Source organism: Danio rerio, chromosome 12, assembly GCF_052040795.2.
Source record: "Danio rerio strain M-AB ecotype USA chromosome 12, GRCz13ab, whole genome shotgun sequence".
NCBI classification, from domain to species: domain Eukaryota; kingdom Metazoa; phylum Chordata; class Actinopteri; order Cypriniformes; family Danionidae; genus Danio; species Danio rerio.
Window position 1 is genome coordinate 23,932,991 of NC_141032.1, and position 72,089 is coordinate 24,005,079.

Below are 72,089 nucleotides of genomic sequence, written 5' to 3' on the forward strand. Positions count from 1 at the left end.
TATATTATTTTATATTATATTAAGCATGAAAAACACAACACTGACTTTTACATTGTTATTTTTTTATTTTTAAGACTAAAATAAAATAAAAAATATGAATTAAAAGAATAAAAAAATGCTGTTATTTCATCCAACCTCTTGTTCTCCTGATGTATTTGTAATATAAAAATGTTGTTATAGTTCTATGAATTAATGAAGGTCAATGAAATCTAATGTTGCTTGGCTACTATCATTCTTTAACACATTTTCTGTTGTTTTCTACTTACAGTTGGAGAGAAAATGATAAAGGATTTGAAACTACATGAACAAGATTTAGTTTGCAATGTAAACTCTAGATCCGGTAAGGTTTGGGGGGAAAAAAGGTCACCAGAATCCAATCTGATTCTCATTGGCCTTTTCGCTGCGAACTATTAGATGCTGTTCCATTGTTCACTCCTGAAAGCTATGACCCGGTATTCATCCAAGGAAGCTTTGTTACATCTATCTGCTTCGCTTTGAAAAGAATGACTGTCAACCCTTGCTCTATCTACTCTGTTGCTTAGCAACGGCTGGTGCGTCTTCCGAGAAGAGCAGTCTTTCTTCCTTTCTGCAGTTTTTCCGCAGTACTATGTTCTGTACATTTAAATTGGAGTGGAGAATGACTTACAGGATGTCCTACAGGAGAAAAACAAACACTTGCCCGAAGGTCAGACTAGAAATATCCAAGGGTTTGGACAGAAGCTTAAGTAAAGCTGCACAAAAAGATGATTAATTCAAGTTGAAACCAGCACCACCAATGCCTACAGAATGCTCTTTTCGTTTTATAAATAATTTTGTGTAATAAAGGAGGTGGTGACGCAGTTAAACTGGATGAGTGGTTTTAACTGCCTATTCATCAACAGGGATTTTACAGCATGTTAATGAGGGTTTCTGTCCACTCTTTCTCTTCTAGGACTGTTGCTGTGAGACAAACCGAAAGTCATGCGAATGTTAAAGGGGGGTTGAAACTGTATTGAAACGCACAATGCCAAAAGGTCACCGAGCAATAAATGGACAAGTTAGAGAGAATGACGAAAAGATAGAGGCCAGAGAGAAAAACAGAGCTGAAGACGAAGACGAAAAGTTAGTGGACGGACACATCCATGATGCAGTCTCTTCTGTATATTATTCATTATTACCCACATTCATGATGCTCTACCAGAGGATCGGATAAAATGGCAAATATTCTCCACCTGCCTCTCATTTGGATTCTCTGTGTTTTTACAAGCTGCTTCAGCGGTGAGATGTTTTGTCTGTCTTGCTCAGTAATGGATATTATTCTTGCTAATTGTTTTCAATCACAGAGCATTACGCTATGTGACTTGCCTTCGTTATGTGAAGATGCATCTCATGTTTTTGGAATATTTCATGCTTTGCTCTAGAAAATGATTGCCCAAAGGGAGCAAAAATTGACCGTGATGGTTTGCGCTGTTACTGGATGCCCTCATTTACGTCAACATGGCTGGAAGCAAGAGGCATCTGTCAGAGAGACGAGAGAGGAGGAGACCTTGCTTTGGTGGACAGTGTGACTGTTCAGAGCTTCATACAAAATTCATTCCGTCTGTAAGAGATCAAAAGATTTTTGACGTTTTTTTTTTTTTTTTCTTTAACAGAAATATTTAAGGGGAACTGTAGAAAGTACAGAATGCATATATTATTTAGATACTGAAGTTTTAGACACTAAATACTGAAACTTCAATAATGTCTGATCTATTTGTTTTTAATCCCAGCGAAGATCCAGTTAGGGTCTGGATGAGGGAAGGAATGGCAGAGGGTTTGTTTGGTGATTTAGATGCTGAAGACCGTGAGAAAGAATGTTTTTCAATGGCTCTGGCCTCTGGACAGTGGATGAACGAACAGTGTAATAAAAGGAATTTTGTGATCTGTGAAAAAACAATATCAGGTAAAAACAGATGAATATTCTTTTACTGATGTCATTTATTTTATTGGTCACACTTTATTTTGATGGTTTGTTTGTTGAATTTAAGTTATATTGCATCTATATGCCAACTAATTCTCATTAGATAAGTAGACTGTTAGGTTAGGGTTAGTGTAAGTTGACATGTACTTGCAAATTTTCTTATAGTCAGTTTAGCAGCAGTATCAACAGATATTAAGCAGTCTACAGTCTAAACAGTCTAAACAGTCTACTAATACTCAAATGGACCATCAAAATAAAGTGTTACCATTTTATTTTTATTTTAATGCTTTTTCAGCAGCATTGGCTATATCCATGGCAAACCTATACTAAATAAACAAAATATAACAATCAAATCAGTTTTTTAACAAACATACATATACAAAAAATAAAACATTGAAAAGTGTCATACAAAATCTTTTAGTTTGATAAAAAGAATATTCTAAAAGTGTTTCAGAAGACACATTTTCTTTTTTTCTTTTTCTTCTTTTTATTTATTTATTTTTAATTAATGAATTAATTTATTATTATTTTTTAATTCAAGTTTTTTATTACTATTGTTTTCTTATGGTTCATGACAAAATAATACAAACACATATTACAAATGATCACTGATGACCTACTAAATGTAAAGCCAGATTTTATGCAGTGGTTACTATGGACAAAAGTACAATATTATTAAGAGAATCTGGTGAGTAGTTTTAAATTGTGTTACAAGACATCGTCACATAAGACCAAAAGTCTTCCCTTCCAGGGATACGTACAGGGACCCCTGCTTTGTCATTATTATGTAATTTGTAAAGTAAACATTTATACGAAGCTGTTTTAGTCATTATATTGGCCCGTTCTTTTAACTCTAGAATTTTGGGAGTTTTCCAGTGTTTTAAGATGACTCTAGCCATCACTGAAATCCCCACCATGATGACTGTAAAGTCTTCTTTTGTAATATTTTGCATCTGTTCCCTATTTCAGTAAGCACAACCTTGGTGACAGTGGTATTAATGGTCCAAGCCATTTACTCAAAATATTTAGGGTTTGGTACCAAAAAGGCAGAACAAGTGAACAGTCCTAAATACAATAAATAAATGTGTCTCTCTCTTTTTGACATTTCCAACAAACAGTAATATTTGCTAAACTCATTCTATTGAGTTGGACAGGTGTAAAAATATGTCCTGAATAAAAACGTTCTCTAATATCATTTAAAAACACACATTCTATTAAAATGCTTTTTCGGCAAAATAATCTTACACAAGTAACAGAAAGTTTTTCTACCGTTTTCAATAAATATGAGTGTTTAAGTCTTGAGTGTCTGATTCTGCATTTCGTACTGTATGTACAACTATTTCTTATGAATACACTGTAAAACCCAACAGTCAACTTTATAAAATGAAATGAGTGTAGTTAACTCAAAGTTTACTGAAAGTCAATTCCACTAATTTGAAAAGAGTTTTGAACTCAGTGTTGAAGCTTGTGAGTAAATGACATACCTCATAACTATATATATATATATATATATATATATATATATATATATATATATATATATATATATATATATATATATATATATATATATATTTTTTTTTTTTTTTTTTTTTTTTTTTAAATTATTAAAATGTGTTGTAGTTATTTGTTATTATGTAATTGAGCAGCATTACATTAATCAAGGCATGAACATAATAATTTTTGGAAATTACCATCAAGGTTTTAACAGGTAGGAGGTAATATTTTAAAGGAATAGTTCACCTAAAATGTTTAATTTATTCACCACACACTCACGTGGTTCTAAACTGTTATGATTTTTTCTTCTTGTTGAACACAAAAAAGATATTCTAAAAAAAAAAAAAAACAGCCATTGACATCTATAGTCTGAACAAAAATACTATTGAAGTAAATCGCTACATTCTTCAGTATATCTGCCTTTGTGTTCAACAGAAGAAAGACACAAGAAGGTTTTAAACAAATGAATGTGAGTAAATGATGACAGAATTTCCATTTTTGTGTACTTGCACTTTAAAGCACATCATCCATTTGTTTACCGAGTTATTTACGGCTCACATTCAGTTAATAAAAGCCATATCACAAAACGTTTGTCAGACATAAATACTGACAGCATTGTCAATCATTTTCCCTTTAAAGTGTCTTTGCCGTCGCTGGAGAGTTATGTGACTGGTGTACCACTAATGTCTGGCGTATACACAGTGTCGCAAATACAACTGCTACCCTCTCCACCAGACCCAGGACCACACTTGGTTGAGGTAATACAATATATGCTTTTAATAAAAATATGTTATGCTCATCCACTAACATTCTACCCCCTAACTATAAATAGTACAATCTGCAATGTTGTTTTCAGTTTAATAGCCACTTTATCAGGCTAAATTCAATTCAATTCTCATCTTTATTTCTACAACGTTTTTACAGTGTAGATTGTGTCGAAGCAGCTTAACACAGAAGATTATAGTGAATTGAAACAGTGTCAGTCGAGTTCATACAGAAAAAAAAACATTTTCCAAAACTTCATTCGTTCATTCATTCATTCATTCATTCATTCATTTTCCTTCAGCTTAGTTTCAAATCAGGGGTCACCACAGTAGAATAAACCACCAACTATTCCAGCATATGTTTTATGCAGCAGATGCCCTTTCAGCCGCAACCCAGTACTGGGAAACACACATACACTCACACACGCTCTTATATACTGTACGACCAATTTACCCAATTCACCTATAGTATATTGCATGTCTTTGAATTGTGGGGGAAACTACAAACTTCACACAGAAATGTTTCCTGGTCAAGCCGGAACTCAAACCAGTGACCATCTTGCTGTGAGGCGACAGTGGTAACCACTGATTCACAGTGCCGGCCTTTTCCAAAAGATTTGCATCTGAAAACTTCTACATGGTCAGCTGCAACAATAACTGCTCACATCCATTCAGCATCATATTTTTCACTTCAACACAATTGCATTATCAAGCAGTTTCAAGCATTTTATCCAAAATCTAAGTACTTTTCAAACCTTGAAAACACTAGATTAAAATTCAACTGTTTTCAAGGATTTCCAGCTCTCATATGAACCCTGCTCTACAATCCTTTCCTCCACTGCATTATTCTACCTAGCACACCAATGCTGTACCTTGTTTTGCAAAGTTTTATTAGCTGTAGGGTGTCACGGTGGCACAGTGGGTAGCAAGATCGTCTCACAGCAAGAAGGTCACTGGTTCGAGCCCCGGCTGGGTCAGTTCACATTTCTGTTTGTGGGCTTTGTTTTCCCTGTGTTCACGTGGGTTTCCTCCGGGTTCACTATAGGTGAATTGAATAAACTAAGTTGGCCGTAGTGTAGATGTGTAAATGCAGGTCCATAGTCAGGGGGGTTCGAGTAGTTCGAAAGACCCACCCCATTCTGATAAAGGCCAGAATTGGCCCCTATATGAGCTCATTTGTCCCACTTTTGACTGTATGCATTCATAACTTGTGAAAACAGCCAATAGAAGAAAATTATTAATAACCAATAAAATATTTAATAAAAGAAGGCTATTAGTATTTAAATGGACAAATTCTGACTGAGGTAATGAGCTGGCCAGTTTGTTATGAGCCTATAGGCTACAGTTTTTAATTTAAAAACACGTTTCAACAAATTCCCACTTTTTTGTGTCTGATTTTTTAAGATGGATGATAATAAGGTCACACTTTATTTTGGCCCGTTTATGGAATAAAAGTTACATTGCATCTACATGCCAACTAATTCTTATTAGAAATTTAAATAGACTGTTAGGTTTGAGTTAGGGTTAGTGTAAGTTGACATTTACTTGCAAGTTTCTTATATGTCTGTTAAAGAAGCAGTATCAACAGATATCAAGCAGACAGTCTAATACTAGACCCTCAAATGAAAGAGTAAATATTTCTAAAATTATAATCTCATTACCTTATATACAAAACGGTAATAACTTACAGTCAAAAAATAGTATGATAAGCACTTTGACAAAATGTGAGAAGTATTTTTTTTGCATCAAAAAGTGTGGCAATGATAACCATGTCTAATCCAGCTATATCTACCATATCTGATCCAAGCTAATCCAGCGCAAATTTATGCTTAAAATGTCTCTAAAATGCAGTATTAATTGAACCTCATATAACTGCAAATAGGTCTACTTTTTGAGTAAAAAAAATAACTACCCCTTTTAATAGGCTAGTAGGCCTGGAATGCAAGAGTGTATGAGTACATCTACATTCCACGTCTGTTATCATGAATTGCCCAATACACAGTGTAGGGGGTAAGCAGAATTACCTTATTTCAAAGCAAAATAAGATTATTTTGCTACCCACTGGCAGAATTTTGACATCTTATTTCTGAAAACGACAATATTTTTTGCTTGTCTAGAAAATGCTTCTTGATTGATGGATTTTCTTTTAACAAGACAATAACTAAATTAATAAAAGCATTTTTGCAGTGTACACACAAATGTTCATTCTATCACTGTATGTTAATACCTGCCTATTTTAACTAGGTGTGTGTGCACAGATTATGCTGTTCCCAGGTCTGTGGTTCAGTCACGAGGGTCGAGTGCTGTCTTTGGAAATGGTAACTCAGCCCAGTGATCAGATGACCTTTGCCAGAATGCAGATCTTACGGCCATACTGCAGCCCAAGTCATCACCTTGTTCCACCTGGTAAGCAAATGAAGCACTAATTAGCAACATGCACAGTTAAACAATTTGTTAAACTCTCATTAACACATCTTCTCTTCTCTCTTAGGTTGCAGTTCTCTCCTCAACCCTTTCAGCTGCTGTTCCCTGATGGCCATGTGTAACACCACTGGCGGCTGTTCTAGTGGGCAATACTGGTGCCATCTGCTGGAGATCTGTCTGCCGGTCACCAGTCCATGCAGCCCTTACAACTCTTTTAACGCTGGACATGATTTCGCTTTGCCTCCCCGCTATCCTGTGACGCCACCATTCTTCCACTTGATGGCAGACATGTCACTGATGCTGCCACCAAGCAGTGAACACACACATATCAGAGTAGGTGGCAAAATGGCACTTGTTGACTCTCTTACATTTTATGTTGGTACTTTTAACGGTCTTGTTCAATTCCAGAATAATAATTTGTTGGGCACAGGAATTATTCACCCTAAAATGAAAATTAACCTCCCTCATGTAGATTTAAACCTTTATTAGTTTCTTTCTTCTGTTGAACACATGATAAGATATTTTAAAGAATGCTGGTTGCTGGCACATATTGACCTCCATAGTGATAAAAATTATAATAATACAAAAGTCAATGGGCCTCAGCAATATTTCAAAATATCTTCTTTTGTGTTCAACAGAAAAAGAAACATTTTGATTATGGCAAAATTTAAGTTTGGGGGGAAATATCACTTTAAAGGGCACCTATTCTACCCCTTTTACAAGATCCAATATAAGTCTTTTCAGAATGTGTCTGTAAAGTTTCAGCTCAAAACACCCCTCAGATTATTTATTATACCTTTTAGAATTTTGTAATTTTTAACTAGCAGATCCCACGTAATGTTTGACAAATAGTAAGAACTTTACCAATGATTGATTGATGTTTTTATTGTGGAGTCAATGAGTCACACACAATGCCGTTACAAAGTTCACGGACACACACAGACACACACGTTTATATCACTGCTGTATGGATATCCGTTATATTAATGTACAAAATAAACCTGATTTAACCTCCACAAGCAGGGATTGAAGCAACTTCTTTTATAATCGTACTGGCACGTGGGTGTGGTGATAAGTAAAACTGAGGTAAATCGCTGTAATTCATTGCAAACATGCACTGTTTTAAAAACATTTTAATCCTGTAAAACTCATTCCTGATTACATTTGATGATAATTGATGATCACAGAGAGCAGAACAGATCTTTAAATCCCAGTTGCTTTGCACATGTCCTGTCTTGTTAATATGATACGGAGACATGTTAATACGTGGCTATTAATCAATTCGGTGGACATGGAAACTTCACGCACTTCATGCACTTCTTTGTCAGGTCGAGAATGGCCTCAAAATTGGAGGGATTTGGATCCTATTTTAATGTCAGGAAATAAAAATGGGACTTATTGTGTTTCTATTAGCCCAATATGACTGTGGACTATACGTTGTCCAAACAGCTTCCAAAAGATAGTTTCATCATAGGTGCCCCCCCCCCTTTTTTTATTAAAGTAAAACATTCAAGTTTTTTCTCTATTTAGTGGACTTATATGGCGCTCAATGGTTTGAACTTCCCATTAACATTCAAAGAATCTTTTTTTAAACACAAAAAGTTTATCTTGCACTAGCTCTTTGATACATGTATATGAGGTTAGAAAGTATATACATTTTTAAATAAAATGACAGATAGTTTTGCTATTTGAGGCTACATTGAAACTACAATTTGGACATTCAAACTAAAGTTTAAAATTATTGGTTTATTAGATATTGGCAAATTCCAGTACTATGTACTGTATCCCCAAGGTTTAAAATGATTCCTCACCCAAAACATAAATTCTGTCATCATTACCTCACTTGTTCAAGACCTATTTGAATTTCTTTTAACAGCTGGACACAAAAAAAGAAGAAGATCTTTTTTAAAAAGGCTGGTGGCAGGGACCCATTGACTTCCATAGTATTTTACTACAATGGAAATCAAAAAGTTGCAGCACTCAGCATTTATCAAAATATCATCTGTTGTGTTCAACTGATGGAAAAAAAAATTATAATGTTTAAAACCACGAGGATGAGTAAATGATGAGGTAATTTTCATTTTTGTGTGAACTATCCCTTTAAAGTTAATTTGTCAGATTACGTATATTTTAGAATTTGGGCGTGGCTAACCTATTTAATCACGCTGCTACAACTGGCAGTTATGACAACAAACAGTAATAGTGAGCAGGGGTCCGTTCTTCGTACGTGGATTACTCAGTTAACTGGATTTGGATGTTGATGATTTGACACGATCCAGGATCGTTTCGTTCTTCAAAGCTGATCCGAGAGTTGTTGTCATGGCAACAGTTCTGCTAGGTCAAACCTGTTCGGGAGCAGGTTCAATTCATATAAACAGGATTAGATCGGCTCAGTTCAAGCAAAGATAATACAGAAAGTATGTACCGAATTCTGATATTTTCTTACAGTAGTAGTTATATACACTTGGGAAAATGGTACATATTTTTAAACTATATATATATAAAGTTATAGTCATTCATAAAATAAATAAAGTTATACATATTTATAAAACTTATGCAATCTGCACCCTCGAAATGAAAGTACAAAGACTGCCATCTGGTGCAAAGAGAAAACTTATTGATATGAACTTTTTAGATCGCTTTAGTACAGATTGTGTATAATAGAAATGCACAATATGTGACTTTTTTAAAAGCAATAATACATTTATGCAGTCATAAACATATTTTGATAGTTAATATGCCAGTGATTTGATGCTTCACAAAAGTTGCAGACGCCTTTACCAATATGAAAATGCTTTTGTAAACAACCAGTTATTCTTTACACCGATTAAAAAACGGGTACTATAATAAAGAAAATCTTTTCTAAATGTAGAACTAAATACATTGATTTGCATTGAAATACATGATGAATACTCTTGTCTTGACAAATGAAAGAGTAAAGCCTGCAGCTCACAACAAATGTGTAAAGTTCTTGCGTGTCATATTTAACAAACCGTTTACTGCTAATTTGATGTAATTTTGCTCACATGGATAATTGAATATTAATCAGATGATGTCATTACGCTGCTGTACCGTCAGTCAATCGTTGCATTGCTGATCATGATTTCGAGGATCGACAGATCTGTCCTTCATAACACACGCAGCGATCTCAGATCAGTTCATCCAGACATTCTAATCTGATTCGCGAACTTGTTTGAAGAACCAAATTAGCGAGAGATAAATTATCAAGATTTAAAGATCCAGGATCTGCCAAATAATCTTAGATCATTTAAGCGAGGTACGAAGAACGGACCCCAGGGGTCTGTTCTTCGTACATGGATTACTCAGTTAGCTGGATTTGGTTATTTACGATTTGACATGATCCAGGATCGCTTCGTTCTTCAAAACTGATCTGAGAGTTGTTGTCAAAGCAACAGTTCTGCTAGCTCAAACCTGGTCGGAAGCAGGTTCAATTCATATAAACAGGATTAGATCGGCTCAGTTCAAGCAAAGATAAAACAGTAAGTATGTACCGAATTCTGATGTTTTCTTACAGTAGTACTTATATACACTTGGGAAAATACAAATTTTTGAAAAACTATATAAAGTTTAAGTTATTAATCAAATAAATAAGGTTATATATTAATAAAACTTATGCAATCTGCACCCCTGAAATGAAAGTACAAAGACTGCCACCTGGTGGTGCAAAGAGAAAACTTATTTATATAACTTTTTAGATTGCTTTAGTACAGTTTGTGTATGATAATTTGATGCTTCATAAAAGTTGCAGACACCTTTACCAATATCAAAATACTTTTGTAAACATCCCGTTATTATTTACACCAATTAAAAAAATGGCTACTACAATACTACTATGGGTACTATAATGAGGAAAATCCGCTCTAACTGTAAAACTAAATAAACTGCTCTTGACACATAAAAGGGCCAATCATGCAGCCCACAATAAGGTGTAAAGTTATTGCGTGTAATATTTAACAAACCGTTTCCAATGAATTTAATGTAATTTTGCTCACATGGATAATTGAATATTTATCAGATGATGTCATTACGCTGCTGTGCCGTCAGCCAATCGTAGCATTGCTGATCATGATTTTGAGGATTGATAAATCAGTCCTTCACAACACACGCAGTGAACTCAGATCAGTTTATCCGGAACCAAATTAGCCAGAGATCAGTTATCAAGATTAAAAGATCCAGGATCTGCCAAATCATCTTAGATTATTTAAGCGAGCTACGAAGAACAGACCCCAGAAGGATTCTGTTAGGTTGTAAGAACTCTCCCCAAACCCTTTTTCACATTTTTATCAATAAAATGCCTACATTACTACATCCAATCAGCTTGCAGTAGAAAAATAAAGCCACACCCACTTGTCATTTAATATTCTGTTTCTCTAGGAACTGCGTACAGTACAAAAACAATAATTACAGGCGCAGCTTCTGATTCATGGGGACTTTAACAATGTTAAAATCTAAATTCCTTTCTACTAGCAGCCCAAAGACGTCATGTATCTCAGCTTGCACATTAAATTATGTCACTTGGTATGACAGTGTATTCACTTTTTCTTCTATTCATGCAGGCTACAGTACAAGACAAACACATCACTGTTTATCCTGATGACATCCTGGCTCTGCAACACAATAGAAGAGCAGGTGAATTTCTCCACTGTGTTGCCAGTACCAGCTCAGCCTGGCGCCAGAGTTACCTCTCTCTTCCTGGGCCTGAATGGGGTGGCTGGTTTGAGGGTAGTTTCTCTGTTCAACCAGGAAAAGGACAATGGCTAGATGGAGTCATCTGTGACCTCCAGGTCATTTATGAGGACCCAATGCCACACTATGTAATTTCACCAACACCCAACAGTCCTATCAATGCAGAAAGTCCTGTGACGGGCTTACAGGTTTTGCATCCAAAGCTTGACAAGGACAACCAAATGCATGTTCCTGTCAATGTTCCAACCCTCATTGTCATCCGGATCATTTCAGGAGAACATGTAACCAGCTCCTGGTCGGCACCAGTATCAAAAAGTGGTGTACCATTTGTGTCTTCATGCCCGGTTGAAATGCCCGAGACTGAAGAAGGTGGATGGTTTTCACATGTGTACATGGAGCTTTCTGGCCAAGAGGAATATATATTAAATATTAAGGCTTCAAACAGCTTGAGTGCTCAGACTCTGAGTGTGAGGGTCGTGTCTCATATTCCTGTTTCTGGACTGAGCATCATGCCGGAAGGCTTCAGAAGAGTTTTAGTGGACATACAGCAGGTATCAGGTCCTATTAGAATTGGTAAAAAAAATTACCTTAAAAAGTACATTTTAAAGGTAGAGCTCACCTAAAAATGAAAATTCACTCATCATGGACTTGTTCTATAAACAGTAGTATGTTTTTTTTTTTTATGTTGTACACAAAAGAAAAAAAAATTTAAACAATGTTGGAAGCATGTAACCATTGAATTCCATAGTATTTGCTTTTACTACCATGGATATCCATGGTTAGAGGCTTCCTAATATCTCATACTGGTTTAGAACAAGTCATGGCTGAGTAAATGATGGCAGAATTATTATTTTTTTTTTGGTAAACTGACTTTAACTGTTGTGTTTTTATCATTTCTGAATCATACTCTTGTTTCTTATAGTAAAATAACTTGAATAACATATACAAAATCACAAATTTAAAAAAAAAAATTTAAGATATAAATCATATACACTCACCGGCCACTTTCTTAGGTACACCTTACTAGTACACGGTTGAACCCCTCTTTTGTCTTTAGAACTGCCTTAATCCTTTGTGGCATAGATTCAACAAGGTACTGGAAATATTCCTCAGAGATTTTGATCCATATCGACATCATGCAGTTGCTGCAGATTTGTCGGCTGCACATCCATAATGCGAGTCTCCCATCCCAAAGTTGCTCTAATGGATTGAGTTTGGTGACTGTGGAGGCCATTTGAGTACTGAAATCATTGTCATGTTCATGAAGTCAATCTGAGATGATTTACACTTTCTGACATGGCGTGTTATCCTGCTAGAAGTTTCCTTCAAAAGATGGGTACACTGTGGTCATACAGGTATGTATTGTGGCAATGACACAATGCTCTATTGGTTCTAATGTGCACAAAGTGTGCCAAGAAAATATCCCCCACACTATTACACCACCACCACTAGCCTGAACCGTTGATACATGGTTGGATGCACCCATGCTTTCAAGTTGCTGACACTAAATTCTGACCCTACCACCCGAATGTCACAGCAGAAATTGAGACTCATCAGACCAGGTAACATTTTTCCAATCTTCTATTGTCCAATTTTGGTGAGCCTGTGTGAATTGCAGCCTCAGTTTCTTGTTCTTAGCTGACAGAAGTGGCACTCAGTGTGATCTTTTGCTGCTGTAGCCCATCCACGTCAAGGTTTAACATGTTGTGCATTCAGAGATGCTCTTTTGCATACAGTACCTCGTTTGTAGCGAGTGGTTATTTGCCTTTCTATCAGTTAAAACCAGTCTGGCCATTCTTCTCTGGTCTCTGGCATCAACAAGACATTTATGCCCACAGAACTGCTGCTCACTGGATATTTTCTCTTTTTCTGACCTTTTTCTGTAAACCCTAAAGATGGTTGTGTGTGAAAATCCCAGTAGATCAGCCGTTTCAGATATACTCAGACAAGCCTGTTTGGCACCAACAACCATGCTTAAATTGTTTTTCTTCCCCGTTCTGATGCTCGTTTCGAGCTGCAGCAGATTGTCTTGACCATGTCTAAATGCATTGAGTTGCTGCCATGTGATTGGTTGACTAGAAATTACCGTGCAGTTGGACAGGTGTACCTAATAACGTAGCCGGTGAGTGTATATATAATTATTTTAATTTTTGAAAGTTTTGTGGTACCTAATATTGAGTAACTGAAACAAATGAAAGTAATTTATGCGGTGTGGAGAGCATATATATATTAACATGATTTTTACTGTACTTTCCGTTTTTTTTACTGTTTTTCCTATAGGTGTTTACAGCTTCAGTAACCACTGGGTCATCAGTGACGTATTCTTGGGTTATTGATGACCTGGTTCAGTTTGCACACACAGGGGAGTCTTATAGTGTGGTTTTTAAAAACCCAGCAGAATACACGCTTAAGGTAAATTGTTATAAACTTTAAAGTGATTTAACAACAAAACAAATTGAGAAATTGAGACAGTGTTATTTAAAAATCATTCAAATGCTGCTGTAATTTTGTATTAATTGTTAAAATAAATTTAAATATTTATTCATGTTTACATTTATTCAATACAATATGTGCACATTTACATATAATTGATATTATAGTAGATATTTTTATTATAATAGATATACATTTACATATATTATACATTGTAGTGACACAATCTGTATTTATCAGTTTCTTAATGCATTTAACTGGACACTAATTCTTAAATGCCAACGTCAAAATTAAGTGTTTTTTTTTCCTTTTAAAAAGAATTAGCTTATCTGTTTGCCTATTAGCTTATTATATATATATATATTATATATTATATATATATTAGTTGCATGTTATTTTTTTCCCTCTATAGTTATCTTTTTTAAGCAAATGACAAGAACACACTTGTGTTTAGTCCCATTTTGGAGTCATGACCCACTGATCACTGCTTTGGCTTTTGATGTTATTATGAATGGTTTGCTTTGTCTATTTTTTCAAATCTTCTCTGCTTTAGGTAATGGCGCATAACCCCGTGAGCTCTCAGTTAATGAAGGTGAAGCTCATAGCCGATGTAATGACCCCATTAGACGACCTAATAGTCATTTCCATGCCAGAGGCTATTGCTGTAAACACCTCAACTCGCTATACAATTCAAGTCAAAGCTGACATCTCTATAGGCGTTACAATCAGGTTAATGTCACTGAATTATTATTGAGTTAAAATGGTGAAATTATGTTTAACCTTTTGTGAAAGTATAATGCTCTATGATGCTGTATTATGAAATGATTTTTCTCTCCAGATGGGATTTTGGTGATAATACAGCATCTGTCAGTCATACTGTTTCACCTTCTTCAGAGATTGAAGAGCTTCAGCAAAGAGCCAAACACGTATATCTGCAAGACTCTATTCAGCATACATTCGCTTCTCCAGGTACTCTAAATAAATGAAATTGCAAATAAATAGGATTTATTTATGGACATAAACAACAATACTCTGACCTACAAGGGAAATATGTTTTGTGCCATGCCAAACCCCCCCCCCCCCCCCCCCCAATTTATTTATATGTATTTCAAAATATATTTTATTAAAATAGTATTAATACCTAATAGTTAAGCTTTATCCTCAAACAGTTAAACAGTTAACACTGAGTAATTATATCATTAATATATATATTTATATCATACATTTGTTTTAATATTGTTTTTAAGTTATATTTTTTATTTAGATTGTCTACTTTCTGTTCTTTTAATTGAATTGAATTGAATTTAATGTAATTATTGTTAAATATATATTATTATTATTTTTATTTTACATTAGTTATTTTACAAACTAAATTTAAATTCTCCAACAAGCTATGAGCATAATGCATTATTTTATGATTACATATCTATATTTGATTACCTATATATGCATACATACACTGCAAAAATTTATTTTTTTATTTCGACTTTTTGTCTTCTTTCTAGTCCAAATATCTTAAAATTCTTAAATCAAGAAGCATTTAGGCATGTAAAACATATTGTCTTGTTTTCAAAAATAATATGCCAATATTAAGTTTTTTTTTCCCCTAAAACAAGCAAAATAATCTGCCAATGGGGTAAACAAAACAATCTTGTTTTTCCTTTTGACAGAAGATTATTTTGCTTGTTTTAAGAAAAAACTCACTTAATTTTGGCAAATTATTTCTTAAAACAAGACAATATGTTTTGCTTGTCTAGAAAATTCTTCTTGATTTAAGATTTTTTTTTTTTTTAGATATTTGGACTTGAAACAAGACAAAAAATTAAGAAAATAATTTTTTTTGCAGTTTAATTGTATCCTACAATTGAACTTTGATATAACCAAAAGGACTGCAAAATCACAAAAATAACAGAGAACACCTTTTATTATTTTTACTTAAATGTAAAATTTTTAGACATAATTTAATTCAATTTAAATCTCTGCATAGGTCATACTTATCTAAGGAGAAACTGCATAAGATTTATCATCAGGTATCTCCACTCTGTAACAGGTGTACAACAGCAGAAGGATCTTTAACCTGCTTGATATGGTTGTGTCCTAAATTACAAGAATTTTTGAAAATATATTTGAATGTTTGAATGTCTAAAGGCCTCCAAAAATCTTGAATCATGTCTACTTAGCTGTTCTTGGTATATTCAGTAACTTAGAGATGCCTAATAAATATGAAAGACAAGCTATGTTATTTGGTATATGGTAATTGCCAAAAAGGTGATTTTGAGAATGTGGAAAAATTAATCTGTACCTAAATTTGATATGTGGGGTAGGGTTTTCGTAAACATGCTTGCTTTGGAGAGGTTGAGATATATCAAAAATGATACATTAGAGATATTTGATAAAAACATGGGGACAGATATTAGAACACCCTAATACATTGGAAGAAATGCAAGCATAACCAATGACCCCTGTCAATCACACAGTAATTAAAGATTGAATGTAATTAATATTTACTATTCATAATCTATAATGTTTTTATAACTTGCCCAAACTATTATTTGACAATAAAACTATGGTCAGGATTATGCATTTTTTATGGTAATATAAGAACAATGTTACTTTATAATTACTTTTACTAATGTATTACCTGACCAGCTAAATCATATTTTGCTTTCATGTGCATTTCTCCCTCTGTGTTCGGTTGTTCTGTCATAGGTTGGTGTTTTGTTTTTATATACTGTATATATATATATATATATATATATATATATATATATATATATATATATATATATATATATATATTTTTTTTTTTTTTTTTTCTCTCTCTCTTCTATATTTTGTTGTAGTTTTGTTGCAGTTTTATGAAATAAATTTCATAAATATTTTTTTTTAATGTATATATTTTTATAACTTTTTATTTTATTTTCAGGTGACTACACACTAAAAATAAAGGCGTACAACAAGTATGATCAAATTGAAAAGGCTGAAACAGTTAAAGTAAGGACTCCAATCTCAAACCTGCTGGTGTCTTCATCGCCTGCTGTCTGTCAAGTCAACTACACTGTCCTCTTTGAGGTCTCTCTCTGGCCGTCTTCATTTGGAGCACTTTATTCATGGAATTTTAGTGACGACTGTGAAAAAGTGAAGGAAGTTTACAACAAAGTCAGTCATGTTTTTAATAAGCCTGGCACATACAATGTCACCATCATGGCTAACAACACCCTATCCACCTTGACTAACTATACAGCAGTAGAGGTTATTGAGCCCGTTTCAGGTCTCCAGTTAAACTACAACATCTCCATTGAACTCAACTCAACCTTTAAAATCAGTGGAAAAGTCTCTTCGGGTACCCATCTAAAATGGACCTTTGAATTTGGAGATGGTACTACTGTAATAAATCATACTGGAAGTTCAGCCTCTCACATGTATGAGTCTCCTGGAAATTACACAGTTCAGGTTTCCGCTTATAATTCAGTAAGTCAAGAACACCAATTAGTCAGTATTGAAGTTTATTGCTTAATAATTACTCAAATAACACCCACAGACTGCGTTTTGAGCCAAACGGAGATCGATTTTGAAGTGTTGGTCAAAGGCTTTATTCCAGCTTTGACTTTTGAATGGGAGTTTGGAGATGGCACACCATTGTCTGTTGTCAAAGGAGCTACATCTGTAACTCATACTTTTAAAACAGCAGGAACGTACACAGTTGGTGTAAATGCGCACAGCTTGGTGACTTCAGTCTATTATGAAAGCAGCATATGTGTGGAGGGCCAAATAACAGATGTTTCTCTGAGTTCACCCAATAGCGCAGTAGCGGTGAGCGAGGTAATATGCTTTGATGTTTCTGTGCTTCCCAAAGAAACAGAATATCAGTTTTGGTGGCATAATAACTTTTCTAGTGACACGAACCCTGTTAAAGGACTGTCACACCATTGCTTTATGTTTCAAGAGGAGGGTTTGTGTGAAATTTCAGTCCTGGTATATAACAAGGTGAGCAACGGAACAGCAAAAACAATCATTTTAGTTCAAAGGGCTGTATCTAATCTGTGCATAAAATATGAAGGCAACCATGATGCAATGACTGTGAATCAGTCCTATCATTTCTGGGCTGAGCTTCTTGGTAAAATGGCATCATTTCAGTGGGACTTTGGTGATGGCTCTAAAACAGAGGGGCAAAATCAATTACACATTTTTGGTTTTCCTGGACAGTTTCATGTGACAGTCACCGCATCTAATGCAGTAAGCTCAGATTCAGTGACTGTCGAGATTGAGGTGCAGGCACCTCTGTCATATGTAATGGTTAATACCAGTCAGCCATTCGTGGAGGCAGGAAAGGAGATAGTGATAACAGCTCTGACTGACGTGAAAGAAAATATTTCATTTTTCTGGACTGTGAATCCTTCAACGCCTCCAAAGCTTGGGACGTCCATATTCACGCATGTGTTTCCCAACGCAGGGGTGTTTGAGATTCAAGTTGCAGCACAGAATCTTGTCAGTCGTGTGGAAGCAATAACACACATTGAAGTTGTAGAAAGAATATATGGAGTTTGGATTCAAGGCCAGGGGCTGCGGTCTGAAAAATATTTCCTGACAAATCAAACAATACTGTTGGAAGCATCAGTGACACACGGTTCTAACTTGACATATAAGTGGACTGCAAACAATAGTATGGCAGGCAATACCAAACAATTTCCACTTTTCACAAAAAATTCTGGTGACATACATGTCAGGCTGGTTGTATCCAATGCACTCGGATTAGTAGATAGTGAACTTTCACTCAGATCAGTAGAGGTTGTGTCTGGCCTGAGTATTGTATCGCCAATTAAGACTGTAACAAAAGGAAAACCAGTGAACATATCTGTAATTTTAGCATCTGGAACGGACATTAAGTACTCATGGTTCTTGGACTGTGAGCATTGTCCTGTTATATCAGATGTGCCTTTCATTCTACATGCTTTTGAAGTCTGCGGAGTGGTCAAGATTAGAGTATCAGCCTCAAATGTGTTTGGGTCTGAAGAGGCGACTAAGCTGCTAACAATTGAGGAAAACATCTCTAAAGTGGACTTTCAGATAAATGGCCAATCCAGACCATTTTTTGTAACATCAAACCACCTACTGATGCTCTTTGGCTCGGCGGGACCAGGAAATGTCCTGCATTGGGAATGGGTTTTAACATTGCACAATAGAACTGTTGTGGTTCTTACCGACAATCAAACTGTTAGCTATTCTTTTGTGGATGCTGCAGATCATCGTCTCTCACTCAATGCTTCAAACGACATTAGCTGGCAAACTGTTTCATATACTATCACGGTTCAGGATGCCATCCAAGGACTTTCTCTTACATCTAGCAGCAGTGTGGTCTGTGAGGATGATTCTGTGACTTTCCTAACATCTGTCTCCAAGGGAAGTGAAGTTTCAGTTTCTTTGGAGTTTGTTAATGCAAGTTATTCTGTGGACATTGGGCGGGATTTTACCACCTCCTCTCTTGCAGTTGGAAACCATCTGGTAAGAGCAACAGCGAAAAATAAAGTCAGTAGCCAAACTGCAACAGCGACTGTGAGAGTCGTGGAAAGAATTCGAGATCTGCGTTTGATTGGATGCTGCTCTGCCGTCTTAGAGGCATCCAAAAACATCAGCTTCCAAGCATCGGCTGTCTCGCAAGCCAATTACCACTGGACCTTCCTATTAAATGGAGTCCAGTCCTCTCGGGAAATTGGGCAGCATGTTCACTTCACACCTTTTGCTAATGGATCCCTGTCTGTTACAGTGGAAGCTGAAAATGGATTCTGCTCACAGTCCCTGACCAGTACAGCAACAATTCAGAAACATGTGAAGAAAGTGACTCTTTTGACCTCCCATGATGGAGCTTTTATTGACTATCCGGTCACTTTTGTTGCCATCACAGATGGAGGCAGCGACCTTAAATTCATTTGGGATTTCGGTGATGCCAGCGAAGGACTCCTGGTTACAGATTACAATAAACAAGTCCACAAATACAACGTTGCTGGTGAGTTTTTGGTGAAAGTGACAGCTTTCAATAAAATAAGCGAGGTCTCCGTTCAAATTGCAATAGAAGTACAAAATCTGGTGTGTACCCAGCCACATATCTATACTGTAAAAGAAGAATATAATGTTTTAAAATCCAGACCAAGTTTCTTTGAAGCAAGAGTGGACTTCAACGGTTGTGTTACACACAAAGCATCTTATATCTGGGAGATCTTCAGAGGTCCAGATTGCCCAGGAATGAACAAGGTGAATTTAAATCATTCAGTGGACGTTACAACACCTCTACTCTCTCTGCCGAAGCACACTCTGAAAGTGGGAAACTACTGTCTGACATTTACTACCAGGCTTAAGGGAACTCCTCTACAGCAGAACAAGACCATCAAGCTGAACGTGGTCCACAGTCGGCTGATACCTGTGATTAAAGGTGGTTCTCTAAGGCTTTGGTCTAGTCTGTGTGATCTGACACTGGATGCAACAGAGTCTTTTGATCCAGATTCAGAGAAGAACGATATTGACTTGTTTAAGTTCCAGTGGAGTTACACAATAGAGGTAGAGTGCATTAAAAATGCAGTAAATTCTTTATTTGCTTCCGTGAACACTCAGTTAATGTATTCTGTAAAATGTAAAATGTATTCTGTGCTTCCAGAACACAACAGCACTTTCTTTAGCCACTTCCACCCTTCATCGCCATATTTCAGAAAATAGCAGTATGCTGATTCTTCCCAGAAGTGTTCTGCTGCCAGACAGAGTGTACCGCTTTACTCTAACCCTTTTCAAAAGTGGACGACAACCTGCCTCTATATCTCAGTCGGTGAGTGTTAACTTATTTAACCTTCACACTGGTTTTAACATGTTACTCGGTACATTTTTCCTAACGTTTACACAACAAAGATAAACTTACAGTGCTTTTAAAAAGTGTTGAAACTCTTCATGAACAGATGACAGTGTTGGCACAACAATCCCCATTTACATTTGACATACATAAATTAGACTGAAAATGCTGTGTTTTTCATCTCAGGCCAGAAGTTGGCAATGTCCCTTTGTACGTTTCTTTTATTCACAAAGTCCTGTAAAATGCGTTTGCTGTTTTGTTTGTTAAGTACTCTCATATGTTTGTTGAACAAAAAATATACCTATACGCATGTCCCCATTTTCAAAATTTTACATTTGTAAAAGCCAAAGCTGTTGTCTTATAAACTTTTTCATCACTTGCTTTCATGTTTTGCAAAACCTACAGTGTGTGGATCTTATTTTCTTATTAGTAAATTATGAAAAAGGGTGTGTTTTTGTCCATATAATGGGTGAAGGGTTATGTTGTGGACACCAATGATTGAACAAAAATTGATGAAACATTCGTATCTCTTGCAAACTCCACTATTTACAAGCACAGAAAACAGTGTTATAGATGACTGTAGCCCATATTAAAACAATGTTCAATCAAGAGAAAAAAAACATACTTTTTACCCTCACAATTTGTTTTGAAATTGCATAATATAAAGCCTTAAGACACAAACTGACTTTTCTCAAAAAGCTTTTGTCATGCTGTTCTGAGAAAAAAAGTTGGAATTGCAAGTTGTTGTTTTTTACTGTTTACCACAATTCGGATTTTAAAACATGTAATTCTGAGCTTATAGCTCACACTTCTGAGAAAGTATGCGCATGATGTAAACTTACAGTACAATTATGAAACAAGTCAACATGTTACAACATAGGCTTATTCTGAAAACTTAGCCCTATATACAATTTTGGAGATCATGAATTATGTAGCCAGAGCTACATATGACTGCATTTTGTCTTTAAAATGAATGCTATGGGGCAGTGTGATGCCATTCCTTTTCTTGCTTACCATCTGACCGCTACCTGCATATAGACAGCTTTTCAGCTGTTACCGATTTGTCTGGTAGCTCGACACATGTGTCGGCAGACTTGAGATGCAGAGTTGACTGTAACGATGGTGTTTTAATCTGGTGAAGAATGATTCCAGAAAGCGGGTAAGACAAAAACAAAAGCCAAAAAAAAAAAAAAAAAAACTTTAAATAAATAAACAAGTAAATAACTAAAGTAAATAAAAACATTCTGGATTGCTTTTCAAAACACTGCAGTTTGGTTTAGGCAAGCAGGTTAGCGGGTTAACCGGTGCTTTTGAAGACACGATCGTTTGGGTATAGGAAAGGGGGAGGTTGAATGGTTGGTCAGTCAGTCAATTAGTCAGTCAACAGTAGCCTCTGGTGGACTTACGCAAGGAGAGCAGGTGTGAATGGCACTCGTGAGAGAAATTTGACATCTCATGCGGCTTCTGGCATATTCATGAAGACAAAAACCGAAAAAAAAAAAAAAAAAAAAGTAGCTCCTGGGACATATTTTGATCTCCAGAAATGTATATGGGGTACGTAATCAGAATGAGCCTGGATTGAAATTATGATATTAAAGGGTTCAATTGCATAACAAATTCTGCAGCATAAACTGTCCACCAAACTAATTAAAACTTTTTTTTTTCATTCTTTCAGGTTAGAGTGTACAATGCCACATTACTAACTGTGACTGTGAAGTGTGTTTCCTGTAATAACCAATTGCTTCACATGAATCACAACGACCATGTTTCCTTGGCTGGCTATTGTTCTGCATGTCAGGACACCATACAGGTATTTGGTTCACACAGTACTTTAAAACAACATCATACGCCTTCATCATTTCCAAACCTTAATAATGTTTAAAACACTTCACCTACAGTACAGATGGACTGCAGAGAATCAGAGAGGTGAAGCTCTTACACTGAATGAGGTCACTACCTTGACAGGAAGCCTCCGGAGAGAAATAGTCATTAAACCAGGGGTGCTAATGGAGGGCCAAGAATACACCTTTACTCTCAACGTGTCTGATCCTGCCTCTGGGCTTTGGGGGTCGGCAAGCATCACCTTAGTTTCCAACCATCCTCCCTACGGGGGTTTTTGCACTCTGTCACCCGATGACTCGCTTTATTTCCTGGAAACCAAGGTTTCTTACAGTTGCTCTGGTACTGTCATTTCTCTTCTCCTCTTATTTCACACCCAAGTAATGGCTCTGCAGACTGACGCATTCCTTGCTATTTTTTTTTCCTCAATGGCAGGGTGGATGGATGATGACGGTGACTCAGCTCAGCTCATATTTTCACTGCAGGTGGCACAGTGTGAAGATTTCGGACCATTATGTCCTTTGATTACCCTTTACAGAGGCACTCAGAGCACGTTGAGCTCCCTGGTGCCACTGGGTATTAAGAACACAGTGGAAAATGCATCTGTTATTCATGTGCTGGTTCATATAGAGGATAGTATGGGGGCTACGGTTGTCGCAGTAAAAAAGTTAGTCATCTGCTATGCTTATATACATAGTCAGACAAGATTTAACTGAACATGACAGTTCCAAAATAACATCTTGTATCTCACTGCAGGAAACTGACAGTGTTGCCTTGTGACCAGTGCACAGTGACATGGTTGAAGAAAAGGAGTCAATCAGAGTTTTGGGCCTTGATCCAACAAGGCAACCCTCAGGACATTATGCAATATTCTTTTGCCCTGACCAGTCAACTCAACCAGGTAGCCCTGACTAACTATTTTAATGTGTAATCAATCTTTGAATTGATACTTTTGCTTGTGGAATAAACAGATTAGTGATTGCAGATTAGTAATTGAGTGATGATGTCAGATTGACATTGTACCCCAATGTCATGTGTTTTTTAGGGCTTAAAATCTCAATTAATTGAACATTTTAACTCGATTACAATTAATGAACAATTATTTTATTTTTTTATTTATTTATTTAATTTTTTGCCTCTCACAGTTTACTGACCAGTTTTGGACAGTAAATATGCTCACATATTACAAGTCAGAGATTTCTGAAGGAAGGGAGCATTACTTAATTCTAAAATAATTGAAGGAAACACACGCTATCTACTATCTAGTAGTATTTATTGAACATCACCATTGAACAACAAAAATGAAATTACACACTGCCTAAAACCAACTGTCACTTTTTTTCTTGGAAAAATTGTGAAAATGAATAACTTGCACTTTTGGAAACAAAATCAATTAATTTCAATGTTTTTTTTTTTTTTTATATTAAAGATAGAAAATGAGCAGGATCTCTTCCAAATAAAATAAATATTGTATATACTGTAAATAATAATATAAACAGTGCATTTCTTGCATCTTCTGTAAACAAATATTTTCATTTAAATAACAATTTTAATGTAATGGCCAATGTAATGCCAAGGCATCTCTGGTGCAGCGTCCAGTCATTGTCAATGTAGTGCAAAGTAAGGCTCAAGAATGGGTCCATTGTCCTGCTTGACCAGAGATCAGATGTTGCTGCAAAGTGGTCTCAGAAGAATAAGTCAGCCACAGCCTTTAACAGAACGGGCATCCCTCTGTGTCAGACCCTTCATTACAGCGGGCTTATGTGAGTAATTGAAGTATTTTAAAAAGACATCCTGGAAAAATTAGATTGATTATAAGTTCTGAATGTCTTTTTGATTATTCGTTGGTTTAATTTTGATTATTTGTCCAACGTAAAAGTCAACCAAATATCAGCTTCTAATAATGTTCCAGCTTGATGTTATGATGCTCAGACATTTGATTTTGGTTGCCATACCTCATAAATAAATGTTAGTATTTGACGTCAAAATGGCGTTGGTTTAAGATGTTGGATTTTGGCACTTTCCAACACAAACTAAAATCAACCAAATATCAATGTCATTGGACGTCATTATTGGACATAAAAATAACATTGTCCTTAGACGCTTGTTATATTTTGGTCACCTGTCGTCAAAATCTACATCGAATCTACTGTAATATTAACATCTGATATTGTTGTGTGCCTGCTGGGTACCTTTGGAAAAGAAACCACCACAGTGAGAGCTTTTATACCTTTATTTTGGAAAGTGATTAATTAACATAAATGTGACCCTGGAGCAATTAAAAAAACATCTTATATTGCAAAGGTACATTTTTAGGAATTGGCAATCGCACATTGTATATGTAAAAACTGGTCAACTATCATTAGAATATTAAATAAAGATTATGTTCCATGAAGATATTTTGTACATTCCATTGTACAACTCCATTATGGATTAAGAATTAGCATTGATAAGAATTTAGTTTGGACAACTTTGAAAGGTAAATTTGACAGTATTTTGATTTGTTTTGCATTGAGATTCCAAATTTTTAATTTAAAACAAAACATTCAAACATATTTCACTATGATTTATGGAAGACTCCTACAAAAATATAATTAAGTAAAGCAGTAGATTATTTTCAATAAAATTTCAGCAGGCATATTTAGAGCAAAATCATTTCATGACCTATTAAAAGACACTATTTAAGGGTCACAGTGCAGGCCTAAAATACAAATATAAATTAATTTAAAATATTTTGCTACTATCCTTCAAACCACTCAGTTTTACCTATTTGATCAAACACTGAACACAATTAACTGCTTCCACAGCTAACATCCATAAGTGCTCAGGAACTGGAGGACAAGATTCATATACGTACAAGGGTGATCCAAGTCCTGGCCTCTCTTCCAGTCTCCTCACTCCAGGACGTGGCTCTTATCAGCTCAGCTTTGGCCCAGTCTACAGTAAGGCTTTCAACTGTTAACGCTTATGAAGAATTTAGCATTAATCAGAATTAATAATACCTCGACCCAAAGCATGTCAGCAACTTATTACAGATCCACCACCATGTGACATGAAAGTCAAAGGCTTATCGCTGAATACAGACTGCCTGCTGTGCATAACGAGGAGTGCTGGGAATACAGAAATATTCATGCTAGCTAAGAACAAAATTATGATGTTTTGAATGCAAATGGTGTGTAAGATAAATGTACCGTCATATCTGCAGGTGGTTCCCTCTGAAGTGCAGTGCAGCGGCTGCTATGCAAAGGTCCTGCAGGTCACGAAGAAGATGATCAAAGTTATAAGAGAACAAACTGGAGAGGGCAACATCAACCCCACAGACACTGGCAGGAACATACTGACTGTTTTAAGTAACTACTTTCAGCAGAATTCACATTTACTGGGATATTAGAAGAGTTCCTTCTGAATTTTGAAGGACATTTGCAAGATTTTTGCATCCTGAAATTGTGGTGACAATACATTTCTCAGAAATAAAGGTACCGTTTCTGTCACTGGGGTCGTAGCTTTTCAAAAGGTACTCTTTTTTACTTTAAAGAGGTGGTCCACTACAATATCATATTTTAAACTTTAGTAGATATGTAATGTAGCTGTGCTATTATAAACAACATCTCTGAATGTAATACCCTCAAAGTTCAATGCAAAGGGAGATATTAGCTTTTACAGAGTTAGTTTAGCAGAGCCTACAGCGATCAAAGTTTGAGGACTACAAAAAGACGATATGCTGTAAAAAGATACGCTGGATAGGTTGGCGGTTCATTCCACTGTGCTGACCCCTGATGAATAAAGGAACTAAGCCAAAGGAAAATGAATGAAGGATTTCTAATGCTAATGAAAGAGCTAATATGTAAGCATTCGAAAAACAATGCATTTTTTTTTGCAATTTCTGCATTTTGTTTATGTATTTTTTGTTGATTTACCAATATCAATTGCATTATGAGCATTTATAATTGCATTATAATATTCAACTCAACAATTTAACAAAGTGACTTTTAATTGACATTTTAGTAGTTAGTAGTGTGAATATATTATAACAGAAAATGTACTGGCAGTTTATGACAATGTTTCTGTACTGTAACACCAAATATAGACATTACTGTATATCACTTCTAACTATTAAAATTGTCAATAAAACATGCTTTTTCAAACTTATTTCAACATCAAGTTGTTGGAAGAAAGATAAAGGTCTCATAATGCATTCCAAAAGCATAAATAAATGTAAAAAAAGAAAAAAGAAAAAAAGAATTGCATTACCGAAAACTGTACAGTAATTTGCATTTCATGCTGCAAAAATTACCACCAAGTAATCCACAGAATCCTGGAGGAACTGGATACAAGCTGTAAATGATCCATGACATACCTGTTTTTTTCTCACTGTAGGCAACACAATGACTGCAGATCTGAGGCAAAGGAGCACTCCGGACACATCAGAGCACATCAGAGCCGTATCAGCACTGGGACAGGTTTTTGAACTTATGCGTTCATTAATGTTGTCACGGATGAGAGGGGAAACAGCTCTTTCTCTTGCCATCCCAAAGATCAGTGCAGTGGGCATTCAGGGTGACCCTACTGAAGACCTCCTGTGCAAAGATGTCCTCACTCACTGTCAGTTTCACATACCATCAGCACTGAGCTCTCAACTGAAGGAAGAAAAACAAGAGGTCCTGCAGATCCTGCTGCAGATGGAGAATGAAGAAAATCCATTCATTCCAGGTGCCGAACCTCCTATATCCACCATGCTGGCAGCCATGGAGTTTGCTACACCACAGGGGAACCCCATTTCCATTGCCAACCTGACACTAGATTCTGCCATACAAGTCACATTACACAAACAAGCACAAGAGATGAAAGATGAGAGCTTACTGTGGAAGAATATTACTCTGAAGCATAATGGAAGTGTAAATTTCACAGTTAAAGCAATGGATGCAGAACCTCACACTGGACTCTATGTTGCCCTAAACTTCAGTCTCATTCCAGGTAGTGTACAAAAGCCGATACTTCGAAAACTTCAATAAAATAAACTCTACCATACACTATATATATATATATATATATATATATATATATATATATATATATATATATATATATATATATATATATATATATATATATATATATATATATATATATGTATATATATATATAATGAGCAATATCACACTGGTAGCAGTGTGATATGGCTGTATATCAGCACTGGTGGGAGGCGTGCATTGCAATAGTGTTCCACCAGTGCTGATATACAGCCGCATCGCACTGCTACGAGTGTGATATTGTGTTTATACAATACTTCGACTGCACAATCGTGTATATAAATAAGAAAATCAAACACGGCGAGTCTAAAAACTCTTTTTTTATTACTACTTTCTGCCACCATTCATTCACATCTGCAGCTGACGTCAGAAAATCAGAAGTCGTTACAAATTCACCAATGTCACTTTAGAGCTACAGTGTTTGAATGACTCTATAGCATAATGTGTAAAGTGATGACAAAACTGCTGATTTTACTCACATTGTAGGATTATAAGACTGAACGTGACATGAAATGTTATCCATCTACAAAAATATCTTCTTACAGTGTTACAGTCTACAGTTTTCTTTGTTGCAATCGGGATATCACAATAATTAACCCTGTAAAAAAGCAACGCAATCACTACCAGACTGCTGTTGTGTTTGCGATAGGGAAAAACGCTAAACACATGCAGACATTGCTTCTTTCTTTCTGCCAACACAACACACATTCCTGATATGCATGCAAATCAGTATAAATACAGCACTACAACATACAAAAGAGAGAGATCGACTTATAATATCACTAATATTCTGGGTGGGGGGGGGAATGAAACTGTTTTAAAGTGGCATTTGTAATTTAACTTCAAGCTCAAGAACTTTAAAATCTGTTTTCTGCATAATGAAGAAATAATCATCAAACTTTAAAGAATCAATCACACTCACACACACAAGTAATTGGCTCTTCAGTGTTTGAACTCTCAGTAATGATTAAATCACACTGAACTGAGCTAAACTGAACTGAACTTAAACACTAAAAACTGAACTACACTGTTCCAGTTACTGAACCACACTGTTCCAGTTACTATGACCATTTATGTGAAGCTGCTTTGACACAATCTACATTGTAAAAGCGCTATACAAATAAAGCTGAATTGAATTGAATTGAATTGAACTTTCCGCAAAAAAGGACAACTGTTTTATTAATAATAAGAAGAAATGATTATTGAGGATCAAACCAGCATAGCAGACACTATTTTTTTTTAATCATCATGCGACTGATGAATCGGGAGACTAAAGTAATGATGTAAACTAAGCTTAACTTATGATTGCAACCTTGCAGAACAAATGAGACTTTTGAGACTTTTTTAAGCGTATTAAAATATATTACTTTTAATTACTTTAAGTAACCCCGGCATTTCTCAGGGTGCTCCTGTTTGCCCCACAGTCCAATGGTATGCGCTGCGAGAGTGTGTATGGATTTTTCCCAGTACTGGGTTGTGTCTGAAATTGTTGGGGGTTAATTCCGCTGTGGTGACCCCTGATAAACAACTAAGGCGAAGGAAAATGAATGAATAGTTTCATTAAAAAGAGGCAATGAACATTTGTGGAGGAAGGAGGTTTAAATGAAATGCGAAAGTTATACTATGTGTTATCATTATATAATTATGTTATCATTATAGAGTAACCACAGCCTGTTCTTTACACTGTCAAACAGGATCTGCTGAGAAAGCCTCTGGACTAGTATGGATCTCCATTAATGACCAACCTGTAGATTTACAGTCTGGACGCATACATCATCAAGAACTCACCATCTTTCTCTCAGCTCAGACTCCGCTACTGCAGCACATCATCTTCCTCACACCACTGTAAGCTCTTTCAGTTCCCTCATCCATTTCATTTAAAGTAGGGTATAACAATTTAGATTACAGCCAGGATTTTACATAATAAGTAATCTGAATTTACAGCATAGATTTTGTAATAGTGTTTGTGTAATGTTTTGTAGTATTTAGGAATGCACCAATGTGGATTTTTGGGTCAAAATCCATAACTGATAACTCTTTAGATTTGGAGGCAGATAACCGATATATTAGGCGATAAATGTAAATATTTCAAAATGTCATATTTTTATACAGTGAACAACTTATTTTATCTGAAAAACTTCATAAACGTTTGAACAGATCTTAGAATAGCATACTCAAAGCAAAAAAGTGCAATAATTCAAAAATTGCAAGGTGATTATATAGACCTATATTCACAATTTCACATAAATCAGCATGCCAAAAATAGATGATTTCCTTTTCTTTGCATATCAAATTAACATGCAACTTGACTACGCTGAAAAAAATAAAAGGTTAAATAACAAAACCAGAGGCAGGCAATTCTGTACCATGAGAAAATCTGGCTTAAAGATATTGAATTAATTTTAATATCGGACTGATAACAATAACATTAAAAATAGTATTGATGATGATGATATGGCCACCAATATATCGTGCATCCCTAGAAATAAAGTTTTTTTGAGTAGTAAGGAAAGTTGACCCTTTTTTTTTGTAGTTGAAGGGTAAATATAACAATTAAAGAAATAGTTCATCCAAAACTGAAAATTCTGTCATAACTTACATACCCTTTACTTGTCACAATTCTGTTAGAGTTTATTTATTTAATTTTTGTTGTTGTTGTTGTTGTTGTTGTTGTTGTTGAACAGAATAGAAGCTATTTACTAAAATCTTGAAAATCTGTAACTATTGACATTCCTAGTATTTGTTTTTCCTACAATCAGTTTCAATGGTAACCAGTTTCCAACATTGTTCAAAATATCTTTATTTGTCCTCAAAAGGGAAAAAACTCAAAGGTTTGGAATCACTCAAGGGTGAGTAAATAGTGAGAAATTTTCATTTTGGGTGAGCTATGCCTTTAAGCTTTAAATGAAGGTAATGCTTTTTTCTAGCCAATTGGAATGTTATCACTCGATATAAAAGGCGTTATCAGTGGTTATCAGCTGGTTACCAACATAATGTATAATAACTCAATTTAAGTTAAAAAATAACCCAACAAAGCACCAAATATTTAACTTGACTGGTTAAATTATTAATATATAACCTAATAAAGGTTAAAAATAACCCAACAAAGCAACAAATAATTTTAACTCAACCAGTTGGTTAAATAGGCTACTGGTAGGCTCAGAACGCTGTAATCATCCATCCACATAGGTAATCAGCTATATCATAGTTAATTAGCTATATATTATTTATTAAATTTCCCATTATTGTATTTTATTCATGTCTACCCCAACCCTAACCCTAAACCCAACCGTCACAGTAATGTAAAACAAATCTGGATCTGGAGTCTTCTCGACAAGTATAGCTAATTAACTTTGTGGATGGATGATTAGAGCCCTCTGAGCCTACCAGTAGGCGCAGAAGGACCTTACTGGCCCATATCTATCAGCTGATAACCACTGATAATGCCCATTCAATCGAGTGATAAAATTCAAAGTTGTTTTTACTCCCATGTTTCTAGTAGTTCCAGGGTAGATGTATAACGTTTGTGGGTAAAGATGGTTATTTTGTTATATTGTCATCTCCAGGTTTATACTTAGGGTAAATGTAACATTTGTAAATTAGGATGGTGCTTCTTACACCTTTATTTCTTGTTGTTCAAGTTATGTATACCATTTGTGAACTGTAAATGTAGGTGGTTCTTTTTACTCTCTTTTTTCTTTTAGTTACAGAGTAAATAGAAAAAGTATGCTGGCTGTAAAATAAAGTTGCACTTGTTATGCTTTGTTTTTATACTCCTTTCATAGCTACATTGTTATTACAAAAACGTATGTTAAATACTTTACTCACTATATAAGTGTTACCAATATGAATGTTGTATTGTTGTTTTGATAATTGTATTGATTATTATTGTCTAATTGTCCAGCTTGAATGGCTCTGCGAAAGAGCTGTTTGTGAAGGTGAACAGCAGCATCGGCGGTGTGGATGTGACTGTGTCGGTGTGTGTGTTCAGCGTGTTGTGCCGATTCTTCGATGTTAAAAAGCTCCGCTGGAGCAGTGATGGTCTGAGTCCTCTGAGCACCAGCAGTCCTCACTCTGCCCACTGCCTCACACAGCACCTCACCATGTTTGGAGCCAGTCTCTTCATCCATCCTGAGGCTCTGCTGCTTCTGCCACCGGTATGCCCCTACTGCTTAATTTATTAACGGGAAAGCACACCACTACTGATATGATTTGGGATCAATATAATTTATAATTAATTTATTTAAAAAAAAAAACATTTAAGGAAGCATTTAAAACAATATTTTACATGGTTACAAAATATCCAACACATACGCTGATTCTGAAAACATAGCCCTGTATACGTTTCTCGAGACCGCAAATTATTTAGCCAGAGCTAAGTGTAGCTGCATTTCATTTTTAAAATGAATGCTATGGGGCGGTATGACGTCATTCTTTTTCGCGTTTACCAGCTGACTGCTTACCTCAGTATGGACAGCTTTCCTGCTGTAACCAGTTTGTCCTGTTATCTCGCCTGAGTCTGATAAAGAACGTTTTCAGAAGGCAGGTAAGGCGAAAACAGAATCCAAAAAAATTAAATAAACAAGTAAATAACAGGTTGAGAATGTGATAAAATCTAAAAGTGTTGTAAAAATCAAAAGAGTGCTTTTCTTTTCTGGATTGCTTTTAAACATTGTTGGTATGGTTTAGGTAAGTGGGTGGGCGGGTCATTCAATAAAATTGGTTGGATTTAGGGAATGAGGAGGGTGGATCAGTCGATCGGTCAGTCAGTCAGTCAGTCAAACAGTCAGTCAACAGTGTCCTCTAGTGGGTTTACGCAAGAACAGCAGGTGCGAATGGCACTCGCGAGACACATTTGAGATCTTATGAAGCATATACAGCAACCTCTTGTGGATTTGTGAAAACAAAAACTGCAAAAAAATATACCTCCTGGGATGTATTTCTCGGTCTCCAGAAATGTATATAGAGGTGTGTTTTCAGAATGAGCCTGGGTTGAAAATATCTGTTATAATTAGTTATGTTTACTTAAATTTTTTAGTTTCATCAATGAATCCTGAAAACATTAACAGTGTATACAAAGCACTTCCCAATTTTTGGATAGCTATACAAATTAAAAATGTTTTTAGAACATCATACCAGCATATCAGACTGATTTCTAAAGGCTGAAAGATTTCTTAATCATGCGACTCAGAAGACTTGAGGAATAATGCTCACAATTTAGCTTCGTCATGGCGGATATAAATAAATTTTAAAATACATTTAAACAGAAAGCAGTTCTTATCAACTGTGATAATATTTTACAATGGTTTTTGATGGAACCAAAATGTTCCAAATTAATTAATTTAAATAATTTATTCTTATAATCATTAAGTTGTCAGTGTTAGCAAAAGTAATGGATATATAGACAAATTGCCTTATAACAACTTAAAACCCAAGGTACTATTTACAATATATTTAAAATAAAAAGAAGATTTTTTAAGATTTTTCACTTCAAGAAAGATAACACATCAGTGATGAATGTCAATGGTGTCTCCAGTCAAAAGAGCCAGTGAGAAACGTGGTAGTGGGCATCATTTGTGGAGTCCTGCTGTTGATTCACCTTCTGGTTGGTCTTATGGCTCACAAACTTGACCACCTGGAAAATTTGCGTCTTTGTTGGGTTCCTCTGTGTGGGCAGAAAGGTCGCTACCAGTACCGGGTTCTTGTCAAAACAGGCTGGAAAAGAGGCTCTGGTGAGTCAAACCTTCAATTTTCTGTTTTCAGATTGTTATTTATGCAGATCATCAATCTTAATTAACAACGTAATGAAACATCAGGTACCACTGCACATGTTGGCATAAGCCTGTATGGTCTGAATAAAAGTGGCTCACGTCACCTACAAAGACAAGGAGCTTTCCAAAGGAACAGCATGGATGACTTCCAAGTTGAAACAGATGCCAATCTTGGAGAGATCTGGAAAATACGCATCTGGCATGACAACACAGGTCAGTGCTGTGAACGGCTTCTTTCCTCAGTAGCTAACCCCTAAATGAAAATTACCTCTTTTTTATTTATTTAAACATATTTTATTTTATTTTTTATTATTATTTTTTTAATTTTATTAATAGGCTAACCAATATGTACATAACTTTTATTTTTGTCAGAATTGTAAAGAAGATTTTTAGCTGAAACTGTAGTCCTTGTAATAATATAAATAATAATGTAACATTATAATGATAATGTAATACAAATGATCTGTTCAATTACACAAGATAGCCTGTTGTGTCTTGATTAAAAGTTTGTGATCAGTCCATGTACAGTATTACAGCCTAACTTACTTCTCCTCACTATTTCTGTCTGTTGTCAAAAATGACCGTTGGATCAGCATAAATACATATGTTAGTTATGCCAATTTCATAAACATAATCTGATCATTTAACTAAAGAATAAGAAAAAAAAGGTGCACAAGTGCATTTTCAGATTTCAATTAAAGATTAGAAAAGCAAACTATCTTTTTTTAATGACATGCATCGATTAATTGTTCACCACAAAAGTAGCAATGCTAACAAAATCAAATAGTTAGTTTTGATTTTTTAGGGACTTGAAGATATTTCACATAAAATATATTTACACATTTATACAGTTATAATCAGAATTATTACACCCCCTTTGATTATTTATTTATTTATTTTTAATATTTCCCAAATTATGTTTAAAAGAGCAAGGTAATTTTCACAGTATGTCTGATAATATTTTTTCTTCTGGAGAAAGTCTGATGTGTTTTATTTCGGCTAAAATAAAAGCAGTTTTAAATAAAAAAAAAAAACTTTTAGGTCAAAATTATTAACCCCTTTAAGCTATATATTTTTCCGAACAGGCGATTCTCTTTTTTTGAGTTAACATTTCCTTTTTAAAACAACAAATACTGAAAAACATTTGCTATGTGTCATTTTTGATTGAACATTTCCTTTTAAAAACAACAAATCATGAATAAATGCTATGTTTTTCAGGTCTAGACCCATCTTGGTATCTACAACATGTAATAGTTTGGGACATCCAGACAGAAAACATGTTCTTCTTCTTGGTGGAAGACTGGCTCTCAGTGGAGAATGAGAAAAACTCTGGAAGGGTGGAGAAAGTTATATTAGCATCTTGTAAGTATACACATCCTCTGTGGAGAATTTCATACTTGAATTCAATAACCTTATGATCCCTGTATACTGTAGGCCCTCAGGAGCTGCATCAATTTAAGAGAATCCTACATTCCCAGTTGCTGTTTGGACTTCAAGAGCACCATCTGTGGATTTCATTATGGGAACGGCCAACACATAGCCGCTTTAGCCGAGCCCAGAGGGTCACCTGCTGCGCCCTCTTATTACATCTCTATCTGGCAGCTGGGGCAGTATGGTATGGAGCAGTGGGCAGAAAGGGCAGCAGGTAATAGGTCTGACCTTCAAAGGCCATAGACAACAGATTGAACTTGTATATTACACTGTAGAATCAGGTAATTACATCTTGTAAAACAAAGCAATTTCTGTTTTTCTCCAAGCTGTAGGCTTTGTTATGGATTAATGCCAAAGGGGAATCATTTTCATCTCTAAACTCAGACAAATGATTGCCCTTAAAATCCTTCCCCTTAAAACAAATGGGTTATTCTTGCAATATGTTACTGTTATGACTGCAGCGGTCGAGTTTCTACCCAGATGGTGATGAATGCAGAGACTGTTCTGGTTGGGATGACAGTTGCAGCTTTGACATTCCCTTTTCAAGCCATTCTCAAATTTCTCTTTCAAAGAACCAAGAGCAAGGTATGGATGACAGTCTGTTTATTCCCTTGTGAAACCACACTCTCTGGTGTGTGCATAATAATGATTATGAAAGCATTATGAAAGTTGTCCGCAAGCAACTTTGTGCAATTAATAAGTGATAATAAGCACTGAAATAAAAAATAAATGAATAAATAAAATTTACATCAATACCCCCCCCCCCCCTCCTTAAAATAAGACATAAAGGACTTAAGTAAAAATACAGAAACTGACTGCCATACCGTTTACTGAACTGCTTACTTGTGGTTCCCAGAAATACAAGGTTTCATATTCTCAGATATTTGCAGATGAAAACAATTTTGGAACATGAGCCCTGCCTTAAAATTATTATAAGATGATGAAAAAAACGTGATAGAATAGACTAAATTTAAATGGAAAAATTTTCAGATTTCAATTTGTACTGTTTTTAAATGTATTTATTTTCTACAATCTGGTAAATATTAAGAACTAATTTACGAGGGTTGTCTTTCTAGATAAATCTTAGTGTCAGCTCACACCATGCCTAAACCACACAACCACACCTTGCAGCTGTTCAAATTGAACTAGCGCTGGTTCCTTAGTGTCACATTCAACTGTCCATAAAACGGTCCATAAAATTTTATTAAGCAAGCATAATGTTTCAGGATTGTATACTATAGCAGAAAACCTAAAACTTAGTATCTCTTAAGACACCAATTTCTTTCTAGAGTTTTGGGACAAAATGCTGGCACAGATTAAAGGCTGATGATTTAATTGTTGGTTTAGCCCTAAATGCTATGCATATTCTTAAATTATTTTCTTTTAAATTTGTATTGATGTTGCCCTGCTGCCTCATTGAGCACTTATTGTCGAGTGGTTATGCCCTTTTTTTACACTTTCTAAAATATTTAATCTTTCTGACGTGCATTGTTGATTTTCCATTGCGCATTATATCAGATTTTAGGGTACTTTTGTTTGTAAAATAAAAGCTGCTTAATAACTATGCACATTAGAATTTAAGGTTGTCTTACTGACAGCCCTCTGTCAAAAAATATATATATATATGCTTCGCTTAATAATACTTATAGACAAAATTAAGGCCCAATCTCAATTCTATTTTTGTACATCTACCCCTTCCCCTTGGCCCTTAAAACCAAGGGTGAAGGCGAAAGGCTTTAAAATTTCCCCCTAAGAATCGAGACAGCACTACAGCACCTGCACCATCATCAGATGTCATCGCGATCTCATGCTTCATATGAGATCAGACAATCGCGACTGCCGTAGTTATTCCAGTTGTGTATTTTTTGGTATTTATCTTCAGGAAATTACTGAAGGCATATATCATGTTATCATAACGATCTAATGTGGCAATAAGATCGTGAGTGTACTGTGCATTTACACAGTGCACAGGATTCAGTTATATAAAGACACAAAAAACAACATTAACATTATAGCAGACACCGTAAAAAAAGCTCAGTCCCAGACTGCCACTAGACATTACTGACAGGCTATTTGAGCGTCATCAAGTGTTAGAATGTTGTGGGACTGCTATACAAGAGTTATGATTATGGATTATATATTTAATTTTAGCGTTTTTTTTTTGTTTTGTTTTTTTTAAGCATGATGGTAAAACATGAACGCGGTTATGAATATATTAAAACGTGTTTGTTTGTTTAGAAAATTCATAATAAGGACAAAAAAATACTAATTTGTTTATCTCCTTACTTCTGGGTGCTGTGATCCTGCTGTTGTGGCTGGTGAATTTTGGGAAATTTTCTTACCCCTTGGTTTCGAGTGTGGTCCTGAAAAATCTTCATTCAAAGTGCTATTTACCCCTTAGCCCTAGCCTTCAAGATAAAGAGAATTAGGACAAAGGGAAAGGCTAAGAGGTAGAATTGGGATTGGCCTAAGACTGTTTTGGTATTGGAAAAGCATGCATATCAACCTGCATAAATAATATTTGGACTTTTATTGTACACTATAATAAAAGAAAAATTAAATTTCTTTTTTTTTTTTTAAAAAAAAGGAAAAGTCCTTTTTTATGGTTTTTCACATACTACCTATATGTAATATAAAGGTTTGTAAATGTAAAAGGTCTGCTAAATTTCAAAGATCCAATGGCATAATAAATAATCTTATTGTATCCCAAAATAAAGAACTAACTTTGAACTAATTTCAGCCTGTACAAATCAAAGTTCATAACAGATTTATGAAAGGCAGTCTATATATCTCACTACAGTAGCTTCTGCTTTGACTCTTTGTAGTTCAGAGTTCAGAAACAAATGTTTGTTGCTATGTTAAGATATAATTTCTACCTTTTGAACAATGGTGAAATATCATACATGAAAATTCCTCACTAATAACACAGTGCTAATGGATTGTCTTGTAGGTGACACTGGAGGTGTCTGCACCTCCTTCTCCTGTGTCTCATACCGTGGAGATGGATGTTTTCCTCAGTCACCCAGATCTCACCTGTTCATCTTTTCTGTCCCTGCCAACATGCCCCGAATCTTCTATTTATGATGGACCATCTCCTTTCACAGTGAGATTAAGTCAATTGATTAATTGATATCATTGAGACTTTATGTTGTCTTGGTTTTGGGTGGAACGACAATGTCCATTTTAATTAGCATATAAGTAGTCAGATTCAAGCATGATTTAAAGAATGCATTTACAACATTTTCTCACTGTATCTTCATGTTTTCCCTTGCAAAGAATTCACTGCAGAGCAAGAAACTAGATTCAGAGTTTTGGAACTCTCCAGATCCTAGGAATGGCCGGTAACAAGTCAATTAATTGCATTATTACATGCCTTTAAAATGTCTACAATGTGTATAAATAGTTATTTTAAACATCACAGTGTGGATCAATTGCCGTCATGCGACAGTATCTTTGGGCTGCCTGAGCTGACAGGAACCACACACCTTCTAAAGAGAAAAAAAGCCCTTCTACAATTACATTTGTCTACTCCAACATCTGATCATGACAATGGAGAACTAGCCAAGTCTTCAGGTTTGAAGAAGCAACATTACTCTCTAAAGTCTCTTTAAGTCAAAAATGAAGGTCACACTTTATTTTGATGATCCGTTTGTTGAATTTAAGTTACAGTGGCGGAAACTTTAAAATGACAATTACCACCATGCCCTGTACCGCCGCCACTGGAATAAGGGAATAAAAACGTGTTTTTAGGTATGACCGCAGTTTGCGACTATGCTGCCAGGGGGCACAAAGGGACAGGGTGCGAACGGACAGAAATAGCCCATACAGAAGCTGTATATACTCTGCTACTTGTAAATGAATATTAAACAAAGCATTAAAATTATTTTATTAATCAATAAAAACTTGTTAACACGCTTTATAATCATTGTATACTTGTTAAGTGCAATGAGGATTCATTTTGAAAAGTAGAATTAAATAAATAAAAGACAACTAAAATAAAAGTACAAACATACATACCAATAAGTAGGCATAAATAAATAAATAAATAAAGCTGTGTTTTAGCCTAAATATAAAGAGATGTACAGTGTTATTTTAAAGTGATAGGAGTAAGACTATCAATAAATATGCTTTTTTATTTACGTTTTCATTTACAGTTTTAATTTACATTTTCATGTTAATTATATTTTGATTTCTTGTTTTATTTCTCAATTACTGTACGTAAATAATAAATTAATAAGTGTGTAGCATGTTCACCTCACAGCAAAAAGGTTGCTGGTTTGAGCCTCAGCTGGGTCAGTTGGCATTTCTGTGTGGTGTTTGCATGTTCTCCCCGTGTTCGCGTAGGTTTTCTCCAGGTGTTCCGGTTTCCCCCACAAGTCCAAAGATATGGGGTACAGCTGAATTGGGTATGCTGAAATTGACCATAGTGTTTGAGTGTGTGTGTGTGTGTGTGAATGAATGTGTATGTTTTTCTTGGTGATGGGTTGTGGCTAGAAGGGCATCCGGAAAAATATGCTGGATAAGTTGGCGGTTCATTCCGGTATGGCGACCCTAGTTCAATAAAGGGATCAAGCCGAAAAGTGAAAGAATGACTGAATAATTAAGAAGGCCTACTTATTTAAAGACATTACCAGCAAAACCCTGAGAAATTTCTTTTTAAAAAAAGCTGCAAAGTGGGCTATATTATTTTAATTAATTTCTTCTGTCTCTGTCACTTGCAGTTCAATGCACGTGTGCTCTGAGAGATGAGAAACAACAAGGCAATATTGACCTTTTTTGTAGGCTATAGGCTACTATAGTATAAAATAATTTTGTTTTTACATATAGTATTGCATTAATTTGCATAAACACAGTCAAAGGCTACTGGAGCACCTACTACCTCTGTGGTGGTGGTGAGAACAGCAGCAGAGGGAACGTACTAAAGTGGTGACATCTGTCAACTAATTCTCATTAGATTATGGTTATGGTTTCTTTACGTTGACATGTACTTGCAAAGTTTCTTATAGTCAGTTAAATGTCTGTTGAAGGAGCAGTATCAACAGATATTAACAGAGAGTCTACAAATACTTAGATGGACCATCAAAATAAAGTGTTTCCAAAATGACAGATTCTGTCACCATTTACTCAACCTTGTGTTGTTTCAAATCTGGACACCATTTAAAAAAATGCTTTGGTATATAAAATTAGCAGTTTTGACCTTTTCCACTGTATGAGAACTATTCATTCATTCATTCATTTTCTTTTCGGCCTGGTACCTTTATTAATCTGGGTTTGCCACAGCGGAATGAACCACCAACTTTTCCAGCATATGTTTTACACAACAGATGGCCTTCCAGTCACAACCCATCACTGGGAAACATCCATACACTCCCGTTCACACACATACACTACGGACAATTTAGCTTACCCAATTCACCTATACCTCATGTCTTTGGACTTGTGAGGGAAACTAGAGCACTTGGAGGAAACCCATGCCAACACAGAAAGAACATACAAACTCCACACAAAAATGCCAACTGACCCAGCTAACTTCATGCTGTGAGGCTAGTGCTACCAACTGTGCCACCGTGAAGCCCTATATGAAAACAAAAATGACAAAAAAGGATAAGCAAAGGTTTAAATCATTAAAAAATGTATATAAAAGTCATCCATTTAACTTGTACACTTTATAAGTTCTCCTCATAAGAATGAAGAAAACTATAGTAATTTGGTAGACCAAGAAAACTTAAAAAAATAAATACTTTGCACAAATTTACACTTTATTCATAACACTAAACTTCTTTGCAACATCACACTACTTACTTTACTAATAACAGTGCATTTTTTATCATTATATGCGGCTATCCCTTAGCCAAGCTAATTGCTAACATTGTAGAAGGTCTAGTAACAAACAGACACATTTACAACAACAACGTGGGTATTGAATTTAAACCATAAAAGCACAGTCACTACAAATCAATCAAGGTTTTGCTACACTAACAATAGTTTTACCATGTTATTTGTAATAAATCTGAGGTTACATAAATGGTTATATACAAAACAGGAAGGAAAACTTTGATTACTATACATTTACTATAGCAAAATCAAGTTAAATTTTTGTAAAGGATGGTTCTACTATATTAAACATAATACTGGAAAACATTTGTAAAGCTTGCATTAATTAAAATGATATCAAAGAAAAAAAGAAAATTATTTACTACCACTTAAGAATCCAAGTAGTTCCAAACCTTTATTTTCTTCTGTTGGACTCAAAGGAGATATTTTGAAAAAAGCTGAAACTATTGGCTTCCATAATAGGAAAATCAAACACTATGGAAGGCAGTGGTTACAGGTTTTTAACATTCCTAAATACATCTTACTTTATCAGATTTTTTAACAGAACAAAGAAACTCAAACTGGTTTGAAGCAAGTCAAAGTTGACTAAATGATGGCAGAATTATTTTTTGGGGGGTAAACTATCTCCTTAATAAAACATGTTAGCACACGCTTAGCAATTTTCTAGCATTCTTTAGCACATTATTAGCATATTTTTCCATGCTGCCAGCTTTTTCAGGCAATTATAATTACATACATGGTGATTACATTGTAAGAAAAAGGTAGTAAGAAAGACAGTGTAAAATAAAAAATAACCTTTATTCTTATCTGCATAATTGCTTATATGGAACCATTTGTTCTAGCTTCAGAGGAAGATTTGAGGACTATCTCGCCAGACATGGATCTGACAAACACGCTTTCCTCAGATGCAGAAGCATCCGACAGTGGCAATTTTACACCTAATGACACCACGTGAGTTCTGCATTGCACTGACCAATACACAGTATATCGTCTAGGCTAGCTCATCTCTGTGTTTTATCTTTCAGCCAGGATAGCTTCTGTAGCGAGTGGTCTGATCTGAGTGTGGATACACCTACATATGAACCAGGATTTCACAGGTCCTCCTCCTCACTTTCAGTGCTCAGTGAGGCTAGCACATTTCTCCCTAGTCTCCCACCCGACTCCATAAGCACCGTCTCCACCACACGCATTGGTAAGCCTACATTAAGCACAGAGCCAGAATTTATGATTTTGAAATTATCAACTGGGATACTGATAGAAAAAAAGTGAAAACATGGATGTTAGAGGGATAGTTTAACCAATAAGCTAGAAACCTGTTTGAGTTTCTGTTGAACACAAAAGAAGATATTTTGATGTAAGCTGTAAACTAGTAACCAGTGACTTCCATAGCATTTGTTTTTCCTACTTTGAAAATCAATGGTTACATGCTTCAGTTTTCTTCAAATTATTTTATTTTGTGTTCAACAGAAGAATGAAACTAATAGTTTTATAAATATTTGTGGATGATTAAATAGCAAGTATTTTTTTAAGTAAATGCAACATAGGTATGATGTGAAAACGTAGCCCTGAATACATTTCTGGAGATCACAACTTATGTAGGAAGAAGTATGGCTGCATTTCATCCTTGAAATGAACACTACGGGGCAGTATGACGACTTTCTTTTTGCGCTTACCAGCTGACAAATTAACTCCGTGTGGACGGTTTTTACCACTGTTTCTAGTTTGTTTAGTAGCTTGCCATGTATTTCTGCAAACTTGAGTCCAGCAAAGAATTGTTCCAAAAAGCAGGTAAGACAAAAACAAAATCCAAAAAACAAAATAAACAAGTAAATGACAGGGTGAGAATGTGGAAAAATCTGAAAAATATTTTCTAGATTTTTATTAGAAACTTTCGGTTGGGTTTGGTGAAGTGGGTGGGCAGGTCAATTGGTGCTTTTGAAAACACTATTGGTTGGGTTTAGGAAATGATGGAGGTGGGTCAATCAATCAGTCAGTCAGTCAGTCATTCAGTCAACAGCAGCCTCTGGTGGATTTAAGCAAGAAGAGCAGGTGTGAATGGCACTCGTGAGAGAAATTTGGGATCTGGAAAAGCGTACACAGCGGCAGTTGGTGGATTCACAAAAACAAAAACTGCAAAAAAAAACATACCACCTGCAATGAATTTGTTGCTTTACATAATTGTATATAGGGCTTTGTTTTCAGAATGAGACTGGTTTGAATAAATAGCAAGTCATTTTTGGGTAGATTTTCTTTCTTTCATTCATATATATATATATATATATATATATATATATATATATATATATATATATATATATATATATATATATATATATAGTTGAAGTCAGAATTTTTAGCCCCCCTTTGATTTTATTTTTATTTTTTAAATATTTCCCAAATTATGTTTAACAGAGCAAGGAAGTTTTCACAGTATGTCTGATAATTACTACTACTAGTACTACTACTACTACTCTATCTATAATCTAATTGGAATTAGTTACTTATAGTTAGTGGAATGTTTAAAGGGCATTGTCAAATTAAAGTGTAAGCTATTTAAAAGCAATAAATAGTTAAACTGGCAGTTCATTTAGTTGTGGCAACCCCAGATTAATAAAGGGACTAAGCTGAAAAGAAAATAAATGAATGAATAAAATAGATAAATCTTATTCGTCCCAAACACTTTCTGTACAAGTAGTGCTTATATGTATGAGAAAAAAATCAAACAAAAACACCAAGAAACACTAATGTCCAAAAATGAAATATCACATAATACATAAAGACAGTTTTCATCGTTTCATGTGTCAATAAATCTCTGTATGGTCTGTCCTTAAGGTGTAGTTCGTGGTGTACCTGGCTTTTATCTGCCCTCATGGGTTCTGCGCATGGTTCACCTGCTGGTGGCTGTTCTGCTGGGAACGTGTCTGGCTGTGGTGGGGCTGTATGGGAGCAGCTTCACCAGCTCTGTGGTTCTCATGTGGCTGGTGTCCACACTGTCAGCCGTCCTCACTTCTGCCCTGCTGCTGGAACCACTAGCAGTGAGCTGAATATTTTATTATAAATATTTAGCATTTAAGAAAATATGTACCAACCCTTTTTAGTGACACTTTAATTACACGTTTTAACAGCAAATGAAGACCATTTAATAAAAACGATTTAAGCATGAATAGTTACTATAAACAGTTACTAATAGTTACTAAACTAATCAAGCATGAACATGCACTGTATCCATATGGTAAAAAAGACCGTAAGGAGTGAATTGAGTTATTTTAGCACACTAGAACAACAACAACAATAATAATAATAATAATAATAATAATAATAATAATAACAATAATAATAATAATAATAATAATAACAATAATAATAATAATAATAGTAATAATCTGCCAGTGGGATAAATAAAAAACATAATTCAAACTGGAAACAAGATTAATTTACTTACTCTACTGGCAGATTATTTAGCTTGTTTTAAGGAAAACCCCACTTAATTTTGACTTATTTTTGAAAATATTTTTTTTTACTTTTTTTTAAAAAAATGCTTCTTGATTTATTTATTTATTTTTAAAGATATTTGTACTAGAAACATGACAAAAATCTAAGTAAGATTTGTTTTGCAGTGTGACTACACAAAATGTGATATTATACCACTTTTTTAATTCTATGAACAAAAATAATAATTACAATTATACAATCAATTATACAAATTATACAATTTGTGTTCTTTTTGACAGCACCAATATGTTTAATTTATTAGATTTTGTATATTTCTTTTTCTAAAATCCACTATTAGACTTATCAGAAAATCCTAAAGCAATGTGCATTTTATTTGGAGATACAGTACAATGTAATACAATTACAACATAAATATATACATTACAAATTTTAATGTAATGGCTTATTAATTATAATTCCAAACCAGACAAACAAACTACCTTTGTAAATTTGTGTATTTGAATGACAGTACAAATTAAAGAACACAAAAAAATTTGAAAACATTGCTGCTTTTTTTATACATCAAAACATTATCTTTACTCTTGATGTCAGTTGTCTCTGTCTCCATCTCGGTCTTTTGATGCAGATATGCATTCAGGCACTATACCTGGCTACTGTGGTGCGACCAGTGGATCCCGAGGTGGAGGATCGTTTGGCTCAGGAGACTGAGGTCAGAAGGTCTGGGGAGGACTTCAGGGATAAGGTGCACCCTCTCTGTGGATACGGCCTACTGCAGGCTAAAGAGGAAGCACGAAAACTGAGGACACTTAGAGCCTTAATGAGGGTGAGCAAAGACCACACACATTTATTCATCAGAGTCCAAAAAAAAAATTGACCATAATGGATGTTAATATTTATTTAAATTTTTTGCCGATTTATGTTTTGTGCTGTTAATCAGAGCTGTTTAGTGTATATGCTCTTCCTGTTGGTGGTCCTGATGGTGAACTATCAGGAACATGTGCAGATGGCTGACAGTAGACGGCTTCACTCCGCCATTAAACATACACTGATCTCAGCTTCAGCCGGGAAGCCTGGTCTCATGAAGTTATCAGGGTAAGCCAATTATTCACTTACACCGGTGTTGTAATGAAACTGACCTTTTTTTAATGTCCTAGACATCCCAACGATTTGTTAAAAATGAAAAAGTAGTATTTTTATGTTTGACTTAAAATTTTTACATTTTTCTTTTTAACGTGCCCCATATTCTTTAAATTAAAGCTGAGCTTGGAAGTCTCCAACAATACATTTGCATCCGTTCAAAAGAATGAATACTAATAATAAAATTGTCTATACTGTACAGCAATGGAAAAAAGAGACCCCTTTGAGTTTCCTGGTATTTATGATTAATGTTTATGTGTTTGAGTAAAACAGCATTTTAGTTTTTCTCTGCAAACTACTGATGACCAGTGTTGAGGAAAGTTACTTTTGAAAGTAATGCATTACAATATTGAGTTACACCCCAAATAAGTAAATAGTTATATTACTTACTTTTTATGGAAAGTAACTTCTTATGAGTTACTTTTTCTAACCTGGCTGAGGCTTGATCTCTTTCAGAACTTGCATGTTTTTTTTTAATAGAGGTGCTTTACAATTAACAACATACTGTATAACGTACACCTTCATTAACTTTAAAAAACCCATCAAACAATAATTTAGGATAATGTTATCTACAGTATACGCTATATATGCTATATATATATATACGTATTACTGAAAGTTTAAAGCAATGTGTTTGCTACTTTTTGTCTAATTAGTTAAGTAAAATCCCTGTGCTTTGAGACAATTCCCTTTTCCTTTTCTTTAATGCATTCAAAGTATAAAATGTAAGGCTCTGGCATTATCATTTCTGTCTGTTCTGGCAGGGAGCAAATTATCTCATTGAGTGTGTAACTGGACATGACTACTTTAATTTTAATTCAGCAATAAAAGCTAATTAATTAAATTAAACACATTACATGTTTTTTTAAAGTAACTCAAATTGTATTACTTCATTTTTTTAAAGTAATGCATTCCTTTACTCCATACTTAAAAAAGTAATATTATTACATAACTCTTGTTACTTGTAATACCAAACCCCCAACACTGCTGATAACAATTCAAGTTTTAACAATCAGTTCACCCAAAAATTTTTTATTAATTAATCACTCTGGAAGACCAGGAAGACCAGGACATACACTATGGACAATTTTAGCTTATGCAATTCACATACAGTGCATGTCTTTGGTATGTATATATTTACAAGTGACTCCTTTGAAATAAATAGTTTTGAATAGCAAAACTTAATTGAATGACAAACTCTAATGGCTGTCAATCAGTGGAAGTAGTATTACAATTGATTTATTTATTTTTTATAGATGGATGAATGCAGAACAGTGGATAAATGAGAAATTAACATCACACTTATATGAAAACCCTTCTCTTCTTTTAATTGGCCCTGCAAGACTACAGAAAGTTTATTTTCAAGACTGTAAGTGCTGTACTTTTGAGGTTTTTGATCATTTGCATATATAGATTTTATACATAAATTCAAACCTTTTGTAGAAGTTGAATTTTTCCACCTCTCAAAGTTTGCAGTCAAGACATCAGAGACCAGTTCCAGTCTGGCCGACTTTCTTTGATGCCGACTGCTCATGTTTCATCACATGCCAACCCTGGACAGCAGACCTCCACAGCCCACAGCAAAAACACTCCAGCGCTGTCAACATGGTGAGAGATAACAGAACACAGAGAGAGAAAGACTGCCAGTCTGTGAATAAGTTGTTGTGCAGCACTATATTAGAGAATACAATAATGGTTCCCTCAGTGCAGCCTTTTTACCACAAATGATTACAATCTCTTCTCTTAAGGCAAAAGAGAGCATTATGTGCATTCAGTCAGACAGAAGAACTAGTGCTTGGGAACAATACTGAATATACACGGCAGATCCTGTCAGACCTGCAGAAAGAGAAGTGGATGACAACCGGGTATGACGTCACCTTTATTCACAAAATATCCATCAGGGTGAGGGTAGGACAGGGGTGTCCAATTCTGCTTCTGGAGGGTCTGCAAGTCTTGCTCCTATGCTCTAATTAAACACATTTACATTACATTTAACCATTTGGCAGATGCTTTTATTCAAAGCGACTTACAAATGAGGACAATAAAATTAATCACATCACATCACTCACTCACTTTCTTTTGGCATAATGCCTGGCTTATCAGGGTCGCCACAGTGGAATGAACAACCAGTATGGCATGTTTTTATGCGCATGTGTTTTATAAATCCAAAAATGACATTGTTTATGATGTCTTTGTTATGATAACTCGAAACTTCGAAACTAGAAAAGTAACATTCGTAGACAAGCTTTATGGTGGTTTGAGAAAGCCTAGACTGAAAGTTTGAAGTAGTTTTAAAGAAGTTTAAAAACAGTTGGCATATAGATATAACTACATATAAACATGTTAGCATGTTGCTAGTATGGATTGGCATGTTTCTCGCTATTCGGTTGATAGGGTGTTCTGAGTGGTTGCTAAGGTGTTGCTAGGGTGTTCTGAATGATTGCTAGGGTGTTCTAGGTGGTTGCTAAGGTGTTGTTAAGCAGTTGCTATGGTGTATTGAGTGGTTGCTAAAGTGTTGCTAGGCAGTTGCTATGGTGTTCTAAGTGGTTGCTAAGGTGGTTGCTATGATGTTATAAGTGGTTGCTAAGGCTTTGCTTGGTGGAGTGGTTGCTAAGGTGTTGTCAGGGTGTTCTAGGTGGTTGCTAAGATGTTGCTAAGCAGTTGATTAGGGTGTTTTGAATGGTTGATAGGTGGTTTGTAAGGGGTTGCTAGGCAGATGCTAGGGTATACTGGGTGGTTGCTAAGGTGTTGCTAGGCAGTTACTAGGGTGTTATGAGTGGTTGCTAGGTGGTTGATAAGGTGTTGCTAGGCTGTTCTAGATGATTGCTAAAGTGTTGCTAGGTGGCTGATAAGGTGTTCTTTGTGGTTGCTAAGGTGTTGCTATGGTGTTATGAGTGGTTTCTAGTCGATTGTTAAGGTGTTGCTAGGCTGTTCCAGGTGTTTGCTAAAGTGTTGGGAGGGTGTTGTGAGTGGTTGCTAGGCAGTTGCTAACATAAATTAGCATGTTGCTAGCATGTTTCTAGGATAAATTAGGATGCTGTTAGCATGGTTTTAGTATCTCTAGCAGTGTTCGTTGTTGTGTGGGAGGAAAAAGACAGGGTCGGCGATATCAGGTAAGTAGTATAATTTTATTTTTCAAATGCACAACATGCACATAGCAGTGAAGGGGTGTGTGTCGCTCGGCTGCTCCTTCACTTCTCCTTAAGAAGGGTGTCGCTCCAGCTCAATCACTATAATAAGCAGGTGTTATTTATTATTTCTGATTGGCCTGCTGATTAGCCGCCGGGCTCTGAGCATGCTCTCCCCCCTCATTGGGTGTTTGATCATGCTTACCTCTCCACAGTATAAATTAGCATTTTGCTAACATGTTTCTGTGTGAACTATCATGTTGTTACTGCAGCATGATTTTAGCAAGAATTAGCATGTTGCTAGCATGTTTGTAGTATGGATCGGTATGTTGTTAGTATGTTTCTAGTATGATGTTAGTATGTTTCTAGTGATTATTATATATTTAGTATGGATTGTTGTATGTCCAATGTAAAGTCCATGACAATTTTTTACAAGTCTGTGGGACAGTTGCTAGGGTGAAGTGCATACCTTCACATGGATGTCCATACACGATAAATGCATTATATAAATACACATTTCTTACTTGCTTACTATGCCAAAATAGAAAAATAAAAAAAGGAACATGAGTGAATGAATGTTTGTATGGAGTGTCTATGACTTACACTCCCATCATCTTACTTTCCTTCATTTCCCTTTAACTCAGCACTCCTTTTCCGATTTTTGGGATATTGTACTAACGCCAGTCCTGGCAATATTAAGGGACGTTCCCACAATATTGAACAGCCTCAGGCTAACCTTGTACCACTCATACTTGCCGCTTCAATGTTTAAAAGTCTGTGCTTGCTACAAAATTGCCAACTAGAGTAATGTGTCCTCATATACAGCTCAGATCTTGTCTTGCCACAGCATTCACCGCCCAATCAGCCAGTATATTTCATGAAGATAATGCGCCCCCATGAAAAACATGGTTAAAGCAAGCCTTTAAATCTGAAAACATTTAAATAATGAAATTACCAGCCCAAAGTCCTGATCTAAACCTGAATGAAAATCTCTGGAAAATCCTAACCAACAAAGTTATTGTTAAGAAGTCCACACGTAGTCACAAACAATGGACACCTAATCCCGCTAGTCAGCATCTTACTTGGCATACTGGAAACTTGCTGACTGGTGTGTTGAGACAAATTTTAAAGTAGTTAAACTACAGGACAGGTGCTATCCAGGAGCAGGTTTGGACACCTCTACTACTGAATAAAATGCCCAAGTTCTCTCCATGTCCAGTATTGAACTAAGGACTTTCCTACACACATACACCTGTATTTATCAGTTCCAGAGCTCATCATGCGTATCAGATTAGTGTGTTTAGTAACTGTCTTACATTTTTTCCAACAGTACAAAGGCTGTATTGATCGAGTTCACTCAGTATCATAAACAGACAAGCATCTTGGCACCAGTCTCTATTCTCCTGGATCAAACACAGACAGGCAGAATCCTTGCTTTCATCTCCATCCAGCCCTTTCACATCTCTCCACTATCTGGTCCAGACTTGCATGTTACTCTGACGGTACTGGCTCTCCTACAAGACTAATTTTTGATAGAAGAAAACCTCACAATTTAAACAGGATAGTCTTTTTATTGTCATGTTAACAGCTGTCATCTCTCTAGGTTGTGCTACTGCTATTCGCCCTGTGCTTTCTGAGTACTGAAGTGCGAGCCTTGATCAGGAAGCCAAGTCAATACCTGAGGCAGGCCTGGTGCTGGTTTCAGACACTGTTGGCACTTCTGGCTTTGGCAGCTGCTGTTCTACGTCTGTATTTCCTCTACACGACTACAGTCTGCATTTCCAGATATCGTTCAATACCCTCCTCATTTGCTGACTTCCATAGCGCTGCCACACTGGCCAGAAAGTCCAATCAGCTCTCAGCAATATTATTAACCCTCTTGGCTCTAAAGGTATATTATTCTAAAGCAAAAAATGGTTTGTCAGCATATGGTCACACTTCATTATGATGGTCCTGTAACTTTGCAACTTTATCGCCTTAATTGCCAAAATCCACAATAAAACATATAACAATAAAATAATAAAAAATAAATCTAATTAAATAAATCTAATAAATTAATAGAGCAATAAGCCTCATCATTTACATTAATTATATTTGTACAAAATATATTTTTGTGTCAGTATAATGGCACATTTGAGCAGCATTAGCAAACTGTAAATATAAAAAAATGCCAAATCACATGCAATTTTTTAGTTCTACGGTGGGCATTACTAAAATATAATTTTTTTAGGGTATGAAATCAAATGACCATTTTTTTACACATTGATGTAATCATTTGTAGAATAAAAAAGTAGGATGTTTGCCTGTTGGCAATGATATTCAATAGGGTGCGTTTACAAGGCAGAGATCTCACAGCAGTCAGCTGCGCACAATATCAAGATCATTTACTATTTATAAATGTCACATCTGGAAGAGAGGCACACATATGCACACATAACAGACTCACTGTAAAAATATTGTTCTGCCTTAAATTTCTTAGTTGAATCAAATGACCTTTTTAGTCATCTCAACTTAAATCAGTCAAACAGACTTAAAATATTTTTAAAAATTAACCCACTAACCCATATTGTTGTTCAACATATTAAATTAAGTTAAAGTAGCAGAAACATGTAAGTTGTCATAACTTTTTTTACACTGTCATGACAATATATATATATATATATATATATATATATATATATATATATATATATATATATATTTTTTTTTTTTTTTTTTTTTTTTACAGAGCTGGTGTGTTTTCATTTACATCAGATATGCTCTAACTTTGCCTGTGGGTCAAAGTAGGCCCATGGTAATGTTTGGTTTGGCCCGCCATGTCATCCTGAGAAGAGACAGAATAATGGGGATGGTTTAGAGACGGTCCATTCAAATTTAATGTAACATTTTATTTATGTGTGTTATTGTAATCTTCAAAAAGGCTAACTGAAATGAAATTTTTTCATTTAAATGCTGTAATCTAGATTATAATATACATACTGTCACCTTACGATTAGAGGACAATGCAAAGACTTTGGTGAGCAAATCAAGGAAAAGGCAGATTCTGCATGACTAGTGTTTTCATCATTGAACTTCACTGTGTTTTAAATCTTATTATTTATGTTTTTATTGCAATAAGTTATCATTTTAAGCAATAGTTAGTTTAGTTAGTACGATTCAAAGTAGGGCTGAGCGGTATATATTGTTTGAGCATCGATATTGCAATGTGTGTATCTGCAATAGTCATGTGGTAGTTTATTTTATCTATTAAAGATTAATATATATATATATATATATATATATATATATATATATATATGTATATATATACACACAACAGTTCTTTCTGGTTCTCGAATCTGATTGGCTGATAGCCGTGATATATTTAAGTAATTTCAGCACCCGTACAGCCTCTTTAACCTTTGTGTATTACTCCACCCACATACAGCCAGCAAAGAGCAGACACTACAGATCCAAAGTTTAAAAGATGCTTTCTCAGCTGTTTAACTGTCAGCTTATGATTTGAATCCAAGATGGAAGACAGTAGTTCCTCATACAAAAGGGTTTTTGAGACTCTCCATGTTTGATTTTGTTTTTATATACACAATTATGCCGTCAAACTGTTGTATAAACGCAATATCACACTTGTAGCAGTGCGATATGGCTATATATCGGCACTGGTGGGGGCAACAAGGCACTCTGCCTGAAGCTTCGTGTCAACGCACACCTCCCATCAGTGCCGATATATATATATACTTTCAATTTCTGTACTCGCTGTTACAGTTACTGCCCTGAAAACCATAAAGCCCTGTTTATGTTTTTATTTTTGCTTGTAATTTATTCCTGCGGATGCACTGCATGGAAAAATACTTGATTATGTCAGTTAATCTAAATAAATAAAATCTTTCCAAATAGAGTTATTCAAATTATGTGGTGAAATTCTATTCATATTGCAATAAGGGGCGAGGTAGTGGCGCAGCAGGTACTGCTGTCGCCTCACAAGCAAGAACGTCACTGGTTCGAACCTCGGCTCAGTTGGCGTTTCTGTGTGGAGTTTGCATGTTCTCCCTGCCTCCGGGTGCTCCGGTTTCCCCCACAGTCCAGAGACATGCGGTACAGGTGAATTGGGTAGGCTAAATTGTCTGTAATGTACGAATGTGTGTGTGGATGTTTCCCAGAAATGGATTGCAGCTGGAAGGGCATCAGCTGCGTAAAAACTTGCTGGATAAGTTGGTGGTTCATACCGCTGTGGCGACCCTGGATTAATAAAGGGACTAAGCCGACAAGAAAATGAATGAATGAATATTGCAATAAATATTGCAGTAAAACAAAATATTGCAATGTCAGATGTTTCTAATACCAGCATATTGAATATATTTTAAAGTAATGTTTTCTATTGATTTTTAAATATTATAAACTAAAGTAGAACATTACTCATGGCAACTTTAAAGTAAAATAGTTTGGTATATTTACCTGTGGCTTACAGCTCTCAATATTTGGTTTTTGGCCCTTCATATGAAAATGTTTGGGCATATTTATGCGGTACAGGTGGATTGGGTAGGCTAAATTGTCTGTAGTATATGAGTGTGAGTTAGTGTGTATGGATGTTTCCCAGAGATGGGTTGCGGCTGGAAAGGCATCCGCTGCGTAAAACATATGCTGGATAAGTTGGCAGTTCATTCTGATGTGGCGACCCCGCATTAATAAAGGGACTAAGCCAAAAAGAAAATGAATGAATGAATAGTCTGTAGTCACAACATGTGTTTTTACAGGTGTGTTGTTTAAGTTATCATTTTAAGTCGATAGCATTTAACAATTTTTACCACTAGAAAAGAATATAATAAGATGCATGGTGTATCAGTTTCCTGTTGCTCATATACAGTACATTTATGTAATATGAATTTACAGGCCAGTGTTAAAAACTTTGCATGAGCTTACATTACCTGTTCTAGTTCATTTCAACAATGAATGACAATTCAAAGTTTGAAATGTTGTCCATTTGGTTGACTTGAATTCATTGTGTAAATTTAATGTTTGGGTCTTAAAGTACAAATTTTGAGAGATTTGTTTTTACAGATGGTGGGAATCCTGCAGTTTGTTAGGCGATGGTTGGTCATGGGACGGGTTATTTGGCAGGTATTTCCTCAAATCTGTGGTGTGGTGTTCCTGCTGCTCCTCCTGTTGCTCTTGTTTTCTCACATAGGCATGATGGTACAGTATTTTTAAATTGCCAGTTTTACTGTATCATCACAGTGCATCATGTTTGATTTAGCCTTGATCTTTTTCAGCTCTTCTCAGGATCAGTGGAGGGCTTTAGGACACTGGGACAGGCGAGCTCCTCTCTGCTGTGTCTGTTAAGGGGTCGCACAGGGTTGCAACGACTGTGTGAGCATCATCCGGTGGTGGGACCTTTATACTGCTTGTCTGCTGTGGGTATTGGATTCTGGGTACTGGGACGCCTATGTGCTGCTGTATTGATTCGAACTTACCAAATGGTACAAGCAGACATTTACCGACCCTCCATGGAGCCACAGGACTACGAGATGGTTCAGTTTCTTATTAAACGGCTCAAGCTGTGGATGGGGCTCAGCAAAACCAAAGAGGTACAAATATCATGTTTAATTATTCAGTTTCTGAATAATTTAATTCTTCACCAAAGTAGACTAAATTGTATTAATTAAAATGTATTTTTGTAGGGATATTAAGGAGGTGTTTATACCATTTTTATCTAAAGACATCTGTCATCATTATTTTCCATATATTTTGGCTATATACAAGACAAAAAACTTGGAAAAAAAACTGATAATAATAATAATGAGATTTTGTGAAAACAACTAAATTGTGCAAATTGTTTCCAAAGTTGGATTGCCAAATAGTAGCCTTGGGATTCTCAGATTTTCAAAGATACATGTAATTGGGGATCAACTTAGCAAAGTTTGTGCGTAATGATTTTTAAAATACACAAATGAAAAGTTGTAAAGAAATGCTCAGGCTCACTTATCTTATCTGTATTAATTCAGATGACAATTCATTCTAATAAAAAGCACAAAAAATATAAATTAAATTCTAAATTAAAATTATGAAATTAAATTCAATTATAAAAATTAAAAGAATTTAAAAAAGGGTGGCACAGTGGGTTATGCTGTCACCTAACAGCAAGAGGGTTACTGGTTCGAGCATCGGCTGGTTCAGTTGGCGTTTCTTTGTGGAGTTGGCATGTTTATCGCCGTGTTCACATGAGTTTCCTCCAGGTGCTCCAGTTTCCCCCACAGTCAAAAGACATACGCTATGGGTAAATTGGGTTAGCTAAATTGTCCATGGTGTGTTTGAATAAGAGCGTATGAGTGTTTCCCAGTGATTAATTGCAGCTGGAAGGGCATCTGCTGCGTAAAACATATGCTGGATAAGATGGCAGTTCATTCCACTGTGGCAACCCCAGATTAATAAAGGGACTAAGCTGAAAAGAAAATGATCGAATGAATTTATAAAAAAATTAAATCATAAAATAACACATTTTAACATTCCAGTTATAACACACACATGTACGCATGCACAGTAAATATGTGTGTATTTATATTTATTTATTCTTTTTCTTGTCGGCTTAGTCCCTTTATTAATCCGGGGTCACCACAGCGGAATGAACCGCCAACTTATTCAGTTCAGTTTTGACGCAGCGGATGCCCTTCCAGCCGCAACCCATCTCTGGGAAACATACACACACACACACACATTCATACACTACGGACAATTTAACCTACCCAGTTCACCTGTACCCCATGTCTTTGGACTGTGAGGGAAACCAGAGCACCCGGAGGAAACCCACGCAAAGGCAGGGAGAACATGCTAACTCCACACAGAAATGCCAACTGAGCTGAGGTTCGAACCAGCGACCTTCTTGCTTGTGAGGCGACAGCAGTACCTACTGCGCCACTGCCTCCCCTGTATATAAATTTATTTATTTATTTAAAAATATGAAAATAAAGATACATATTTAATATATAATTTAAAGAGATGTCTATATCAAAATAAATGCTGTAAATAAATCTTTTGAGTCTACTATTGTTTAACAAAAAAATTAAGCTGTAACCGGTTTAAAACACTGAAAATAATTATGTTCTGAGCACCAAATCAGTGTTAGAAAAGTTTTTGAAAGATTATGTGATACTGTCAATTCATCTTTGAATCACATAATTCCAAAAGGAAAACGTATTAATAATTGTCTCCCAGGACATTATCTGTCAAGTTTCTGGACATTTTATTTAATCTTAAAGTGTAACAATTAAATGCAATTTGTAATTTTTAAAAATATATATATCTGTGAATCTAAACCAAAATTTGAATCCAGGCTTATACTGATTATGTACCTCTATATACATTTCTGGTGAAAGCAAAATACAGCTTAAGTTTTTTTTTAGCAGTTTTTGTTTTTTGTGAATCTGCCAGAGGCTGCTGTGTACTCTTTTTTTAGATCTCAAATTTCTCTTGCAAGTCCCATTCACGCCTGCTGTTCTCACGTAAATCCACCAAAGGCCGCTGTCAAGTGGCTGACTTACTGACAGACCAACTGACCCAATCCCCCCAACCACTCCCTTCCCTAAACCTAACCTATAGTGATTTAAAAAGCACAGATTGACCCACCCACCCCCTTCCCTTAACCCAACCGCAGTGTTTTAAAAAGCAATCCAGAAACATTTTCAGATTTTACCACATTCTCACCCTGTTATTTACTTGTGTATTTTTATTTTTTGACATTTGTTGTTGTCTTACTTGCTTTCTGGAAATGTTTTTCACTGGACTTGTACCCCATTGTTGCGGTCAACTTCACTCTACGTCTCAAGTCCGCCAATGTACATATTGAGCCATCGGACAAACTTGTAATATTAAAAAGGCTGTCCATACTGAGGTAAGTGGTCAGCGGGTGAGCGTGAAAAGAAACAGCATCATACTACCCTATAGCTTTCGTTTTAAAGATGAAATGCAGCCATACGAAGCTCTGGCTACAAAATTTGCGATCTCCAGAAATGTATATAGGGCAACGATTTCAGAATGAGCCTATGTCTCAAAATTTACTGCACAGTAACACATTTTATAACTGTATTTTTTAGACTTTTCTTATAGTATGTACACGCAAACCTGTTCACTTTGATTTCCTTTATAGTTCAGACACAGAGTGAAGTTTGAGGGAATGCGTCCTCCACCCTCCAGATCCTCTCAGGTCTCTGCAAGCTCTAACTGCTGGACCCCACTAAGCCCCATCGGGTCCCGCCAGACACTATTATCATCTGCCTCCTCTCTGGCCTCCGACACATCCGTCATTTCAGACAGCTGTGATGTCCACCCTTACGTGGAGCGCCTGGTGCCCTGTGTTGACAGTCTTTTGGCGGGTTTCGAGCGTGTCAACCAGGTGACGGAAGAAGTATATAACTTTGAGCTTCAACTTCAGCAGATTCAGAGCAGGATCTCTCAAATAAGAAAGCTGCCTTTGCCAGTGACCTTTACGGAATGTGATCTAACACCAAAACCTCCATTGCTCCCTCGACACCCATCATCCTCTGTTTTGGAAAGTAAGCCCTCTCCAGCTTGTCTACTGAATACTCTTCCATATCGGCGAGCTGCTCACTCAGAGTCCTCGCTGATGGGGCCTGCTGTTCAGCTGGGAAGGAGAATACTATCTGCACTGGATGGAGGAAGAATGAACAGTCCAAACCCTAGAAAAAGGGTCGTCCCAAGACAGAGAGCCTGGAATTCAGTTACCTGCCATTCTGCTGACACAGCTCAGAGGATAGCTGGATTTCACAACACTGACGGCCCTCTAGTGAGACCCCAGAGCCAAGACGAAGACAGACAGCGTGGATGTGAAGCAATGCCGATTAAGAGACGAGCATGGCAGACTGAAAAAGAGCTTTAAGCATCAAGGCATTATTATTCATTACAAACGTAATCACATTATCATTTGGGATTAAATTTTATGTTGCTGGTTTCTTTTAGAGATTGTGTTGACTGAAAGGATTTGTTCACACTTTGCAGATTTGGTTTGATTAAAGGAAATTTGACCAAATGAATAAAGCCTTCTGAATTTTCCAACACAGGCTCATTGGTTTCAAATAGTGGTGTAGTCATGGCTATACGCACGTATACTCCGTATGCCTACTTTTTTCCACAAGCTGTTTGGGTATTATGACTTCTGAGGATCTATAATTACTTATACCCTCGGTATAATCACTTGTTTTGCTGATTAAACTTCCCCAATGTATGCATATTCGTATCGCCTTTAACTGTATACCATTTATTTTAACTTGTATCTTAATTTGTTGCATTTTTGTTTAATTTGCACCATTCCCCGCTCTCCACTGACCACAGCAGCTGTGAGAAAATTTCGTGAGTTTTTTTTTTAAAAGACAACAAGTCAACTGAATGATTTCTCAATGAAACGTTCAGGTAAAATTATAAAACACCGTGGCGTCGCTTTAGCCCTGCTATATTCCCTGCTATATTTTTATTTAGCCTCCTTAAAACTTTTGCGTTTTGCTCATGAAATGTACACTATTAAATTTATTTTTGATATAAAAACGGCAGCAGACTTCCGCTCGTTCGTTTTCAGCTAGTTTATCATTTAATCAGCAAACCACAGAAGTGCAAAGCAAGAGCAGAAGGTGTGTGTTTATAGATAGATTCTTATAATATCTGCATATTTGCAGTTCTTTGCTATCGAAACACTTGTATCACATCCACCCTAATGGGTCATGGAGGAGCAGTCGGGTTCCCCTTCGGTTGGGGAACTTCAGTGCCATGAATGGGAGGATTCGGATCAGAAGCCGCTTATCTGGAGAGTATTGAACGGGCCAATGAATGAAATTAATTGGCAGCGTAAGCTTGCGCAGGTGTGCGACATCTGCAATCATCTCAGCATATAAGCACACCTGAAGCCAGCAGACGCCATCCTTTTCGCTTCAGATCCTTTCTGAGTGAGTCGATGAGGGTTCCTCTTGCTGATCAGCACTTCAGAGCGAACGAGTGTGTCTCCCGGTCCAGAGTGGGTCTTCGCGGTGGCAGACGGTCGAGCTGGGTTACTCCCTTGCCTGCGGTTCTTTGGGTCCGGTCCTCCAGAGCGGTGCGTATAGTTGCAACTTTCCTAAAAGAGCAACACAGTCGTGCAGCACGTCCTTTTCAGGATGGCGCTCCGACTGTGCGTTTCTGGATGCGGGGGTTTCCTGTCTCCGGATGATGGACACGATCACTGCATTGCATGTTTGGGGGTCCAGCATGTTAATGCGGTGCTCGCGGGCGGTTCATGTCGTCATTGCGATGCCATGACCGTTGCACAGCTAAGATCGCGGCTAACTTTCGCAAGAGAGCGAGCCACCCCAGTTGCCTCCTGTTCTAAAAAAGCAGCGGGCGCTCGGGCAGATCTGAGGGTTTCAGCGGGAGCTAATCCGCCGCCCACGGGCTCGCGGACCTCTCGCTCCTCACGGCGCTCCATCCAAGCTTCGGGTGGTGAGAGTGATCCGTCTAACCAGATGGTAGCTCTCACACTCGCTGACACCGGAGATCAGATGTCCTCCGCGGCATCGGAGGGTGGGCTTTCACTGTCCGACGAAGATCCGGACCCGCTCGCCCCCTCCGGGCAGGTGAGCGCTGTCAAATCGGATCCTGAAGCGGACATGTTAGCCGTGCTTTCCCGGGCTGCTTCGGCCGTGGGGTTGGAGATGGTTTATCCCCCAGCTCCGCGGCCGGACCGACTAGATGGGTGCTACGTAGAGGACCAGAAGGCGAAGCCTTCGAAGCCTCTCGTCCCCTTCTTCCCGGAAGTGCACAGTAGGCTCACGCAGTCCTGGAGGGCACCTTTCTCTGCCCGTGCTGCGAGTGCCTCCGCCCTCACCGCCCTTGACGGCGGAGCTGCCAGGGGGTATGAGGCGATCCCGTCAGTGGAGCGCGCTATCGCGGTCAATCTTTGTCCGCGCGGCGCCTCTACGTGGCGGGGTTTGCCCCGCCTCCCGTCCAAAGCCTGTAGGTTGTCTGCCTCCCTCGGAGCCAGAGCTTATAAGGCTGCGGGCCAGGCTGCTTCTGCTTTGCACGCGATGGCCACCTACCAGCGCTACCAAGCGCAGGCGCTGGCCGAGCTGCACGAGGGCGGGTCCAACCCAAGCTTATTACATGAGCTGCGCACCGCGACCGACTATGCTCTTCGGACTACTAAGTCCGCCGCGTGTGCGCTGGGGAGGACGATGTCCACACTTGTGGTTCAGGAACGCCACCTCTGGCTAAACCTGGCCGATATGCGCGACGTTGACAAAGTTCGCTTTCTTGACTCGCCCATATCCCAGGCTGGCCTGTTCGGCGACACCGTCGGTGAATTCACCCAGGAATTCAAGGCGGTGAAAGAGCAGTCGGATGCGATGGGCAATGTCATCTATCGGCGTGGCCGTAAGCCCGCTCCGCCCGCCGAGCCATCCACCTCCGCTGTTCCTCGCCGAGGGCGCCCGCCAACGAGTGCTGCCCCGCCCCCGCCTGCGCCTCCGGCCAAGCGGGCGCGGCGTTCACCTCGAAAGCAGGCAGCCCCTCCTGCCCAGGGCGCCGTTAAGTCCGGTAAACGGACCGCGAAGCGTCCCTGAGACAGGCCATCCGGAGAAGAGGAAACTTGCTCTTTCCCCGCTGGAGGGCGGGGCCCCGATAACAACGGTACTTTTCAGTGCCACCAAAACATCAGTAAAAGAGCACTTTTTCCCTTCCCCGGATGTGACTGCACGAGTTCTGCCAGTCCGGGACGCGCTGCCTTCCGGCTCGCAGACTCTACGTGCTTCGCCAGTGGCTCACGAGCGCTGGGGGGACGGTCTCCCTTCCCTCAGCCCTCCAGCCCCCTCTCCGGAGTCAGGGTGCGGAGCCAGAGCGAATCGCTCTCCTCCAGCTTTTCCGCGGGACCCTCGTGCTTCCCGGATCAGCACACCCACTCCGCGCTGCCCCACCGCTGGTACGTCAGCGATTGTAGCGATGACTCCATTAGCGAGGGCTCTGCCTGCCTGGTTAGCGCGGGCCAGCCCCTCGCGGTGGCTCATACGCACAATCAGACTCGGTTACGCGATTCAGTTCGCGAAACGGCCCCCCAAGTTTACGGGCGTGTATTTCTCCAGGGTCAACCCCCTGTCCGCCCCTGTCTTGCGAGAGGAGATTGCTGCCCTCCTGGCAAAGGGTGCAATCGAGCCGGTTCCTCCAGCCGAGATGGAGAGTGGGTTTTACAGCCCATACTTCATCGTACCCAAAAAGAGCGGTGGGTCACGGCCAATCCTAGATCTGCGCGTTTTGAACCGCTGTCTGCACAAGCTGCCGTTCAGAATGCTCACGCAGAGGCGCATTCTCCAATGCGTTCGTCCTCGGGATTGGTTTGCAGCCATAGACCTGAAGGACGCGTATTTCCATGTCTCCATTCTTCCACGCCACCGCCAATTTCTGCGGTTTGCGTTCGAGGGTCGAGCGTGGCAGTACAAGGTCCTCCCCTTCGGGCTCTCTCTGTCTCCGCGGGTCTTCACCAAACTCGCGGAGGGTGCCCTAGCGCCCCTTCGGCTCGCGGGCATTCGCATACTCAATTATCTCGACGACTGGCTGATTTTAGCCCACTCGCGGGAGCAATTGATTATGCACAGGGACGAGGTGCTTCGGCATCTCCGCCTACTGGGGCTTCAGGTCAACCGAGAAAAGAGCAAACTCGCCCCCGTGCAGAGGATTTCTTTTCTCGGGATGGAGCTGGACTCGATCACCATGGTAGCGCACCTCTCCGAGGAACGCGCTCGCCTGTTGCTGAACTGTCTGAGGGAGCTCGACAGCAAACTAGTGGTCCCACTGAAGTTCTTTCAGAGGCTCCTGGGGCATATGGCATCCGCAGCCGCCGTCACGCCGCTCGGGTTGCTCCATATGAGACCACTTCAGCACTGGCTTCACGATCGGGTCCCCAGACGCGCATGGCACGCGGGCACACACCGGGTCTCGGTTACTGCGCTGTGTCGCCGCGCCCTCAGCCCTTGGAACGACCCCTCGTTCCTACAGGCCGGTGTGCCTCTAGGACAGGCGTCCAGCCATGTTGTTGTTTCAACAGACGCTTCCAACACGGGTTGGGGGGCCGTGTGTCGCGGGCATGCGGCTGCGGGCCTCTGGAAGGGTGCCCAGCTGCATTGGCACATCAATCGCCTAGAGCTGTTGGCAGTGTTCCTCGCTCTCCACCGCTTTTTACCGGTGCTGGAGCGGCAACACGTGCTGGTCAGGACGGACAGTACGGCGGCGGCGGCGTATATCAACCGCATGGGGGGTATGCGCTCTCGCCGCATGTCTCAGCTCGCCCGCCGTCTGCTCCTCTGGAGTCACCCGCGGCTGAAATCGCTGCGCGCCATTCACGTCCCAGGCACGCTCAATCGTGCAGCCGATGCGCTCTCACGACAGCTGTTACGCCCTGGAGAATGGAGACTCCACCCCGAGTCTGTTCAGCTGATATGGGCGCGATTCGGGGAGGCCCAGATCGATCTGTTTGCTTCCCCCGAGAACGCTCACTGCCAGTTGTTTTTTTCCCTGACCGAGGGCTCTCTCGGCACGGATGCACTGGCCCACAGCTGGCCTCGGGGCATGCGCAAGTATGCGTTTCCCCCAGTGAGCCTGCTCGCGCAGTTTCTGTGCAAGGTCAGGGAGGACGAGGAACAGGTTCTGCTAGTTGCGCCCCTTTGGCCCAACCGGACCTGGATATCAGAGCTCTCACTCCTCGCGACGGCCCTCCCCTGGCGGATCCCTTTGAGAGAGGACCTACTCTCTCAGGGACAGGGCACCATCTGGCACCCTCGCCCCGATCTTTGGAACCTCCACGTGTGGTCCCTAGACGCGAGGAAGACTTAGGTAACCTACCGACTGCGGTGGTTAATACCATCACTCAGGCTAGAGCCCCCTCCACGAGGCGCGCCTACGCCCTGAAGTGGAGTCTATTCACTGAATGGTGCGTCTCTCGCAGAGAAGACCCCCGAAATTGCCAGATTAGTGTTGTGCTCTCTTTCCTTCAAGAGAAGTTGGACAGCAGGCTGTCGCCCTCCACTCTCAAGGTTTACGTGGCCGCCATCTCCGCTTATCATAGCGCGGTAGCTGGCGGCACCGTGGGAAAGCATAACCTGGTCATCCAGTTCCTTAGGGGTGCTAGGCGAATTAATCCATCTCGCCCCCCTCTCATGCCCTCTTGGGATCTCGCCCTCGTTCTCACGAGTCTGCGATCCGATCCCTTTGAGCCACTCGAATCAGTATCTCTAAGATTTCTGTCCCTGAAGACAGCTCTGCTGGTTGCGTTGGCCTCCATCAAGAGGGTCGGGGACCTGGAGGCATTTTCGGTCAGTGACTCGTGCCTGGAATTCGGGCCGGATTACTCTCACGTTATCCTGAGACCCCGCCCCGGTTATGTGCCCAAGGTTCCTACCACCCCCTTTAGAGATCAGGTAGTGAACCTGCAAGCGCTGCCCCCGGAGGAGGCAGACCCAGCCCTTTCTTTACTTTGTCCAGTTCGCGCTCTGCGCATTTATGTGGACCGTACTCAGAATTTTAGATCATCTGAGCAGCTCTTTGTCTGTTATGGCGGTCGGCAGCAGGGAAGTGCCGTATCGAAACAAAGATTATCCCACTGGATTGTGGATGCCATTTCACTCGCTTATTCGAGTCGAGGTCAGCCGTGTCCCCCGGGAGTACGTGCACACTCCACTCGGAGCGTTGCATCCTCTTGGGCGCATGCACGCGGCGCCTCTCTAACAGACATCTGTAGAGCTGCGGGCTGGGCGACACCCAACACATTTGCAAGGTTTTACAATCTGCGAGTGGAGCCGGTTTCCTCAAGGGTATTAGGTAACCCTTTGGTGATTGAGGAGACAACTCGGTAGGGTGTTGAAACACGCTTGCTGCGCCATTCTCCCTAACACGGAGGTACGTGCGCCTTTTTTATCTGTCAGTAAAGTTCCCCGTCAGGTGAGCCCTGCAGATTCCTCCGTGGCCCCCAGCACTGACTCAGCGGAGGAGTCACTTGCTGGCCCACTACGTTGTAGGTCTGCCCGCTGGTCAGCCCGCGTTTTGGGTATAGGTGCCTGCTATGCGTGATCCCCACTAGGCGATCCCATATGCTTATTCCGCCACGGTTAAGTCCCCCCCTGGGCGGACCCGTGTCTTCCCTCTCCGCTAACCACTCTTTGCTATGCGTACTCCCCCTTTTTAGGGCTAGTCCATAGGTAAATTCTGCCATCTATCCCCCCCTTGGGTAACGGATGGCCTCCGCAGCGTCCTCCCTATCGGGATTGCACGCTTCCCAACGTACTGTCGTATTTCCTAGAATTATCTAGATGCTCACGACTTCCCAAAAAATATATCTAAATCCGTAAAACTTCTGTTGAAGTAGGATAAATTAGGGCCAGGGACACGTTGGAGGACCGCGCCCCCCATGATGTGGGTGCGTCACGCTTGCTTGACTATCTCCTCATCGGGGGTGTTGGTAAGGTGCAGTCATTATGGCGCTTTCCATATTCTCCCATTCATGGCACTGAAGTTCCCCAACCGAAGGGGAACGTTCGAGGTTACAGAAGTAACCCTTCGTTCCCCGAGGAGGGGAACGGAAGTGCCATATTCCGTCGCCATAATGACTGTCCCTTAGCTGTTTGAAAGTCTCTTCAGCTTAAAAGGATGGCGTCTGCTGGCTTCAGGTGTGCTTATATGCTGAGATGATTGCAGATGTCGCACACCTGCGCAAGCTTACGCTGCCAATTAATTTCATTCATTGGCCCGTTCAATACTCTCCAGATAAGCGGCTTCTGATCCGAATCCTCCCATTCATGGCACTTCCGTTCCCCTCCTCGGGGAACGAAGGGTTACTTCTGTAACCTCGAACGTTTCCCCATCTACTGTTTCCTCAGTGTTTTCTCCAACGCAGATGTAACTCTTAACAGAAATTTTGCTATGTTTATTTCAAAATAACTATGAAGATAGAAGATAGAATGCCACATGCACTGCGTTACAGTGCATGTGGCATGAACTATATCATACATTCATGCACAGGATTAAACACAGTGACAGAATCACTCAATGAATGTCTCATGTCATTTAAACTGCATATCAAAGTGACATCAGAGTCAAACATCATGTGTTGTATCATATTAAAAAAATAATTAATTAATTTTTAATTTGCACTTTGTTAACAACATACAATACTTGATATAGCTGTTTAGAACAGTACAGAGCAGTATTAAAAATAAATATATTTTTTTAAAATAGGTTTATTTACAAGTCCTTGTAGAGGTGAACAGTTGGGTTTTACCGCAGCGTAATATATTCAGCCAATCTCCTGGTCTGCTGGAGCACTATTAGGTAAACATAAAAAGGATTATTAGCATCTAGCTTTAAAATGAAAAAAATGTTGAAATACTTTTCCTTTTTTTAAAATGCATAAATCACCCAAAAACAATAAAACTGTCATCATTTACTCAACCTTGTTCCAAACCAGTTTGTCTTTTTTGATTGTTGAAAACAAAAGAAGATCGTTTAAAGATAGCTGAAAACCTATAACCACTGACTTCTATAGTAACTATAGTAATTGTTTTTGTGCTCTCACACACACACACACACACACACACGAAGAAGGTCGCTGGTTCGAGCCTCGGCTCAGTTGGCATTTCTGTGTGGAGTTTGCATGTTCTCCCTGCATTCGTGTGGGTTTCCTCCGGGTGCTCCGGTTTCCCCCACAGTCCAAAGGCATGCGGTACAGGTGAATTGGGTAGGCTAAATTGTCCGTAGTGTATGAGTGTGTGTGTGAATGTTTCCTAGAGATGGGTTGCGATTGGAAGGACATCAGCTGCGTAAAAATTAGCTGGATAAGTTGGCGGTTCAACACCGGATTAATAAAGGGACTAAGCTGACAAGAAAATGAATGAACATAATATATGTATACTCGCATGATACACTCTACACATATGCGCACATGATACACTCCATACTGTACATATACACACGATACACTCCTGTCAGGGTCTGGGATAGAACCTGGGTCTCAGGTGTAAGAGGTGAGTCGCATAACCACTGAGCTAATAGGATGTATATTGTGTGTGTGTATGTAAGGAAGTTGATGAAACCAAACAACGAAAGGCAACTTGCTTCTTTGTGGAAATTTATTAAGAACAAAAAAAATCTTCAATAAGAGACTAAGGCAAAAAAAAAAAAAAAAAAAACATGATACACTCTATACATATGCACACATGATACACTCTATACATATACTCACATGATACACTCTATACATATACACACATGATACACTATGCATGTACTTACATGCTACACTTTATACATATACACACAAGATACACTCCATGCATATGCACTCTATACATACATGATACATTTTATATATACACACACAAGATAAATGCATATACACTCTATACATATATGATACATTTTATACATATACTCACATGATACACTATATATTTTTTTCCTGTTGTGGCCGACATGTGTTTAACATGAAAAGAAATATGGATAAGACCAAAGAAGCACTTTTTGAACGCATGTTTCAGTATAAAACAATTATTGTTGCATTACCAGGCTATCCAGCCTTTCCTCCAGAGTTTATTTAATTTTGTATGTTTAATTTTTAATCTTTCTACTTTTGTTTTAATGGAATTTGACACTGCATGGCGAACGAAAAGAAGAACCTTCACATTTTGTGACTTGGTGGTCTTTTAAGGTAATCAAAAATCGCTGCTTACATGGTAGACTCTCATTAAGAGTATTATCTTAATCATCTTAAAATGGGAGTATTGGTGTCCATGTGAATTTTCTTAGAATGTGCCACATGAAATCGCGAGCTGTCAAAGTCGGCGCATTCCTCTGCCTTTCAGCATGAGCCCTCCAATGTTTCAGTAAGTTTGACCTGTTTCCTCTTTAAACACAAGTTTTTTAAAGTGTCTGCTTTGCGTTGTTGTGTCAGAATCCTTGTGAAATACCGTAATACTTTAGGACGCTTAGTTTAAGCAAATTTGATGAACGTGATCATGCGTGTTGAATCTGAGGGAAGTCGCTCCAGTATGGAAGGCCCTTGGGACCAAAGCATCTGCAGCGCGTTGTGTGTGTGTCTGTGTCAGGCCCGTTGAGGGGTGTCTGGGGTGGAGTGAGCGACGTATCTGAGTAGGGCGTGTGCGCATGAGACGTACCTGAAGGACGGTGGGGGTGAGTTGCGCGCCACATAGGCTACCTGAAGAGCCAGGAGGGATGCAGGGGAGAGGGGTATGCAATGTATTTAATGACCGGTTTGTGAGAAATTATCATTCATTTGCCGGCATTTAGGAGTCTCTGTGCACTTGCGAGATACTTGCCAGGATCTGTGTTCCAAGTTAAACTAAAATTCTATTAAACAATTATATTTTAAATTTTAATTCTAATAAACAATTATATTTTGAATTTAAATAGTTTTTGTCTTGCGTTTACATTAATTTTACATTTGAATAGCCAAAATTACAAGTTTCAGTATTTTAAATGTGATTAATCGCGTTATCACGTAATCGCGTTTTAAAAAGGTGCAATTAATTAGTTAATTTTCTTTAATCGATTGACAGCACTAATATATATATATATATATATATATATATATATATATATATATATATATATATATATATATATATATACATATATATATATATATATATATATATATATATATATATATATATATATATATATAGTGTATTGATTGTATATGTATAATGTGTGCATATGTTTGGAGTGTATTGTGTAAGTGTATAGAGTGTATATTGTGCCTTGTGTGTATAAGTACAGAATGTTTTATGTGTGCATATGTATGGAGTGTATCATAGTTGCATAAGTATAGTTTGTATCGTGTGTATAGAATGTATTTTTATGCTGTGTATATGTGTACAGTTTATAATGTGTGCATGTGTATGGAGTGAATCATGTGTGCATATGTATGGAGTGTACCATGTGTGTGTATTTGTATGGATTGTATCATGTTTGTGTATTTGTATTGATTATATCATGTGTGTATTAAATGTATTTGTATGGAGTGTATCGTGTGTATATGTGTAGAGTGTATCATGTGTGCACATAACTTCCAGTAGCTCATTGGTTTGTGAATCTCCTTTTACACCAGAGAACCGGGTTCTATCCTATGACACATGTATGAAGTATAGAATGTATGGAATATGTGTGTGTGTATGTGTGTATGTATGTGTGTGTGTATATATATATATATATATATATATATATATATATATATATATATATATATATATATATATATATATATATATATATATATATATATATATATATTTATATATATACATATATATATATATATATATATATATATATAAATATATATATATATATATATATACATATACATATATATATATATATATATATATATATATATACATATACATATATATATATATATATATATATATATATATATATATATATATATATACATATATATATATATACATATATATATATATATATACATATATATATATATATATATACATATATATATGTATATATATATATATATATATATATATATATATACATATATATATATATATATATATACATATATATATATATATATATATATATATATATATATATATATATATATATATATATATATATATATATATATATATATATATATATATATATATATATATATATATATATATATATTTATTGAGTGCATCATCTGTGCATATGTATCATGTGTGTATGTATATGTATCATGTGTATGGAGTGTGTGCTAATGTGTTCATCAACTTCCAGTTGCTCAGTGGTAATGTGACTCTCCTTTTACACCAGAGACCCGGGTTCTAGCCCAGACCCTGACAGGAGTGTGTCGTGTGTATATGTATCATGTATGCATATGTTTAATTTGTGCATTTGTATGGAGTGTATAATGTGTGTTTATATCTAGAGTGTATCATGTGTTATCAAATGTATGGAGTGTATATGTATAGAATGAATCATGTGTGCATATGTATAGAACATGTGCACATGGGTTTGTCAACTTCCAGTAGCTTAGTGGTTAGATGACACTCTTCTCACACCAGAGACCTGGGTTCTATCCCAGACCCTTACAGTAGTGTATCATGTGTGTGTATGTATAAAGTGTATAATATGTTTATATACTTATAGGTTGTATCATGAGTCTATGGTGTGTGCACATGAGTTCATCAACTTTCAGTGGCTCACTGGTAAGGTGACTCCCCTTTCATATCAGAGACCTGGGTTCTATCCCAGACTCTGACAGAAGTGTATTGTGTGTATATGTATAGTATGTCTCATGTTTGCATCTGTATGGAGTTTCTGTGTGTCTGTATATGTAAAGAGTGAATCATGTTTGCATATGTATGGAGTGTGTGTATGTGTTTATAGCATTTATGTATGGAGTGTATATGTATTTAGTGTGTCATGTGTGTACATGTATAAAGTGTATAATGTGTTTATATGTATAGGTTGTATCATAAGTCTATGGTGTGTGCACATGTGCTCATCAACTTCCAGTAGCTATGTGACTCTCTTTTCACACCAGAGACCAGGCACGTGCACACATAGGGCTCAACCTGTTCAGTGCACATGCTCTTTTTAGTCTTGGATAGAAAGTTCCCTTCCAAAATGATCAAAAGTGCCCCCGCGACACACCCCCACCCCCTATATCGCCCTTCAGTAGGCGCGCAACAACACCACACTTGAGTACGCCCCCCACCCACCACACCACTGATCAGAACGTGCGCGGCAACAACAACGACAACTATGCCAACCCATCACCAACACCCCCCCCCCACAACCCCCACCTGCCCATCCCCCCCCACCCCCCCCCCGCTCTTCAAAAATTTTATCCTGCACATGCCATTTTGAACCAGGGTCTATCTCAGACCCTTACAGGAATGTATCCTGTGTGTATATGTATAGAATATACCATGTGTGTAAAGACTGCATATATATAGAGCATCATGTTTGCATATGTATAGAGTGTGTATATTTATAAAGTGTATCTTGTAGATATAGAGTATTTGTAGAGAATGTATTATGTGTGCATATATATGAAGTAAATCTTAGGTGCGTATGTTTCATGTGTGTATAGAATGTATTTGTATGCAGTGTGTATATGTATAGGGTGTATATGTGTAGAGTGTATTATGTGTGCATATGTATGGAGTTTGTCATGTGTGTATATGTGTAGAATGTATCGTGTGAGCATATGTATTGAGTGTATCATGTTTCCATATGTATTGAATGTGTATATGCATTGTGTGTGTATGTATAGAGTGTATCATGTGTGCATATGTATGGAGTGTGTCAGGTGAACACAGGTGACTCTCCTTTCACACCAGAGACCCAGGTTTCAGCCCATACCCTGACAGGAGCGTATCATGTTAGTATACATATAGAGTATGGTGTGTATATGTATTATGTGTGCATGTGTATGGAGTGTGTGCACCAACCAACTTCCAAGTGTCCATCAACTTCTACTGGTAGCATGACTCTCCTTTCACACCAATGACCCGGGTTCTATCCCAGACCCTGACAGAAGTGTATTGTGTATATATGTATAGAATGTATCATGTGAGCATATGTATATAGTGTATCATGTGTGCAGCTGTATGGAGCGTATATGTATAGAGTGTATCATGTGTGCATATCTATAGTGTGTATATGTACAGAGTGTATCTTGTGCCTTATGTGTATATGTAGAGAATGTATGATGTGTGCATATGTATGGAGTGTATCATAGGTGCATAAGTATAGTATAGATCATGTTTGTATAGTATGTATGTGTGTCGTGTGTGCATATGTATGGAGTGTATCATGTGTGGATATGTATGGAGTGTGTCATGTGCATGTGTTAATTCACTTCCAGTAGCTCAGTGGTTACGTGACTCTCCTTTCACAACAGAGACCCGGGTTCTATTCCAAACCCTGACAGGAGTGTAGCATGTTTGTGTATATGTATAGAATGTATCATGTGTGTATAGAGTGTATTATGTGTGCATATGGAGTGTACACTGTACACATGTATGGAATATGTGTGTATACGTATATAATGTATCGTGTGTACAGAGTGCATATATATGGAGTGTGTATTTGTATAGAGTATGGTGTGTCTATGTATCATGTGTGCATATGAATGGAGTGTGTTCACATGTGTCCATCAACTTCCAGTAGCTCAGTGGTAATGTGACTCTCCTTTCACACCAAAAACCCGGGTTCTATCCCACACCCTGACAGAAGTATGTTGTCTGTATATGAATAGAATGTATTATGTTTTCATATGTATGGAATGTGTGTATCATGTGTGCAAATGTATAGAGTGTATCATGTGTGCATGGGTATAGAATGTTTTTGTATGCAGTGTATATGTATAGGGTGTATCATGTTTGCAAATGTATGGAGTGTGCAAATGTGTACAGGTACAGAGTGTTTCATGTGAGTATTTGTAAAGAATGTATCATGTGTTTAAAGATTGTATTTATATGTGTAAAGTGTATATGTGTAGAGTGTATTATCTGTGCATATATATGGGGTGTATTATGTGTGTATTTGTATAGAACGTATCATGTTTGCATTTGTATGGAGTGTGTATATGTGTAGTGTGTGTAACTAAATGAATGGTGTGCACGTGTGTTCATCAACTTCTTGTATCTCAGTGTTTACATCACTGTCCTTTAACACCAGAGACCTTGGTTCTATCCCAGACCCTTGCAGGAGTATATTGTGTGTGTATAGAGTGCATATTAATGGAGTGTATCATGTGTATGCACAAAATAGCTGTTGCATTGGCCAGGAATCGGACCCGGGTCTCCCATGTGGCAGGTGAGAATATTACCACTGAACCACCAATGCTTATTGTGTTGCCCTTGTGGGGGCGGTGAGTGCTGCAAGGCTGTTAAATACAGCTGGAAAAGGAGCAACACAAAAGAGCAATTGCATTGGCTGTGAATCGGACCCGGGTCTTCGAGTGGCAGGTGAAGTTTCTACCACAGAACAACCAATGCTGACACATGCGTAAGAATCCAGACCATCTAATATGTCCAGTACTCTAAGAATTAGAGTCAAATTAATTCTTGGGGATTCAAATCAGAAGATTCAAATGACTGGCTCACAGTCAGAAATAGGTTGACACGTACACTTATGTCATTTATTTGTCCACCCTAATAGAAGTAAGCAGCAAAACTTTATTTTTAGTAAATCTATGTTATATTATTACATGGCCAACAATAATAATATAAAACAGGATTTTAGTATTTATATAAGTGAGGTAAAAGACCAGATAGCTGAGGCAGTAACTTAGAGGGCCCTATCATACACCCGGCGCAATGTGGTGCAAGGAGCGGCGCAGTAGTCATTAACACTTGATTAACATTGATTAACATTTATTTGCACTTTTTGCGTTTTTTTTTTTTTTTTTGGCCAAGCACCCAGTTAAGAGGGATGTGCGTGCTTTTGTACCGTTTTTTTTTCAAGATCTTAAACTGAAACACAAGTTTATTAATCTACACACACAGTAATCTACTCTACATAAAACAGACACATACAGAAACACATACAGTTCTTGAATGAGTGAATGACTTAGGATGAACAACTAAAAGTCCCAAACGTCTCGCACTTGTTAAGTTCTTAGCCTTGCAACCTGAGAAAACCACCAAGCAGAGAATCTGACTAAAGTTTACTGTTTAAACTTAACACCAGCTTCAGCAAGGAATGGAAAGTTAGTTTGTGTTACTTGCGATTTGATGACCAGTCTCACTCGTCAGCTGGTTGAGGGACACCCCGGCAAAACCAATTGGTTGCAGCACGTTGACGTGGC

General features: G+C 37.6%; 1 protein-coding gene across 3 annotated transcripts; it reads left to right on the forward strand.

Annotated features, from left to right (window-relative positions):
- Positions 1-1,066: 1,066 nt before the first annotated feature.
- pkd1b (polycystic kidney disease 1b) lies at positions 1,067-57,286 on the forward strand. Of its 3 annotated transcripts, XM_087276085.1 has the most exons (42): positions 1,067-1,257; positions 1,401-1,581; positions 1,749-1,921; positions 4,076-4,194; positions 6,459-6,606; positions 6,692-6,957; positions 11,202-11,882; positions 13,612-13,743; positions 14,318-14,493; positions 14,603-14,733; positions 16,691-20,316; positions 20,414-20,578; positions 22,275-22,409; positions 22,498-22,780; positions 22,874-23,105; positions 23,195-23,339; positions 25,246-25,380; positions 25,644-25,788; positions 26,816-27,412; positions 29,163-29,313; positions 31,373-31,625; positions 33,005-33,200; positions 33,285-33,452; positions 34,458-34,601; positions 34,674-34,884; positions 35,132-35,255; positions 37,621-37,773; positions 37,947-38,011; positions 38,092-38,243; positions 41,348-41,456; positions 41,531-41,697; positions 43,338-43,540; positions 44,584-44,781; positions 44,896-45,050; positions 46,352-46,464; positions 46,565-46,703; positions 46,844-46,960; positions 49,554-49,725; positions 49,827-50,114; positions 53,279-53,413; positions 53,491-53,805; positions 56,361-57,286. In XM_087276085.1, the coding sequence occupies exons 1-42, from the start codon at positions 1,194-1,196 to the stop codon at positions 57,108-57,110; spliced, it is 12,012 nt and encodes a 4,003-aa protein (XP_087132211.1). In that variant the 5' UTR covers positions 1,067-1,193; the 3' UTR covers positions 57,111-57,286. The 3 variants fall into 3 exon arrangements, with proteins under 3 accessions (XP_087132211.1, XP_087132212.1, XP_087132210.1); XM_087276086.1 differs by having other exon boundaries at positions 6,445-6,606; positions 22,498-23,105; XM_087276084.1 differs by having other exon boundaries at positions 22,498-23,105.
- The last annotated feature ends 14,803 nt before the right edge of the window (positions 57,287-72,089 follow it).

Excerpts from the sequence above, each read along its gene's own strand:
- pkd1b (XM_087276084.1), top strand. The coding sequence starts at position 1,194 with ATGGCAAATATTCTCCACCTGCCTCTCATTTGGATTCTCTGTGTTTTT. Across the intron at positions 38,244-41,347 it reads AGAACTAGCCAAGTCTTCAG|CTTCAGAGGAAGATTTGAGG; the intron begins GTTTGAAGAAGC and ends CATTTGTTCTAG. Across the intron at positions 50,115-53,278 it reads TAACCCTCTTGGCTCTAAAG|ATGGTGGGAATCCTGCAGTT; the intron begins GTATATTATTCT and ends TTGTTTTTACAG.